General features: G+C 40.4%; 1 protein-coding gene across 1 annotated transcript; it reads right to left on the bottom strand.

The window, feature by feature from the left end:
* Positions 1–15,138: 15,138 nt before the first annotated feature.
* On the bottom strand, positions 15,139–69,741 carry LOC132826149 (EF-hand calcium-binding domain-containing protein 6-like). The gene is made up of 18 exons (XM_060841795.1): positions 69,415–69,741; positions 68,258–68,352; positions 65,792–65,892; positions 59,853–59,930; positions 58,256–58,429; positions 55,901–56,029; positions 51,577–51,728; positions 49,728–49,873; positions 48,232–48,428; positions 47,935–48,042; positions 46,003–46,068; positions 41,756–41,866; positions 34,917–35,019; positions 33,963–34,087; positions 33,609–33,852; positions 25,671–25,840; positions 16,572–16,734; positions 15,139–15,357 (listed from the first exon to the last, which is right to left on the bottom strand). Exons 1-18 carry the CDS (start codon positions 69,719–69,721, stop codon positions 15,139–15,141), a joined length of 2,688 nt encoding a protein of 895 aa, XP_060697778.1. The 5' UTR covers positions 69,722–69,741.
* Between the last annotated feature and the right edge of the window lie 702 nt (positions 69,742–70,443).

Below are 70,443 nucleotides of genomic sequence, written 5' to 3'. Positions count from 1 at the left end.
TACAATTTATATTCTGTCTTCTTGTATTAAAACAAAAGGTAAATATTGGTAACAGACAAACAGTGATCAAACATCACCTCAAAACACATTAAATAGCAAACCTGTAAGTTACTTTTAAACCTGTAAGAAATCTTTCAATTGCTGTATTTTGCCAGGAAAGAAGCTGAAACTTTGTTTTGTTATTTTCATAAAAATGATAAAGGACTTATAGCTTACTGGCCTTGAACTTTAAGTGGAAAGAAGCTAAATCTACCTTCTGGTTATTTAAACTGGAGATCTGTACTCACGTAAATATTGTGGTTGGTCATCTGATTGCTGTATAATCTAGTGCTGTTGCACCTTCAGTCTTGACAATAAAAGGATATTATATTATTGAGCAGTTATTTTCATAGAATTCCTACAGTACTGAAAGAGACCATTTGACTCATCAAGTCTGCACCAATCCTCTGAAGAGCATCCCACCCAGATCCAGCCTCAAACTTTATTCTTATAATGCTGCATTTACCATGGCTAATCGATTTAGCTTACACCTCATGGGGCAAGTTTTAGCATAGCCAATGCTCCTAACTTGCAAATCTTTGGACTTTAGGAGAAAACCAGAGCAAACTCAACACAAGCAGTTACCCAAGGCTAGGATTGAACTCAGAACCCTAGCACTGTGACACAATAGTGCTAACCAATAAACCACCATACAACCCTAGTGTTTAGCACACTGCTATAACCATGATGTGCTGTTGCATGATACGCTAATGATCTGTCACTATCATACTGTGACACTTATGTTAGCTCCCAAAAATAAATGTGATGTGGATCTCACAGTATTGAAGAATTCAATGAACGTTTATTATAGCACCTGGTATTTACAGTGTGCTTCACTCAGAATGACATGCTCCAAAAGAACAGAGCTCAGTAAGATGGAGACTGGAAGATTTATGTCATAAATTCACATGCCATAATAAGGTGATGAAAACATGAGTATGTCCCTTTAAGGTATATCATATATCATTATGTAAGACATAATACAAACAGAGCATAAAAGTAGATCAGTCAGAGAGATTTAGAACAGAAGGGTAAACAAGCAGCAGAGTTTCAGATGAAATATAACTTATGGATCAGGACAGATTGAAGGTCATCCTAGAGGACTTTATAATGGACTGGAACTGACACAGACAGGAATGAAGGTTTTTAAAGTTGACTGGCTAGGATAGAAGCAGCCAGCCTTTGGGATGAAGAAGGTTTAGGGTTGAAAGTTCATCTTAGGATCTCCTAGAATACTGAGGGTTGAGAATAGTTTGGTTCACCCTGAGATAGTGGCTGAGAGGACAAGAAAAAGGTTTTTGTCTTCTTAATGCTATACTGGGAAAAAAAACTCCCATAAAACTGGATGAAAATGCACCCACATGCTGTTAAAAGAAGAGCCATCTGCACTGAAACATTAGTTTGCTCTATCTCCATGGATGCTGTCTGACCTGCATTGATCTCCAGCGTTTGTAGTTTTCTGTTAAATCACTTGTCTAACAATGCAGGACCACATAGAAGTGTCACCTTAGATTACACACTCAAATCCTTGTGTGTGTTTGAACTTTTTGTTGAAGAGGCAAAAGATTATAGATAAATGGAAACTACTGATTGTAACAGCTGCCTTATTTGTTTAATATAGATAGGCACTTGCTGTCATTTACATGAACTTGCATATATTCTACACTGTTACACTGATCATAGAACAGGGGAAGCAATATTAAAATGTGTTTGAAGTTCGTAATAGATGATTGAGTTATTGACAATTTTGCTTTATTTGTTGCCAATTTGCACAGTAAATTACATGTAAATATACTAGTTCCTGCAAAATATCACTATATCTTCATTTGATAAATTCACTTACACCCAACAATGAAGTATATTTATTCAATACCTAACTAGGAGTCATGATTCTAAAATGTGTGCTCACTGATAACTCTATTTGTTCAGTTAATGTTCCATTTGATCTAGTACATTCACTAATTAAATTTTGATGATACCGTGTGTTCTTTATACCGATATATGTTTAGTCACAATCCACAACTACTGTCTCTCAGGCGTTTTGTTAAAATAACAAAATCAGATTATTAAAAAAGATAATAGCTGGTACAGTAATTAAATGAACTTATCATATCACAATAAGTGTTTCAGATTGACAGTCAAGCCAAACTTTAGACATTTCATTGAGTCTTGGAATTAGGAAAAACTGGAGCTGCAGCCCCATTTCTTCAACTGTAAGGATATTGCACTGCCACCTATTGGGCATCTACATGAAAAAAACAAGTTTATTACTTCAGCATGACTTTGTGGTTAAATCTTTTTTTCTAAAAGGCCTCAATTTCTGTATGTAGAGATCAATCAACTTCAGGACCATCCAAAACAGCAGTCTATTAAACAAAAGCAGAACTTATTGGGAAAGCTCAGCAAATCTAGCAACATCTGTGGGGAGAAATCAGAGTAAACACTTCATGTCCAGTGACCCTTCCTCAGAACTGATGGCACCTAGGAAAATGTCGGTTTCTATGCAGAAGATAGGGTGGGGAGAGGGGGTAAAGAATAAATGGTAGGTGAGGATAGAGTCCAAAGACAGCTGGACAGACAAAGGGGTGAATAATGATCTATCTGGGAGGGTGAATAGCTGTTAATGGAGACTGTTAGTGGCTAACAATACGTAGGGTGTAATGGCAGACTGAGAGGTAACAAGGCCTGGTGTGTGGGTTTTGGTTGGGGGTGGGGGGGGGGGCTAGGACATGGGGGGAGTTCAGGCCCTAAAATTATTGAACTTGATATTGAGTTCGGAGGGATGCAGGGTCCTCAAGTGGAAAATGAGGTGCTACTCTTCCAGCTTGCACTGAGCTTCGCTGGAACACAAAAGCAAGCCCGAGACAGAGATGTTGGCCAGAGAACAGGGCCATGTGTTAAAGTGACAGGCAACTGGAAGCTCAGGGTCTTTGTTGCAGGCAGAATGTAAATGAAGTGGTCACCCAATCTGAGTTTCATTTCCCCATTGTAGCGGAGACCGCATTGTGAGCAGCAGATGCAGAAGACGAGATTGTGTGAAGTTCAGGTGAAGTGCTGCTTCATCAGGAAGGTATGTTGGGCCCTTGGATTCTGGTGGTAAATGGGCAGGCATTACACCTTCAGCGTTTGCAGGTAAAGGTGCTGTGGGGCTGTAGGGGTATGTTGGGAGTGAAGAAAAAATGGACCAGGGCATCCTGGAGAGAACAGTCCCTGCGGAAGGTGGATAAGGGAGGGGAGGGGAATGTGTGTCTGGGGGTAGTATCTCACTACGAGGGGAAGTGTGTAAATGGCACCTGATGATCTTCTGGATGTGGATGCTGTTGGGATGTTAGGTAAGGACAAGGGCAAACCTATCGCTGTTGCAGGAGGGAAGAAAGAGGGTGAGGGGGGAAGTGCAGGAGATGGGTCACATCCAGTTGAGGGCCCTGTCATCAATGGTCTTGGGGAATCCTCGGTTAAGGAAGAAGGTGGACATTTTGGAGGCTCCCTTGTTGAAGTTGGCCTCACCAGCACGTATGTGACAGAATGAAAGAACTGGGAGAATGGAGTGGAGTCTTTACAAGAAGTAGAGTGCAAGGATGTATATTCCAGGCAGCTGAGGGAGTCAGTGGGTTTACAGTAGTTATTAGTGGTAAGTCTTTCCCCAAAAATGGAAATAGAGATGTCAAGGAAGGGAAGGGAAGAGTCAGAGATACACCAGGTGAAAGTAAAGGTTGGGTGGAAATTAGAAGCAAAATTGATGGACTTTACCAATTCCAAACAAGAGAGGGAAGAGCACTGATGATATCATCGATATATTGGAGAAAGAGTTATGGGTGGGAGTCATCTATTAGCAGTCCATTAAATTTCTATTCATTTATAAAGTGGAACTGGATTTAACTTTGTTCAGCTGGTGGTTTGTTCCCAGGGTTAGAAAATTTTGAATCAAAGCCCCAAGCCACCACAAGATCACAATCAAGACTGTTAGGTGAAGGAATAAGAGCACGTTGAAAGAGATGCTAAACTAAGGTCCACTCTCTCTATTCATGTGGATGTTGAAGATTGTATAACAGTCTTTAAAGAAGTACGGGGAATTGTCCCACTGTCTGATCAAAGTTTGATCTGGTCGGGGCTCCCACACTATCACCACCTGAACATTATAAGTAATCACTTGGTTCCTTACTATTTGTGGAATCACGTTACATACAAATTAACCATCACAAATCAGTTGTGAACACAGGTCAAAAAATGTTGCAGAACTTTTCTTAAAAATGTGCTGATGCATAACATAAATTCAATCTTTTTTAACTTTGAAATATTTAAAACTGTTTGGGAGTGGAGATCCAAGATGGCAGCGAACTGTTAAGACTGCTCTGCCAGGGCTCCACATCAAAACCCAAGTAAGGTGGGTTTTCATCCCCCTTCTCCCCCCCAATTAATAACAGTCTGTTAAAATAGCATAAAAAGTGTCTAGAACGTTTTAAACTCGAAAGATGAAGTCTAATAAAGGAAAGGCAGCCAAAGGATTGCAGCCAGCAGGTCATTCCCCCAGAGTGTGGGAGGCACTTGTGGCCCCGGCCCAGACTCCCATGGCAGCACCTTTGAACCTGTGGGACCAACAGAATCGAACAAACTCCGAGAGAGAATTGACTCGGTGCTTGAACTGATCTCTGCCATGCTAAAAAAGCATGAACAGCAGATCCAAGCGTTGGGTTGAGGTGGTCGAACAAAAGACTGTGGCATTGGAGACTGACGTGGAGAATTTGGACAGATGGATCTGAACACTGGAAGACCAGGTTCGGACTCTGTTGGATCAGGTCGATGACTTCGAAAATCAAGGTCAGAGGAAAAATCTACAAGTTGTCAGGCTCCCAGAGCGCGAGAAAGGTGAGAGCCTGGTCCACTTCCTGGAACAGTGGCACCTGCAGCTCCTGTGGCTGGAGGTTGAGTCGGGCCGGGTATATGTGGAGCAGGCTCACCGGATTGCGATGCGCAGGTCTGGGTCAGATCAGCACCCCAGCCTGGTCCTAACGCGACTCCAGGGCTATAAAGAGAAGCAGCTGATAATGGAAGCCTCCAGAAGACTGGGAAGAGATTCACAGGTCCTGGAGCACAAAAGGTCGAAAACTTTGTTTTTTCAGGTCTTTTCTGGAGCCATAATCAAGAAGAAGAAATCCTTCCATGAGATCAAGAAGAAATTGAGAGATTTGAATATCCAAAACTCATTGAGGTACCCAACAATACTGCACTTTAATCATGGAGGGACTGTTTATAACTTTTTGAACTTGTTGAAATAAGTGATCCGGGTTGGGGGGAACAGAATTGAAAAGTGTGGTGCTGGAAAAACACAGCAGGCCAGGCAGCATCCAAGGAGCAGGAGAATCGACGTTTCGGGCATAAGCCCTTCTTCAGGAATGAGGCTGGTGTTCCAAGCAGGCTGAGATAAAAGGTAGGGGGGAGAGAATTTGGGAGAGGGGCGCTGGGAATACGATAGGTGGAAGGAAGTGAGGGTGAGGGTGATAGGCCGGAGAGGCGGTGGGGACGGAGAGGTCAGGAAGAAGATTGCAGGTCAAGAGGGTGGTGCTGAATCCAGGGGTTGGGACTGAGATAAGGTAGAGAGAGGGGAAATGAGGAAGCTGGAGAAATCTACATTCATCTCATGTGGTTGGAGGGTTCCTAGGCGGAAGATGAGGCACTCTTCCTCTAGGCGTCGATGGAGGAGGCCAAGGACCTGCATGTCCTTGGCGTAGTGGGAAGGGGAGTTAAAGTGTTCAGCCACAGGGCAGTTGGGTTGGTTGGTGCAGGTGTCCCAGAGATGTTCCCTGAAACGTTCCACAAGTAGGCGGCCTGTCTACCCAATGTAGGGGAGACAACATCGGTTGCAGAGGATACAGTAAATGATGTGTGTGGAGGTGCAGGTGAATTTGCAATGGATATGGAAGGATCCATTGGGGCCTTGGAGGGAGGTGAGGGGGGAGGTGTGGGCGCAAGTTTTCCACTTCGTGTGGTTGCAGGGGAAGATGTCGTGAGTGGAGCTTGGGTTGGTGGGGGGTGTGGACCTGACGAAGGAATCGCGGAGGGAGTGGTCTCTGCAGAACGCTGATAGGGATGGGGAAGGAAATATATCCCTGGTGGTGGGGTCTGTTTGGAGGTGGCGGAAATGATGGAGGATGATACGATGTATCTGGAGGTTGGTGGGGTGGAAGGTGAGGACCAGTGGGGTTCTGTCCTGGTGGTGATTGGAGGGGCAGGGTTCAAGGGTGGAGGTGTGAGAAGTGGAGGAGATGCGGTGGAGAGCATTGTCGACCACATTGGAGGGGAAATTGCAGTCTTTGAAGAAGGAGGCCATTTGGGTTGTTCGGTAGTGGAATTGGTCCTCCTGGGAGCAGATGCGGCAGACACGAAGGAATTGGGAATATGGGATGGCGTTTTTCAACACTTTTCAACTCTGGTCTCCAGCATCTGTAGTCCTCACCTTCTCCTGGGTGGAACAGAAACAAAGACAGTTATGGCAATAGCGAGGATTTTTTTTATGGCAGACAAATGAGGTTGATGTATGGAGGGGACAGGGTGGGTGCATACTGTTAACTCCCATGTGTGTAAATAATGGTTTTTGTTTTGTCTTGGTGTTGCTTGGGTCTGTGGTGCAGCCCTAGCTGGAAGGATTGTAAGGTTTAGGACAAATGCCCCCTGTGGGTGAGGGTGGAAATCTCCAGCGGTTTGTTGTTTATATGTTTGTTTGGTTAAGTGTAGTGGTTGGTTGCTTAATTCTAGTAACATTTGTAGGAATAGTTTTTAGGTCTTATAAATTCGGTGGTTTTTCCACTTGGTGCACCATGAATAAGCTTCTTATTCTCGGGAGCTGCGGGCTGCTGTGGGCACTCATGGCTAGTAGTTCATTTGGATGATGCACCTGGAGCATAAAAGGGAGCCACGCTGCGATTAAAAGAAAGAGGATACTCTTAAACCTTAGAAAGGAAAGAGTTGACATCGCTCTGCTGCAGGAAGCACACTTAACTGACAGGGAACATGTGAAGTTGCAGCAGGGAGGATTTGGTAGGGTATCTTCTCCTCTTTCAACTCCAAAGGTAGAGGAGTGGCCATACCATTACAAAGGAACCTCCCATTCCAGATAGTAGAACAAATCAAGGATAAATTAAACTTTCGGGGAGTTTAAACTAACTCTGCAGGGGCATGGGAACCTAGACTGTAGCTTTAGGGTGCAGGACCTGGAGTGTAGGGAGGTTAGGAACATGGCATCAATCTCGAAGGAGGGTGCCTGTAAACAGGAAGGTGGCTTGAAGTGTATATACTTCAATGCGAGAAGTATAAGAAATAAGGTAGGTGAACTCGCAGCATGGGTTGGTACCTGGGATTTCGATGTTGTGGCTATTACGGAGACATGGGTAGAACAGGGACAGGATTGGCTGTTGCAGGGTCCAGGGTTTAAATGTTTTAGTAGGGTCAGAGGTGGGGGTAAAAGAGGGGGAGGTGTGGTATTACAGCAGTGGAAAGGACGAAGGATGAAGTCTCGCCATCTGAGGTAGTTTGGGCTGAGCTTAGAAATAGGAAAGGTGAGGTCACCCTGTTAGGAGTTTTCTACAGGCCTCCTAATAGTCCTAGAGACATAGAAGAAATGTTTGCGAGGATGATTCAGGAGAAGAGTGAAAATAATAGGGTGGTTGTTATGGGGGACTTTAACTTTCCAGACATTGACTGGGAAAGCTATAGCTCAAGTTCGTTAGATGGGTTGGTGTTTGTCCAATGTGTGCAGGAGGATTTCCTGACACAATATATAGACAGGCCAACAAATACTGGATTTGGTTCTGGGTAACGAACCAGGCCAGGTGTTAGAATTGGAGGTAGGTGAGTACTTTGGAGACAGTGACCACAATTCGGTGACTTTTACTCTAGTGATGGAGAGGGATAAGTGTGCATTACAGGGCAAGAGTTATAGCTGGGGCAGGGAAATTATGATGCGGTGAGGCAGGACTTAGGATGCGTGGCTTGGAAAAGTAGGCTTCAAGGGAAGGGCACAATCGATATGTGGAGCTTGATCAAGGAGCAGCTACTGAGTGTCCTTGATAAGTATGTACCTGTCAGGCAGGGAGGAAAGGGTCGTGTGAGGGAGCCGTGGTTTAATAAGGAATTGGAATCCCTTGTTAAAGGGAAGAGGGCGTGAAGATGAGGCGTGAAGGTTCAATTGGGGCGATTGAGAGTTATAAGGTGGCCAGGAAGGATTTAAAGAGAGAGCTAAGAGCAGTAAGGGGGGAATATGAAAAGTTCTTGTTTGGTAGGATTAGGGAAAACCCAAAGGCTTTCTATAGTTATGTCAGGAATAAAAGAATGACTAGGGTAGGAATAGGACCAGTCAAGGATAGTAGTGGGAAGTTGCATGTGTAGGCTGAAGAAATTGGGGAGACACTGAATGAATACTTTTCGTCAGTATTCACTCAGAAACAGGACATTGTTGCTGATGTGAATATTGAGTCACAATTAATTAGAATGGATGGCTTTGAGGTATGTAGGAAAGAGGTGTTGGAAATGCTGGAAAGGGTGAATATAGGTAAGTCCCCTGGGCCTGATGGCATTTATCCTAGAATTCTCTGGGAAGCAAGGGAGGAGATTGCAGAGCCATTGGCCTTAATTTTTATGTCCTCGTTGTCTACAGGAATAGTGCCAGAAGACTGGAGGATAGCAAATGTGGTTCCCCTGTTCAAGAAGGGGAGTAGGGATAACCCTAGTAACTATACGCCCGTGAGTCTTACCTCTGTTGTGGGCAAAGTCTTTGAGAGAATTGTAAGGGATAGGATTTATAAACATCTCGATAGGAATAATGTGATCAAGGATAGTCAGCATGGTTTTGTGAAGGGCAGGTCGTGCCTCACAAACCTTATTGAATTCTTTGAGAAGGTGACTAAGGAGGTGGATGAAGGTAAAGTGGTAGATGTGGTGTATATGGATTTTAGTAAGGCGTTTGATAAGGTTCCCTATGGTAGGCTACTGCAAAAAATACGGAGGTATGGCATTGAGGGTGAGTTGGAGGTTTGGAATATGAATTGGCTGGCTGGAAGAAGACAGAGGGTAGTAGTTGATGGTAAAGGTTCATCTTGGAGTGCAGTTACCAGCGGTGTTCCGCAAGTATCTGTTTTGGGACCATTGCTGTTTGTCATTTTTATAAATGACCTGGAGGAGGGGCTAGAAGTTTGGGTGAGCAAGTTTGCGGATGATACGAAAGTCGGTGGAGTTGTTGACAGTGAGGAAGGATGTGGCAGGTTACAGCGGGATATAGATAAGCTGGAGAGCTGGGCAGAAAGGTGGCAAATGGAGTTCAATGTAGCTAAGTGTGAAGTGATTCGCTTTGGTAAGAGTAACAAGAAGATGAAGTACTGGGCTAATGGTCGGATATTTGGTAGTGTGGATGAGCAAAGGGATCTTGGTGTCCATGTACACAGATCTCTGAAAGTTGCCATCCAGGTAAATAGTGCTGTGAAGAAGGCATATGGTGTACTGGCTTTTATTGGTAGAGGAATTGAGTTCTGGAGTCCTGAGGTCATGTTGCAGTTGTATAAGACTCTGGTACGGCCGCATCTGGAGTATTGTGTGCAGTTTTGGTCGCCATACTATAGGAAGGATGTGGAGGCACTGGAACGGGTGCAGAGGAGATTTACCAGGATGTGCCTGGTATGGTAGGAAGATCATATGAGGAAAGGCTGAGGCACTTGTGGCTGTTTTCATTGGAGAAAAGAAGGTTTGGGGTGAGTTGATAGAGGTGTACAAGATGATTAGGGGTTTAGATAGGGTTGACCATGAGAACCTTTTTCCACGTATGGACTCAGATATTACGAGGGGGTATAGCTTTAAATTAAGGGGTGATAGGTATAGGACTGATGTTAGGGGTAGATTCTTTACTCAGCGAGTCGTGAGTTCATGGAATGCCCTGCCAGTAACAGTGGTGGACTCTCCCTCTTTATGGGCATTTAAACGGGCATTGGATCGGCATATGGAGGATAGTGGGCTAGTGTAGGTTAGGTGGGCTTGGATCGGTGCAACATCGAAGGCCGAAGGGCCTGTACTGCACTGTATTTTTCTATGTTCTATGTTCTATGAATTCGGTTCATCATTTTCAAGGCTTTAATGCACAGGGGAGAGTATTGCATCCTGAATGTCTATTGTCCCCTGGTGCACCCCCTTAAATTCTTAATTGACGTAATTTCTCAATTAATGGCTCTTGGGATGCACCATACAATTATAGGATGAGACTTTAACCGTCTCATGGACCCCAAGGGAGATAGGGTGACAAGGGCTCTCTCGGGTATCTCCCTGCAATCTAAACAGCGAGAGGACTTGTGTGAGGAGTTGGCGTTGGTGGATATGTGGAGATATCTCCACCCTAATGGTAGGGATTCTATCTTTTACTTCAACCCACATAAATGGCACACGTGAACTGATATGTTCCTTACTCCACCAGTCTGTTTGGATTTGGTGTTGTCCTGCAGGATAGGGAATATAGTTATCTCAGACCATGCGGCAATGTACTTGGATGTCAAGATTAAGGATAATGGAATAGACACGTAAAACTGGATCATGGACCCGTTCCTTTTGAAGGATAGTAAATTTATAGAGTACTTCAAAAAGGAGTTTGGGGCCTTCTGGGATATCAATTCGGGTACAGGCTAATAATCAGCCGGTGCTTTGGGAGACCGCCAAGGCATTCTGAAGGGGTTTGATTATCTCATTTTCAGCAAGCAGGAAAAGGCTGAGAGGGGAGCAGCAACAGATGCTCAAGGCCTGGGTAAAAGCAGCCGAGTCAGCATACAATGACAGACCATCTGTGGTCAATCTGCAGAGGGTCACAGCTCTCTGGGCTGCTCTGAATTCAGTGCTTATGCAGGCAGTGAAGAGAGAGGTCCCCTTTGCGAAGGACAAACAGGGTTAAGCCAGGTAGATAGCTGGCTTATCTGGCTAAGAAGAAAAATGCTCCGCAGTCCATAATATCCATTGCGGAGAAAACTGGAACTATCACTCATGAGTCAAAAAAGATTAATGTCATATTTCAGAAATTTTATGCAGAGTTATACCGGTCGGAGGGTGTAAGGTTGGGGTGGCAAGAATAGAATCCTTTTTCAAGAACCTGGACCTCCCCGGCATAACTGCAGAGCAAGCCTCCCTTTTAAATGGGCCCTTAACAACACAAAAGGTGCAAGAAGCAATAAAACAGCTCCAAAGTGGCAAAGCACCTGGCCCAGATGGGTTTCCCAGTGAGTTATACAAGGAGTTCATAAACCTGTTGGCTCAGCCAATCCTTGGAATGTATAATCACTCATGTAACCAGGACTGCCTTCCACCCTCTCTTAGGGAGGCCAATATCTCCCTTATTTTAAAGAGAGAAAAAGACCCTGAGGACTGTGCCTCACATAGAACTCTCTTGTCGGTGAATGTAGATTTTAAAATCCTGTCAAAGATGCTGGACCTGAGATTGGAAAAGGTACTGCCCGCTATTATAGAAGAAGACCAGATATGCTTCATTAAGGGCCACAGCTCTTCCAATCACATTAGGAGGGTGTTCAATTAGCAAGTATGCCAGCAGAGGTTGATTCCGGGTTTGGTGGTCTCATTGGACATGGAAAAGGTGTTTGATCAGGTAGAGTGGCTGTATCTTTTTGGAGTCCTAGAACACTTTGGCCTTGGGGGGCTTTCGCTAAGTGGGTGGCAGTGCTTTATAGTGATCCCAAGGCAGCAGTTCTTACGAATGGTGTTGTCGGATAATTCTAGTGTTGGGTGAGGCAGCTGACAAGAGTGCCCTCTCTTGCAGCTATTATTACCTTAGTAATTGAACCGTAGGTCAGATGCCATTCGGAAAGATCCTGAAATAGTGGCTCCAAAGGTAGGAATGAGAAAGCACAAAATGATGATGTTCTCCTATTTTTGGCTAATCTGGAAAAGTCCGTACCCCGAGTAATTCAAAAAATTAAACTATTTGGCATCTTCTAGGGATATAGAATAAACTTCATAAAGTTGGAAGCTATGCCCGTGGGGGGCTTGGTGGGAGTGCCTGACCTGGAGGATGGAATACAGTTTCCATTTCGATGGTCGCAAAAAGGTTTTCTTTATCTGGGTATTTTTATTTTCTCTGTTTTCCATCAGCTGCACAGAGCTAACTTCATGCAATTGTTTGATAGGATAAGACAGGATCTGCAGCAGTGGGAGGGATTACCAATGTGTTGGTTAGGCCAACTAGCCTTGATTAAAATGAATGTTCTTCCTCGGCTACTGTATCCTACAAGTGGGCTCCTGCTGTTGCTGCCCAGACATGTGTGGCACAGGCTAAATGACTGACTTGGGTCCTTCATTTGACGTCGTTGATGCCCTCTCATTAAATTTATAAAGTTGCAACTCCCACAACGTATGGGGAGGGTTGAGGGGGTGGAGTGGGGTGTGTATCTCCCAGATTTGAAGCATTATCAAACAGGTGTCCTATTGTCATATGTGGATGACTGGTGCGTAAGGATCCTGGGTCGATATATCTTGACATCGAGTCTTCTTAGGTAAGGTGTTCCCCCTTGTTAATTTATTGTTCATGGATAGGATAAAATCTGAGGATGAGCATTGTATATAGTCGTGGGGGTCGGATGTGGTGGTCCAGGGGCTATGGGTGGAGGAAGCTTGATAAATACGGGTTTTACAACTGACGTGCCTGTGAATGGGAGCCTCAGTGGGAGCACAGCGAGTGGTGGAATTGAATTGAATTGAATTTAATTTAGTTTAGTCTCTTTAAATTTTAAGTTAATTTGAATTAAGTTAAGCTAATTTAAGATGATTTTATTTAAACCAGCTCATTCTAAGTTGGATTGGGTTGGTATAGTGCAATCTGGGTCAACCTAATTTAATTCGCTAAGCACAGTTACTTATTGAATCTCAATACGGAGAGATTGTTTTGTATTTTTTTTCGTTTCTTGTGACAGTTTTGGTCTATTCTATAGAACAGAAGGTAGTTTCCTGTTAACGTTTTTGTAATATACTATTGTTACACTTTTTAAAAGAATAAAAACTTCTTCTAATAAAAAGAAATATAAAAAAATTATTTGGGACTAATTTTGACTACGATGGCATAGGGATCAGCAAATCAGCAGAATATTTTGTACCTCTCCTGAATTTTCTTTCTGTTGGGGTCAGTTCAAAACCCTTTAAAAATGTATTCTTCACCAACATTGCAGCAAAGCATTGGAAAGAGAGTGTGAGAACAGTTCAGACTTGGACAGAAGTCCAGGTGTTAGTGCATCCATTAAAAGTCATCTTACACAGCTGAAAAATACTATCGTTATTGTTCATTTCTCAAAGTAAACAGTTTTACAACAACGAATTGTACTAGACTAAGTGGATCCTGTTTTCATTTGAAATTATGGCATTAAATCAGTCTTTTTCTCATCAACCCGTTGTACGAATATAAAGAGTATTGTTGCTTCATTTATTACAAGAAATTAAGGATTAACTACAAATGGGACCCACCTGATAGCCAGGTTGGAAGTGTGGCCTACACTCTCAAAGAACAGCCTATTGGGTTTCTACGAAGGCTTTTGCAGCCTTCCAAATTTGAAGAGGCTGGGGGAGCAATTGTACACTTCTATATTCCTAGGATTTCAATACCCTCCCTCCGCCCACAGAATCAGCTACCCCTGCTGTAGCTTGCAGCTTGAAGGATCAGCTCATGGCTGTAGCTGTGCCCAAGTGGTCTAAATGGCCACCATTGCCAGGTTGTTCAAGATAGTTCCTGTTAAACTCCTTTAACTTTGGCAGGACTAGTAGAAAACAATCCAAAATACACATAATCACAAGTCCATACATTTTATGGGGGTTATAACGTTAATTATAGATTACTATGGAAGGCATGAGGTAGACATTGTATCTGGAAACTCAAAGGCCTCAAAACACATTTAATCTAATCTTCTGCAAATAACCTCTCTCCATACATATATTTGAGCTGTTCAATGTTGTAAGTTAAGTTATTGCTGGGTTACTTGACATGAAATACAATCTGTTTATATATATCATTTTAATAGCTGTAAATAGAACATTTGTCCTCCAAACATATCTGCATTATAGCCCAGCCAATTAGATTCATATTTGGTAGTTACAGTGCAAGGAGTACACATTTTGCATTTGGAACTATAAAACTGAATATATGTTAAAATGAATGTCGTAACTCTTTTGACAAAGCTAATAATCCACAAAGTTTAATGCATATCATGAGATGTTGAACAAGTAATTACCTCAAACAGGTGAGAAACCTGATCAGCTCTATCATGCACATGATTCATTCTCCTACTCTGAAGTTTCAAAAGTTGCAATACTACAGTGGAAAAGGGTTTAGGGTCCAGTAGAGTTTTGGCTAGAGAACCAGCATGTAGATTAAGGTTCACGGGTTTGATATCTGTTCCAGTTGAGGGACACTCAGGACCTGCCACCTTGCCCTACATGACATTTGGCCGTGGTTCAGCAAATAATCACTGAGGATCTTCCTTTGAGCTGAGAACTAAGAAAGTGCCAATGACAGGGAATGGCCATTGGGAATGGGCCAAAGTGAATTGCTCTTGATGACAAAATAGTCTTCTGTGCTGTAACCCATTTTATGATTCTATGTGTATCAATTGAGTTTTTCTTTTCAACAGTTCTGCCTCACTTTAATTCTGAGTTGACCTGAAGATTTGTCCTTTATCACATCCATCATTTTAACAACAAAAGGTTTTGTCCTTTCAGATGTCAAGATCACCATAGAGCTCTAATGAAAGGCCAATCTTGAAATGTGAACTTGCTCCTTCACTTTCCAGGCATTGTGCCTGACTTGCTGAATGTTTGCACAATTTTCTAGATACACAGCGTGATATTCTTTACAACACATCTTTGCAATCTAAAATCCCTTCAACTCTAAATTTACTTATGAAGTTAAGTGAAGACCTGCAATCTGGGATTGTCCACAATCATATTGGAAATGCATGACTGTCATAAGCCTTCATTATCACAGTTTATACATAAGCTATTAAATTTAAAAATCCAATCAAACCTGTACAAGACTTAAAAAAAATCACTCTGATTTGCAGAAAGCAGGCAAACAAATGATATTCATGGGGCTTTGAAGATTTTGTTGATAATATTTGAATACTTAATTTTGCCTTCCATGTTTTCATCATATTTTGACATCATGTGATAAATTTCATCTTCATCCAAAACTATGTTACAGAGTCGAAGAACAGATCGAAATTCAGGCAGTGTGAGAAATCCAGTGCTGGTAAAATCCAATTTTCTACACACCCTTTCCAGTGTTTTCCGATTACCAGCTAACTATAAGAGGGCAATTAGAAGAATAATAGAATCTTAGAAGCAGTCTGTGCATTCAATTCAGTCACTATAATTGTCAATATTATCAAATCAACAAAATTAACATCTTATAAAATCAGCAGTGCTCCACCATTGAAATAACTGAATATACGAATACCACATCTTTGAGGTTTAAGGTTAGACCAGATAATATCATGTCTTATTACTACAACTTGATTTTTTTTTCAGATCACTAACAATTGTAAATTTTCTGTTAAGCTCTACACTGATGTCTTTATATTTTTACCTGAAGAACAAAATGGCTACAATAGTACAAGACTACTGCAGCCAACACTTTTTCCAAAGCTAATTTTAAGTATCCATTTGTTATATGGATCTATGCAAGCTGTAATAAGACTCTTGAAAACCAAAAAAAGTTGTAGATTCAAATTATTATTTATAAATTCAATGATGATGTTATGTTGACTTGTCAGCTTTAAGTTAGGCAGCAGAAAAAGAACTACAATTTGCACCTGCATTCAGAAAATAGAAACAAAATAGCAAACTGATGTTTGTGAGTGAAGATTTCTATACAGTGCTCATCAGAATATTGCATTTCCTCTTTAAGACATAAATGCAAATTGGATACCCAAGTGCTTTGATTAGTTTTTATAACATGCTAGCCACAAACATGTCAATTGGTTCATGCATCTAAATAAATATTCTAAATTGCCTTCAACTTCACAAACTAGGAAATGTAAACGAAATCAGCATGGGAGAGGATGCTTAATTCCGCTAATCTGCTCCTACAACTTTCATTATATTGTGAAGCTCATAAACATAGTGAAGTTATAAGTGTAAGTGTAAAGAATTACCCTGCACTTTTGTATTCTATGACACAACTCATTAGGGGTTAGCCATGCATCCTGGGAGGTGGAATACCCACTGTAGGTTGTATCATATTTCCATCAGTTATACACAAAGCCTAATAATTAATCCCACTGATAAATTTACAATCCTAGATCAGATTTGAAAGTAATGAACCCGATGGGATGTGCTTCTGAATCTGGACTGTTAGTGTTCTCCACAACGTAACAATTCCAACTTCATCTCCCAAGTAGGTTGCAACACAAATCTCCACTTGCATTGAATCTATTACATATATTTTGCTTGTCACAAGTTAAAGTGAAATATTAACTACATCTTCCAGTGAACCACTTTGTGAATCTTTCTATTACCTTTCTTCGCAGTTTCTCTGTGACCATGTTCAGACCTTTATGCATGGATTCTGTGTACATTGTGATCTCTGGTTGATGTTTTCGGCTTGGAACTTTTAAATTGTTCAACCTGATTGCTCTCCTTCGATCTTCAAATGGCTGAAGGAACTCCAGATAAGAAACCCTAAATGAAATACATGCCATTGTTTCGAAGAAAATTTATATCTCATTAAAACAATACACGAGTTTAAGGTATGCTTTGGATTTGTAAGCTGGTCATAGTCAGGAAGGAGAGATCACATCCTGAGTGAGACACAGCCCAAGTTGGCTGAGGAGTGGCAGTTGGAGTTTAATTCAGATAAATGCAAAGTATTGCATTTTTGTAAAACAAACAGACAGCACTTATACAATTACAGTTTTCAAACACAGAGACTGTGGGATTCAGGTACATTGTTCTTTGAAAGTTGCGTCATAGGTAGACAGGGTGATTAAGAAGGCATTTAACATGCTTGCATTCATTGCTCAAGGGAATTGGTTTAGCTCAGGTTGGCTGGATTGTTGGTTTACAGAGCAGTGTGATGCCAATAGTGGGGTTCAATTCCCAACACTGGTTTGAGATTACCATGAAGAAGTCTCCTTCTCAACCTCTTCCCTCCCCTGAGGTCTGATGGCCCTCAGGTTAAATCACCACCAGTCGCTTCTCTCTAATGAGAGAGCAGCCCTATAGTTGGGTAAGACCATAGTCTTACCATAGTAACACAACAACAACATTCATTGCTCATACAATTGAGTACAGGAGTTAGGACGTCATGCTGAGGTTTTACAGGATGTTGGTGTAGCCATTCTTGGAATACTGTGTACAGTTCTGGTCATCCTGCTATAGGAAGGATACTATTAAATTGGAGAGGGCTCAGAGAAGATTTACTAGCATGTTGCCTATACTGAGAATGAACTGCCAGAGATGGTGGTAGATGCAGATACAGTTACAACATTTAAAAGGTATTTGGATAGGAACATGAATGGGAAAAGTTTGGATGATCTGAACCAAATACAGGCAAGTGGAACTAGTTTAGCTTGGGAACTTGGTCAGCATGAACGAGTTGCTCTGAAGAGTGCTGTATGACTCTATGATCATAGTACTGTGTACAGAGAACCAGTCAAGAGGGGGGAGAATAGAAAAATGTAGTTGCAATCAGGGCTAGTATAGTCAAAGGAATAGACACTGTTCTCTGTGGCCAGGATCAAGCTTTGCCTGACAGGTGCCTGATTTGAGGAAATCTCACCTGGGCTGCAGAAGAACTTGGAGTGGGAAAGGAAAGATCCAGGTTTCTCAGTTCATATAGGTATCAACAATATAGGTAGAAAGAAGAAAGAGATTCGACAAAAGGAATACAGCAAAGGGCTAAATTAGAAATAAGTACCAAAAAGGTAATCATCTCTGGACTAGTACAGGATCAAAAAGATTAATGAGATAAATACACGGCTCAAAGGTTGGGATAGGAGAAACAAGTTTGAAGTCATTATACATTGGCACCTGTACTGGGAAAAAGGGAATTGTTCTGGTGGGACAGGCTCTACCTGGAACATGTTGGGCCAGCTGTCCTGGAAAATTGTATAAATAGGGCTTTATATTAAAGAGTGAGTGTGCGAGGGTGAGTGAGTGTGTGTGCGTGTTTTGCATGGAAAATGATTAAAAATGTTAAACAGGGTGGGCTCAGCAGAAAGTCTCCAGAACAAGAAACAGGACAAAGAGTATGGAAAGGGTTAGGAATCTAACTTCAGGCACAGAAGATAAAATGACAATAATGAGAAGGGGGCAGTCAATGTGGGACTGAGAGTGTTATACGTAAATGCATGCAATACACGAAACAAAGTAAATAAACTTGATTGAAATTGATGGGTATGATGTTGTAGGTATCATGGAGTCATGGCTGCACATAGATCCTATTGAAAGGAAAGGTGGATGGCCTGAGGGGGAAAGGTTGTCTTGTTGGTAAGAAATAAAATAAATCCATGACATGAAGTGATATAGACTTGGAAGATTTAAAATCTGTGTGGGGAAAGTTGAAGAATTGCAAAGGAATAAAGACCCTGATGGGAGTTATGTGCAGGCCTCCTAGTAATAATCAGGATGTCAGGAAGAAAATAGATTAGGTAATAGAGAAAGCATGCAAGAAAGGCACTAGTAGAATAATTATGGGGGGTGGGCTTTAATGTTCAGGTGGACTGGGAAAATCAGATTGGTAGTATACCCCAAGAAAGAGAATTTGTGGAAAATCTATGGAGATGGATTTCTGGAGCAGCTTGTGGTAGAATCTACAAAGGAACATAAATTCTGGATTTGATGATGTGTAGTGAGCCAGACATGATTAAGGAGCTGAAGTTGAAGGTCCCTTTAGGGGACAGTTATGATAATATGTTAGGATTCACCCCGCAGTTGAGAGGAAGAAGCTGGAATCAGATGTAACTATCACAACTGAGGAAAGGTAACTATAAAGACATGAGGGAGGGACTGGCCAGAAGTAATTGGAATGGGAGGCTAGCAGGGAAGATGGTGGAGCAGCAATGACAAGAATTTCTGGGAGTGGTTCAGGAGGTTCAGCAAAAATTCATCCCAAGGAAGAAGAAACATACAATGGGGAGGACAAGGCAACCATGGCTGACAAGGGAAGTCAGGGACAGCATAAAAGCAAAAGAAAAAGCATACAATGTGGGAAAGATTAGTGGGAAGCCTTTACAAACCAGTGGAGAATAACTAAAAAAGCAATAAGGGGGGAAGAAGCTGGAATATGAGGGCGAGCTAGCTAGTATTATAAAAGAAGATTGCAAGAGAGTTTTATAGATATATAAAAGGTAAAAAAGAGGCAAAAGTGGGCATTGGACTGCTGGAAAGTGAGGCTGGAGAAGTGGTAATGGCAAACAAAGAAATAGCACAGAAACTGACTGGCCTCACTCTCTCAGCAGAGCAGGTAAGGGCTGTTTGGCAGTGGCTGCTTGAAGGCTCAGTGACGTTTGTTTAACGGTTTAAATTTGAAAGTTTTTTTTAAAAAAAAGCGCGGAGCGGATCCGGAAGCTGGTGTAGCGCAAGCTTACCTGGGTAAGTTGTTTTCCTATAAAGGCGTGCAGGGGCATGGGAACCTAGACTATAGCTTTAGCGTGCAGGACCTGGAGTGTAGGGAGGTTAGGAATATGGCATCAATCTCAAAGGAGGGTGCCTGTAAATCGGAAGGTGGCTTGAAGTGTGTATACTTCAATGCGAGAAGTATACGAAATAAGGTAGGTGAACTTGCAGTGTGGGTTGGTACCTGGGAGTTCGATGTGGCTATTACGGAGACATGGGTAGAACAGGGACAGGATTGGTTGTTGCAGGTTCCAGGGTTTAAATGTTTTAGTAGGGTCAGAGGTGGGGGTAAAAGAGGGGGAGGTGTGGCATTGCTTGTCAAAGATAGTATTACAGCAGTGGAAAGGACGAAGGATGAAGACTTGCCATCTGAGGTAATTTGGGCTGAGCTTAGAAATAAGAAAGGTGAGGTCACCCTGTTAGGAGTTTTCTACAGGCCTCCTAATAGTCCTAGAGACATAGAAGAAAGGATTGCGAGGATGATTCAGGAGAAGAGTGAAAGTAATAGGGTGGTTGTTATGGGGGACTTTAACTTTCCAGATATTGACTGGGAAAGCTATAGCTCGATTACGTTAGATGGGTCGGTGTTTGTCCAATGTGTGCAGGAGGGTTTCCTGACACAATATGTAGACAGGCCAACAAGAGGGGAGGCCATACTGGATTTGGTTCTGGGTAACGAACCAGGCCAGGTGTTAGAATTGGAGGTAGGTGAGCACTTTGGGGACAGTGACCACAATTCGGTGACTTTTACTCTAGTGATGGAGAGGGATAAGTGTGCACTACAGGGCAAGAGTTATAGCTGGGGGCAGGGAAATCATGATGCGGTGAGGCATGACTTAGGATGCGTGGCTTGGAAAAGTAGGCTTCAAGGGAAGAGTACAATCGATATGTGGAGCTTGTTCAAGGAGCAACTATTGAGTGTCCTTGATAAGTATGTACCTGTCAGGCAGGGAGGAAAGGGTCGTGTGAGGGAGCCATGGTTTAATAAGGAATTGGAATCCCTTGTTAAAGGGAAGCGGCCCGCCTATGTAAAGATGAGGCTTGAAGGTTCAATTGGGGCGATTGAGAGTTATAAGGTAGCCAGGAAGGATCTAAAGAGAGAGCTAAGAGCAGCAAGGAGGGACATGAAAAGTCCTTGGTTGGTAGGATTAGGGAAAACCCAAAGGCTTGCTATAGGTATGTTAGGAATAAAAGGATGACTAGGGTAGGAATAGGACCAGTCAAGGATAGTAGTGGGAAGTTGCGTGTGTAGGCTGAAGAAATTGGGGAGACACTGAATGAATACATTTCATCAGTGTTCACTCAGGAACAGGACATTGTTGCCGATGTAAATATCGAGTCACAATTAATTAGAATGGATGGCTTTGAGGTATGTAGGAAAGAGGTGTTGGAAATGCTGGAATGGGTGAAAATAGATAAGTCCCCTGGGCCTGATGGCATTTATCCTAGAATTCTCTGGGAAGCAAGGGAGGAGATTGCAGAGCCATTGGCCTTGATTTTTTTTGTCCTCGTTGTCTACAGGAATAGTACAGAAGGATAGCAAATGTGGTTCCCTTGTTCAAGAAGGCGAGTAGGGATAACCCTAGTAACTATAGGCTCGTGAGTCTTACCTCTGTTGTGGGCAAAGTCTTAGAGAGAATTGTAAGGGATAGGATTTATGAACATCTGGATAGGAATAATGTGATCAAGGATAGTCAGCATGGTTTTGTGAAGGGCAGGTCGTGCCTCACAAACCTTATTGAATTCTTTGAGAAGGTGACTAAGGACGTGGACAAGGGTAAAGCATTAGATGTGGTGTATATGGATTTTAGTAAGGCGTTTGATAAGGTTCCCCATGGTAGGCTACTGCAAAAAATACGGAGGTATGGCATTGAGGGCGAGTTGGAGGTTTGGATTAGGAATTGACTGGCTGGAAGAAGACAGAGGGTAGTTGTTGATGAGAAAGGTTCATCTTGGAGTGCAGTTACTAGCGCTGATCCCCAAGGATCTGTTTTGGGACCATTGCTGTTTGTCATTTTATAAATGACCTGGAGGAGGGGCTAGAAGGTTGGGTGAGCAAGTTTGCGGATGATACGAAAGTCGGTAGAGTTGTTGACAGTGAGGAAGGATGTGGCAGGTTATAGCGGGATATAGATAAGCTGCAGAGCTGGGCAGAAACGTGGCAAATGGAGTTCAATGTAGCTAAGTGTGAAGTGATTCACTTTGGTAAGAGTAACAAGAAGATGGAGTACTGGGCTAATGGTCGGATACTTGGTAGTGTGGATGAGCAAAGGGATCTTGGTGTCCATGTACACAGATCTCTGAAAGTTGCCATCCAGGTAAATAGTGCTGTGAAGAAGGCATATGGCGTACTGGCTTTTATTGGTAAAGGAATTGAGTTCTGGAGTCCTGAGGTCATGTTGCAGTTCTATAAGACTCAGATGCGGCCGCATCTGGAGTATTGTGTGCAGTTTTGGTCGCCATACTGTAGGAAGGATGTGGAGGCACTGGAACGGGTGCAAAGGAGATTTACCAGGATGTTGCCTGGTATGGTAGGAAGATCGTATGAGGAAAGGCTGAGGCACTTGGGGCTGTTTTCATTGGAGAAAAGAAGGATTTGATTGAGGTGTACAAGATGATTAGGGGTTTAGATAGGGTTGACCATGAGAACCTTTTTCCACGTGTGGACTCAGATATTACGAGGGGGCATAGCTTTAAATTAAGGGGTGGTAGGTATAGGACTGATGTTAGGGGTAGATTCTTTACTCAGCGAGTCGTGAGTTCATGGAATGCCCTGCCAATAACAGTGGTGGACTCTCCCTCTTTATGGGCATTTAAAAGGGCATTGGATAGGCATATGGAGGATAGTGGGCTAGTGTAGGTTAGGTGGGCTTGGGTCGGCGCAACATCAAGGGCCGAAGGGCCTGTACTGTGCTGTATTCTTCTCTGTTCTATGTTCTATACTTTGCATCAGTCTTCAAGATGGAAGATACCAGCAGCAAATCAGAACATCAATACAGTCAGGGAGCAGAGGTAATTGATGTGGATATCATTTAGGTGAAGATGCTGAGAAGCTGATTGTCTGAAGGCGGATAAATCACCCTGACCAGATGGATTATATCCCAGAGTGCTGAAGAAGATAACTAGGCAGTTTGTGGAGGCATTGTGTTGATCTTGCAGGAATCACTGGAATCAAGGAGGGTCCCAGAAGACTGGAAAATGGCTAATGTCACAGTTTAAGAAGGAACAAAGGCAGAAAACAAGAAATCATAGACCAGTTGACCTGACCTCAGTCATTGGTGAGATTTTAAGAGTACATTATTAAAGGTGAGATTGCGGAGTACTTGAAAGTACATGGCAAAATAGGACTGAGTCTGCATAGCATCGTCAAGGGGAGGTTATGCCTGACAAATCTGTTAGAATTCTTTGACAAGGTAATGAAAGGGAAGCCAGTGGGTGTGATCTCTTTAGATTTCTAAAAGGCATTTGACAAGGTGCTGCACAGCAGGCTGCTAAATAACAGCTCATGGTGTCAAGGTTAAGATACTAGCATGAGTAGAGGATTGGCTAATTGGCAGAAGACAGAGGGTGGGAATAAAGGGTGCCAGCCGGTGGTGACACCGCTGGGATTGATGGGTGAAAGTCAACTGATTAAGGCCACCTGGAGAACAGGAAGGCCAACTTCAAAGTTGGTCAATTCAGGACCTTCCTTCCTTCAGGGGAAGAGCATCAGCAGATAGTTCCCACACCCATAAAGTCCAGCTCCATCTGAGCTGTATAAGATGAGCAGTGTGGGCTACTGCTGATGCAATGGTTTCTCTTCCTACTCCCACACTGTTACTTCTGCTATTCTCAGCATCTCTCCTTGATTCCCTGTTTCTCATTCACATGCTATCTTTGATGACAGTGTTGATTTTCACATGTACGTGAATGACAACCACTTCACCAGTATCTCTCTTGATTTCTCCATCATCATTGTATTCTCACACTGCTTATCAGACATTCAGCATTGAATGAATAGCAATTTCCTCCATTTGAACATCTAGAAGTGAGAAACCCCTGTTTTCAAACCCTCTTCCAAACTTAAACCCCTTGCTACTAATTACGTACCCATCCTTGGCTATGATCTGACTAAATAAATCTGTTGCAACCTTATATTGACTCTGACAGGAACTTTTGACCACACATTTACACTATCATTGAGGCAATCAATTTCCATCTCAGTAACATTGCCCTACTTCACCCCACTCCAGTATATCTGCTGCTGAAACTTTCAGTTATGCCTCATATTTTACATCTGTCTACTTACCTTTTCTCTAGTCTTTGTTTGCATAGATTCTGAAGGACTTCAGAATGTTGATCAGGAAATTCTCCTGTTCTACAACCTGCCAATAAACATATGGAAGGATCTACAGGCTGATAATCAACCCTAGTTTGGCCACCTCATGAATGCACACTCTGTGGCCAAGAAGTCCTGGCATAGGATCTGAACCTTTCTAGTCTCAGGGTAGGGGCACTACCACCATGCCACCAGACTTCCCTTGATACTGCTAGACTTGACTGTTTCAATGTGTTAGAACAAAGTGAGGACTGCAGATGCTGGAGATCAGAGTCGAGAGTGTGGTGCTGGAAAAACACAGCAGGTCAGGCAGCATCGGAGGAGCAGGAGAATTGACATTTCAGGCAAAAATCTTTCATCAGGAAAGAGACTTATGAGCCAAGGGGGTAGAGAGATAAATGGAAGGGGGATGGGGCTGAGGGAAAGGTAGCTGATAGTGCGATAGGTAGATGAAGGTGGGGGTAATAGGTCAGAGAGGAGGGTAGAATGGTTAGGTGGGAAGGAAGATGGAGAGGTAAGACAGGTCATGACAGGGATTCTGAGTTGGAAGGTTGGATCTGGGATAAAGTGGGAGGAGGGGAAATAAGGAAACTGGTGAAATCCACATTAATCCTGTGTGGTTGGAAGCTCCCAAGGTGGAAGATGCGGCATTCTTCCTCCAGGTGTCAGCTGGTTAGGGTTTGGCGATGGAGGAGGCCCAGGACCTGCATGTCCTTAGCAGAGTGGGAGGGGGAATTAAAATATTCATTCACGGGGCAGTGGCATTGCTTCGTGTTTCTGACTGGTTTCACACATTCTTCTCTCTATTATCTTGAGGTCACCCAAAATTCAACTGTTTGTGTCTCATGTCATACCAACTAGTAACCTATAATCCTCTGTACACACTGACTACAATGTGTTCTGATCAACAGTATCTTGATTTAAATATTCCTGTCCACAATTTGTAATCTATTCCTGGCTTCACTCGTTTTTTTTTCTGTAATCTCCTCCAGTCCCACAAGCTCCAAGACATCCAGACTCATCAAATTCTGACCGACTGAGCATCCCTGATTTTAATTACAGCATCACTGGCTGACACTTCCCCACTTACCTAGGCCCTTGTCTCCAGAATTCCCTCCCTGCACCTCTCCACCTTACACTTTCCTTCTTTAAGACACAACTTAAAGATACATCTTCGACCTAGTTATGGACCATCTGTCCGAACGTCTCATATGGTTCAGTGTCATATTTTATTTTATAGTGTTTCTATGATATACCTTGGGATGTTCTATACATTAAAGGTACTATATAAGTATAAGTAGTAGTTGCTGTTTTTTAATCTTTCTTTGACAAAGGAAGCAAGGTAAATTTTGTAATGCTGGCATGCCTATTTTGTCTGACCATTTTCATCATATTTCCCCTCCGGGTCAGCACATTTGAAGCATCAGACTCATGTGCGATTAAGAATGCATATCTAGAATCTTTACCCCACCAAATCAATATTTTATCCTGGGTCATGATGTGACTTTGTGCTTGTAAACTCATATCCTACTGTTGCATGAAAAACACATTAATGCATCTAGGTTATCCCAAAATAAGTCATTATACATCCCTTATCAATCCTTATTCATCTCTGCGTCACACAGGCAGAGTAATCCACGGAGGAACTCATTTCGAAAAAGACAACTGGGCTCTAACTAACCGGTTCTTCTCGTGGGTAAACCTGTTGGCGATTATCTCACAGGTCTGATCATTCAGTGCCTCGCATACATCCATAAGAACATCTTTGAACTCCTCTTTGCTAACAAAGCCCGTGTTAAATTGATCGAACTCACGAAAGTTTGTCCAGAGGTCATCTAGCAAGAGCTTAACCTATGATAAGGAAACACCATAGTATTCAATAAAAATGGAAATCAGGAATAAGATAACAAACTGGCTTGACGTACATACATTTGTACCAGAATAATCCATAAAATATGAAGGGATATTGGATTTGACAACAGCAGTATTGTTTTTAGTAAAGAAATTATTCCTTGGTTTCTTCTTATTTTACCTTCATACATATAATCAAATGAGTTTAATGATATTACTGATAGGTTTAAACTCTTCCAATGCAGTCTGCCAACTAATGTGTTTCATTAAACCTGTAGAGAATCTTGAGATATCTTAGTTGAAATGATAAGGATTGTAACTGGAATTCAGTTTTGATTTAAACATTGCATCTTTGTGAATTCAGCTTAAGAATATTTAAACAAAGAGCTAGTCAATTTGAAGTGCTTAAGAAACAGACTGACATTCTTGCACATTAGCTTTATTGAAGCCCAGAATGTCTTCTACCAGGAACTCTTCCTGTGCCTACATTCATTTGTCACTCACTAGGCAAACTGCAAGAGGCTACATTTACATTCCGGTCGGAAATTTTACGGAAAAAGTACAGAGGAGTTTTATGATGCTGTTTAATGGAAGCATCATGTGCCTCTCGTGATAAAGGGAATTAATGTTTGAGGTAATCGTGGGAACTGGGCAATGTAGTAACCCACATTTTTGGTGGGTGTTACGGATCTATTTCCGATGAGTGGGAAATCCTGAAATCCACGTCATTGTCTCACTGGAGGCAGCTACAGGGAGGGAATATGATAAAACGCATGAAATCAGCTCCTGTTAAATATAAAGAATGTTTTTAGGATCTCGTGTGTGCAATGATTAGCTATACATATAGTTGATATCAAAAGAACAAATAAAAGACAAATTTTAGGCATAATTTATAGATTGTCCCATATTTGGCCATGTTAACCAGAAGGGTACCAATATCTTGGAGGGGAAATTTGCTAATGATCTTCGGGTGGGTTTAACTAATTCAGCAGGGGATGGGAACCAAAACTGTAGTTTGAGTATATAGGAGGTTGTGAGTAGTGACGTCACAACTAAGGTTTCAAGGTCAAAAAAAGGCACCAAGCAAGAAGTTGGCTTGAAGTGTGTCTACTTCAATGCCAGGAGCATCCGGAATAAGGTGAGAGAACTTGCAGCATGGGTATGTACCTAGATTTTGATGTTGTGGCCATTTAAAAGATATGGGTAGAGCAAGGACAGGAATGGTTGTTGCAGATTCTGGGATTTAGATGTTTCAGTAAGAACAGAGAAAATGGTAAAAGAGGGCGTGGTGTGGCATTGTTAGTCAAGGACAGTGTTACAGTTGCAGAAAAGACATGTGAGAACACGTCCACTGAGGTAGTATGGGCTGACTTTAGAGAAAGGAAAGGAGAGATTATCCTGTTGGAGTTTTCTATAGGCCTCTAAAACATTCCGGAGATGTAGAGCAAATGATCGCAAAGATGACCCTCAATAGGAGCGAGAGTAACATGGTAGCTATTATGGGGACTTTAACCTTCCAAATATTGACTGAGAACACTATAACTCAAGTACTTTAGATGGGTCAGTTTTGTCCAATGTGTGCAGGAGGGTTTCTTGACACAGTGTATTGACAGGCCAACAAGGGGCAAGGCCACATTGGATTTGGTACTGGGTAATGAACCCAGCCAGGTCTTAGATTTGGACGTAGGTGAGCACTTTGATGATTGTGACAACAATTCAGTTATGTTAACTTTACTGATGGAAAGGGATAGGTATGTACTGCAGTGCAAGAGTTATAGCTGGGGAAAAGGCAATTACGATGCGATTAGACAAGATTTAGGATGCATAGGTTGGGAAAGGAAACTGCAGAAAATGAGCACAATTGAAATGTACAGCTTATTAAAGGACCAGCAACTGCAGGTCCTTGATAAACATGTACCGGTCAGGCAGGGAGGAAGTTGTCAAGTGAGGAAGCAGTGGTTTACTAAGGAAGTTGAATCTCTTGTCAAGAGGAAGAAGAAGGATAATGTTAGGATGAGATGTGATGGTTCTGGTGTTTGAGAGTTACAAGTTAGCCATGAAAGACATAAAGAGAGAGCCAGGAAGAGCCAGGAGGGGACATGGGAAGTCATTGGCAGATAGGATCAAGGAAAACACTAAGGCTTTCTATAGGTATATCTGGAATAAAAGAATTACTAGAGTAAGATTAGAGCCAATCAAGCATTGTAGTGGGAAATTGTGCGTGGAGTCATAGGAGATAGGGGAACCACTAAATGAATACTTTTCATCAGTATTCCAACTAAAAAAAGACAACGTGGTTGAGGAGAATACTGAGGAACAGGCTACTAGACTAAATGTGGGATTGAGGTTCACTAGGAAGAGGTGTTAGCAATTCTGGAAAGTGTAAAAATAGATAAGTCCCCTGAGCCGGATGGAATTTATCCTAGGATTGTCTGGGAAGCCACGAAGGAGATCGCTGAGCCTTTGGCTTTGATCTTTATGTCAGCATTGTCTACGGGAATAGTGCAAATGTTATTTTCTTGTTCAAGAAGGGGAGTAGAGACAACCCTGGAAATTATAGAACTGTGAGCCTTACTTCGGTTGTGGGAAAAGTGTTGGAAAGGGTTATAAGAGATAGGATTTATAATCATCTAGAAATGAATAAACTGATTAGGGATAGTCAACATACTCTTGTGAAGAGTAGATCATGCCTTACAAACCTCATTGAGTTCCTTGAGAAGGTGACCAAACAGGTGGATGAGGGTAAAGCGGTTGATGTGGTGTATATGGATTTCAGTAAGGCATTTGATAAGGTTCCCCATGATAGGCTATTGCACAAATTACGGAGGCATGGAATTGAGGATGATTTAGCGGTTTCGATCAGAAATTGGCTAGTTGAAACAAGACAGAGGGTGGTGGTTGATGGGAAATATTCATCCTGGAGTTCAGTTAGTAGTGGTCTACTGCAAGTGGTCTGTTTTGGAACCACTGTTGTGTGTCATTTTTATTAATGACCTGGATGAGGGCATAGAAGGATGGGTTAGTAAATTTGGGGATGACACTAAGGTCGGTAGAGTTATGGATAGTGACAAAGGATGTTTCAGGTTACAGAGGGACATAGATAATCTGCAGAGTTGGGCTGAGAGGTGGCAAATGGAGTTTAATGCAGCAAAATGTGAGGTGATTCACTTTGGAAGGAGTAACAGGAATGCAGAGTATTGGGCTAATGGTAAGATTTTTCGTAGTGTAGATGAGCAGAGAGCTCGGTGTCCAGGTACATAGATCCTTGAAAGTTGCCACCTTGATTGATAGGGTTGTTAAGAAGACATATGGTGTGTTAGCTCTTATTGGTAGAGGGATTGAATTTCTGAACCATGAGTCATGCTGCAACTGTACAAAACTCTGGTGTGGCCACATTTGGAGTATTGCGAACAGTTCTGGTCACCGCATTATAGGAAGGACGTGGGAGCTTTGGAAAGGATTCAGAGGAGATTTACTAGGATGTTGCCTGGTATGGAAATAAGGTCTTATGAGGAAAGGCTGAGGGACTTGAGGCTGTTTTCTTTAGAGAGAAGAAGGTTGAGAGGTGACTTAATTAAGACATATAAGATAATCAGAGGGTTCGATAGGTTGGACATTGAGAGCCTTTTTACTTGGATGGGAATGGCTAGCACAAGGGGACATAGCTTTAAATTGAGGGGTGATTGATATAGGAGAGACGTCAGAGGTAGTTTCTTTACTCAAACAGTAGTAGGGGCGTAGAATGCACTGCCTGCAACAGTAGTAGACTCGCCAACTTTAAGGGCATTTAAGTTGTCATTGGATAAGCATATAGAAGAGAATGGAATAGTATAGGTTAAATGGGCTTCAGATTGAATTCACAGGTTGGCGCAACATCAAGGGCCAAAGGGTCTGTATTGCGCTGTAATGTTCAATATTCTATTTCTATTTATATTCAAATATATCTTTATTTATAAATGTATAGGGGAAGGTTTAAATCATTTGGCTGGACAGCAGATTTGCATTGCAGAGTGATGCCAACAGTGTAGGTCCAATTCCCACACTGATTGAGGTTACCATGAAGGACTCACCTTCTCAACCTCTCCCCTCACTTTAGCTGAGGTGATTCTCAAATTAAGCCACCACTAGTCATCTCTCTCTCTAACGACAGAGCAGTCCTTTGGCCTAGCAAGACTATGGTGACCAACATATAGACCAAAATATTTTTCAAAATGAATTTTTATTGAAGTTTAAACTAACTCCGCGGGGGCATGGGAACCAGGACTGTAGCTTTAGGGTACAGGACCTTGAGTGTAGGGAGGTTAGGAATAATGCAACGATCTCTAAGGAGGGTGCCTGTAACCAGAAAGGTGGATTGAAGTGTGTATACTTCAATGCCAGAAGTATAAGGAATAAGGTAGGTGAACTTGCAGCGTGGGTTGGTACCTGGGACTTCGATGTTGTGGCCATTACAGAGACGTGGGTAGAACAGGGACAAGAATGGCTGTTGCACGTTCCAGGGTTCAAATGTTTTAGTAGGATCAGACATGGGGGTAAAAAAGGGGGAGGCGTGGCATTACTTGTCAAAGACAGTATCACAGCAGTGGAATGGATGATGGAAGAGGACTTGCCATCTGAGGTAGTTTGGGCTGAGGTTAGAAATAGGAAAGGTGAGGTCACCCTGTTAGGTGTTTTCTACAGGCCTCCTAATAGTCCTAGAGAAGTAGAGGATAATATTGCGAGGATGATTCAGGAAAAGAGTGAAGGTAGCAGGGTGGTTGTTATGGGGGACTTTAACTTCCCAGATATTGACTGGGAGAGCTATAGCTCGAGTTCATTAGATGGGTCGGTGTTTGTACAATGTGTGCAGGAGGGTTTCCTGACACAATATGTCGACAGGCCAACAAGAGGGGAGGCTATATTGGATTTGGTTCTAGGTAATGAACCAGGCCAGGTGTTAGACTTGGAGGTAGGTGAGCACTTCGGGGACAGTGACCACAACTCGGTGACTTTTACTTTAGTGATGGAGAGGGATAATCGTACGCCGCAGGGCAAGAGCTATAGCTGGGGGCAGGGAAATTATGATGCAGTGAGGCATGACTTAGGTTGTGTGGATTGGAAAAACAGGCTTCAAGAGAAGAACACTAATGAGATGTGGGGATTGTTCAAGGAGCAGCTACTGCGTGTCCTCGATAGGTATGTACCAGTCAGGCATGGTGTAAAGGGCCTTGTGAGGCAGCCGTGGTTTAGTAAGGAATTGGAGTCCCTTGTGAAAGGGAAGAAGGCGGCATATGTAAAGATGAGGCGTGAAGGTTCAGTAGGGGCGATTGAGAGTTATAAGGTAGCCAGGAAGGAGCTAAAGAGGGAGCTAAGAAAAGCGAGAAGGGGACATGAAAAGTCTTTAGCTGGTAGGATTAGGGAAAACCCAAAGGCTTTCTATAGGTATGTCAAGAATAAAAGGATGACTAGGGTAGGTATCGGTCCAGTCAAGGATAGTAGTGGGAAGTTGTGTGTGGAGGCGGAGGAGATTGGAGTGACATTAAATCAGTACTTTTCATCAGTATTCACTCAGGAACAGGACACTGTTGCTGATGTGAATATGGAATCACAAATAATTAGAATGGATGCCCTGGAAATATGCAGGGAAGAGGTTTTGGGAATATTGGAAAGGATGAATATAGATAAGTCTCCTGGGCCTGATGGCATTTACCCCAGGATCCTATGGGAAGCTAGGGAGGAGATAGCAGAGCCATTGGCCTGGATTTTTATGTCGTCATTGTCAACGGGAATAGTACCAGAGGACTGGAGGATAGCGAATGTGGTCCCATTGTTCAAGAAAGGGAGTAGGGATAGCCCTAGTAACTATAGGCCAGTGAGTCTGACTTCAGTGGTGGGCAAAGTCTTAGAGAGAATGGTAAGGGATAAGATTTATGAACATCTGGGTAGGAATAACGTGATCAGGGATAGCCAGCATGGTTTTGTGAAGGGCAGGTCGTGCCTCACAAACCTTATTGAGTTCTTTGAGAAGGTGACTATGGAAGTGGATGAGGGTAAAGCAGTAGATGTTGTGTATATGGATTTTAGTAAGGCGTTCGATAAGGTTCCCCATGGTAGGCTAATGCTAAAACTTCGGAGGTATGGCATTGAGGATACATTAGAGGTTTGGATTAGGAATTGGCTGGCTGGAAGGAGACAGAGGGTAGTAGTTGATGGATTATGTTCATCTTGGAGCGCAGTTACTAGCGGTGTACCACAAGGATCTGTTTTGGGACCATTGCTTTTTGTTATCTTTATAAATGATCTAGAGGAAGGACTTGAAAGCTGGGTAAGCAAGTTTGCGGATGACACGAAAGTCGGTGGAGTTGTGGATAGTGAGGAAGGAAGTGGTAGGTTACAGCGGGATATAGATAAGTTGCAGAGCTGGGCGGAAATGTGGCAAATGGAATTCAATGTAGCTAAGTGCGAAGTCGTTCACTTTGGTAGGAATAACAAGATGATGGATTACTGGGCTAATGGTAGGCTACTTGGTAGTGTGGATGAGCAGAGGGATCTTGGTGTCTATGTACACAGATCTCTGAAAGTTGCCACCCAGGTAAATAGTGCTGTGAGGAAGGCATATGGTGTACTGGGCTTTATTGGCAGAGGAATTGAGTTCCGGAGTCCTGAGGTCATGTTGCAGTTGTATAAGACTCTGGTGAGGCCTCATCTGGAGTATTGTGTGCAGTTTTGGTCGCCATACTATAGGAAGGATGTGGAAGCTTTAGAACGAGTGCAGAGGAGGTTTACCAGGATGTTGCCTGGAATGGTAGGAAGATCGTATGAGGAAAGGCTGAGGCACTTGGGGCTGTTCTCATTGGAGAAGAGAAGGTTTAGGGGAGATCTGATAGAAGTGTATAAGATGATTAGGGGTTTAGATAGGGTAGATACTAAGAACCTTTTACCGCTAATGGAGTCAGGTGTTACTAGGGGACATAGCTTTAAATTAAGGGGTGGTAGGTATAGGACAGATGTTAGGGGTAGATTCTTCACACAGCGGGTTGTGAGTTCATGGAATGCCCTGCCTGTATCAGTGGTGAACTCTCCTTCTTTATGTTCATTTAAGCGGGCATTGGATAGGCATTTGGAAGTTATTGGGCTAGTATAGGTTAGGTAGGACTCGGTCGGCGCAACATCGAGGGCCGAAGGGCCTGTACTGCGCTGTATCCTTCTATGTTCTATGTTCTATGTTCAACTATTGCCATTTCAGCAATTGAATAAACAAACCATTAATTTATATTCTGTTATGAACGTGTCATGTTGGTCACAATACCAGGAAAAGTTCTTTGCTCTTCTTTAACTAGAATAGTACAAAAGGATACCTTATTTGCAACTAAACCAATTGTTTTAACAAGAATAGGGGTTTAGTTTCGCACCTTTTTGCCAATTCAACAATGCAGCGCACTAGTGTTACATTATTGTCAACTTTGCGAGCTTTAGTTTTTGATCATAGATATTCAAACTCTCAAGTTTCTGGCCTTGAGGTGAAAACACTAATAACTTACACCATAGGAACGAAGTCTGAAATCTCATTTTTAGCAAAAAAAACTTCTTCATGAAAAAATAGATGTAGTTAGCCAAATAGATGTAGTCATCCAATGTTGTGCTGCATCTATTTTATCCTACTTCTTATGCTGAATCTGAGTGCAATTTAAATAAATGTTAAATGTAAATGATGAATGAAAGTGCTATCTGCTGATTTACCACTGACCATGCATATAAACATAAGTTCTTAACTGAATAATTACTTAACCTTAGCTTGCAGATTATCCTCAATTATTTCTGTGTCACAGTTGAACTTCCTGGATCGAATCAGGAAGTCACTGTCACCTTTAACTGGCGGATGGATTTTGGCATTTGGGTAACAAGCTGATTTAGGTGAGAATCCAAAGTGTCGAACAAATTCGTAGAAATCCAAAGTGTTATCCTGACTGGTAATTAAAGTGCTCCATAGTTTTCGGACGTCATCTCTTGTGATTGGTGGGTGAATATCAAATCTGTATACGACAAGAAAAAGGTATCAGCATCTTCCAAGAAAATGTTATCGTGATTATTAAATCACATATATGTACATTTTAGTGGGAAGAGCAAAACATATTTCCTTAACTGCTTCAAAAGCTGGTACATTGACTCAGGAGAAAATCGTCTGGTGTTCATTTTATCAAGTTTGTTAAAGTTTTGTTCCACCATTTGATATTGTTTCTTCACAAGATCCTGTATAATATTTGAGATCTAGAATGAAAGAAGTTATCCATAAGTGCTGGCAAGTTCCACTCCTTGTAGCCAATGAGTGAAGACTGAAACCAGAGCAGATTTTAATTGATATCAATTTCTTCACAATATAAATCATTACAACTGTCTAACTCTTATCTCGACTCACAAGCTCTGTCACTAAACATCCTTTGAAGTGTACTCAAGTAACCTTTCAATTGATGTTGTCAAGATAGCTTAAATAAATGCATTCAGAAGTTAAATGACACACCTCTGAGGAGTTGGGATTGAATCCAAGTCTTTGCACTCAGAGGTAGGAATATTACCACCTCTACATGTATATACTTAGCCTCTAATGATACAGTTCACAACCTGCACTTCTCAATAACTAATAATTTATCTTCAAACCTAAACATTGAGTTTGGCATTTAATTGGAAAAGCATCACCTAGTCTTAGGATTTGCATCCAAAATAAGGGAATCTATAACCAATGCAATGTCAAGCTTCATCAAAATAAATAATCAAAGTAAATATGCCTTGTCAATTCTCTTCAGTGACTCTCAACCATATTCCATTTTTGAATCCATGCTCCAATAATAGTTTCCAATAGGAGCACATACTAGGAAATTGTGAGCGTACTCATTACAATTTTACACCTATTAATAAGCTTTCAGATCTTATCTAATTAATAAAAGAACTTGGATACAGGCCATACCAGAAGGTCCACCGGTTATAATGAACATATCAAGTGAGCTTTGATTCCATTCTGTCTGAAGATGATAATGAAAAACTGGCAAAGCATGTCAAATACAAACATTTCAAATCGAAAATAATAGCTATTAATCTTTACCTGATCTGTAGTTCTTCCTGAGCCATACTCTTTGTCTGTTGAATTTTCATTGCTCAAGTTTGTCATCATAGACTTGTCACATAACAGGCTCTTTGCACCTTTACTATTGAGTAATGAAAACAAAGACATGTACTACTTAATTTGGTTTCCATTTTAAATATAGGTTGCAATCATTTATAGTTACACAATAATTTATGTAACTTAAGAATCACAAATATTGCTGTTTGCCATCGACTCAGTTTCAACTTTTCTCCTTTCCCCAGATCAGCAACTCCCTGCAGTGAAGTCATCTGAACAGTATCAGTTGCCCTTTACAAAGGCTGAAGTTAATGTCATCAAAGGTAGACAGCCTCAGTAACTTGCGGTCACACTAATGCACTCTCATCAAAGGTTGCCGAGTAGCAGTCGGGAGTAGTAAACAGTTTGAACATTACACTTCTAAAGCATATTAACCGAGACTGCATATAGCAATTGTTGCATTAATCAGAACAAAGTTGGATAACTCAGTAGAAATTAGATATTGAATCTGAATTTTTTAGATCTTGCAATTATATTAGTGCCTCAACCAATTGGACCATTAGTGGAGATTTTATTCTTTAACAATACCTTTTTTAATTTTTTCAAATTATAAACAATAAAATACATGAGGAAGGACCCAGTAGTTCTGGAGTGGTGAAACCTTCAGTGAGTGGTAAAGTCTTCAGTGAGCCTTCAGCATTGGGAATGGTGGTGCTCATACAATGGTACATAATTTTATCACTACCAACAAAATAGTGATGATTGCATGGAAAATAATTCCACTTTTACTCCTTCACCTTAGTACGAAATGAGAAGGATGACTATATAATAAGAAGTGACTCCTATATAATCCTCAGTGGAGGATAATATATTAAACTATAACTCCATTATGTATTATATTTGATGTATGAAATTATATTATGTATAACCTACATCATTGGGAGAATTAGTAACCAAACTTATACACCAAACCACATAAGGATGTTATAGGCATGATGGGTAGATGGACAAATGTTTGGTAAAGGAGATATGTTTTAATGACAGCTTTATTGGAAGAAAGAGACATAAAGATCAGAGACACCAAAGCACTCTAGAACTTAGGACCTCGGGAGAAAATTCCAGAAAGAGTCCATGAGCCTAGAATTTAGCAAACATATCCCATCAATTCAAGAAGAGAGGGAGGAAGAAAATAGAAAATTGTAGGCCAATTAATTTGATGTCTGTCATGGGTAAGCTGTTAGAATAATCTCTAGGGAGATTATAACTGGGCACTAGGGAAAAATCAAGGTAACCAGGAGGAGTCATCGTGATTTTATTGAAAGGAAATTATGTTTAACCAATTTGTTGGCATTCTTTGAAGGAGTAACATGCACAGGGGAATTTGTTGTTGCATTGTACTTGGATTTCAAGAAAGTATTTGACAAGACTCCACAAAAAGGCAAGGAAGGAGCTCATGAATACTTGGTAGCATACTAGCATGCATAGAAGATTGGTTGTTGGCAAAAAGCAGAAAGGACGCATAAGTTGTTCTTTTTCAGATCGGTGGGATATGTGCCCTACAGGGATCTGTGGTGGGTACTCAGCTTTTTATAATTTATACAATTTAAAATTAAATAATTTTAATGAGGGGATTGAAGGCATGATAGCTAAGTTTGCAAGTGACACAAAGAAAGATCGGAAAGTATATTGTGAGGATGTCAAAATAAGGGTGAAGACTGATGTACATAAATTAAGTGAGTGGACAAAAATCTGAAATATGAAATATAATGAGGTAAAATGTAATGTTGGTCACTTTAGCAGGAAGAGTATAGAAGCAGAGTATTATTTAAATGGTGAATGACTGCAAAAGGCCATGGTGTGGAAAGATCTAGGTGTTCAAGTGCACAAGTCACAAGAATTTGGTATGCAGAAGGGCCAAATGAGTTAGAATGCTAATTGAATGTTATTCTTTATTATAAGAAGAATTGGACAAAAAAGTAACAATGCTATGCTTCAGTTATACAGAGTATTGATGAAACCACATCTCAAATATTGTGTGCAATTTGCTCTCCTTACTTAAGGAAGGATGTTAATGCATTGGAGGAGTTCTGAGGAGATTTACTGGTTTGGTATTTGGAATCAATAAGTTACATTTTATGATAAAAGATTGGACAAGCTGGACTTGTTTTCCCTAGAGTTAAAACGAGTGAGGGATGATTTTATTCAAGTTTATAAGATCCTGAATGGTCTTAACAAAGTGGACATGGAAAGGATATTTACTCTTGGGAGTGAGACAAAAGGGAGGACTGCAGATGCTGGAAATCAGCGTCTAGATTAGAGTGTTGCTGGAAAAGCACAGCAGGTCAGGCAGCATCCGAGGAGCAGGAATATTGACATTTCGGGCAAAGGGCTTTTGCCTGAAAAGTCAATTTTCCTGCTCCTCGGATGCTGCCTGACCTGCTGTGCTTTTCCAGCAACACTCTAATCTAGACTCTTGGAGTGAGTCCAGAACCAGAGGACCTTGCTTGAAAATTACAGTTGTCCTTTTAGGAAAGCGATGAGGAGAAAGATTTTCTCTCTGAATGCTGTGAACTTCTTCAGAAGATGGGAGAGATGGGATATTAATATTGTTTAGCCAGAGGTAGATAGATGTTTGATAGATAAGAGAGTCAACAGTTCTAAGAAATAGATCAGATTAAGGAATTCGGAACATAAACAAATCAGCCTTGATCTTAATGAATAGCGTAGTTCATTGAAGTAGAGAATGGCCTACTTTGTTATATGTTCGCGTATTTACAAGATGCAATTTATTTTTTCAGCCAAATGGTGGCAGGGTTCCTCGTCTGCACAGCTGTGAATAAAACTATTCTGTCTTGTGAGAAACTTGAAACTAACAAATTACTGAGAAAACATTCTCTCCCATGATGACCTTAAAAGGAATGAGTATGTCAGACTTCATCTAAGGAAGGTCACTTGTGATTATCAAGCTGAATGTTATAAATTGTCCCTCAATTGTGCCCAATTGTACATCTATATATCACATCTAAGATATTTTGAATGATATTGGCTATTAAACATGCCATAATCCAGCTTTTTGTCTACTTGGTATTTATATACATTTTTAAATTATTCTGTAACAACATCAATATGTAAAATGCATTTAAAGGCCTGGAATTTCTTTGTTAAGCTCATTTGCAGTATGATTATTTGTACAAATTGTACATGAGGATGCCAATTTCAATGTTTCCTGCCAGTGGCTGACAGCTCAACATCACCCCAAGACCCAATATCTACAAAGGTTATGTCTTCTAACAACCTGTCCCCAAATGAGATTCCCCAATTTGTTGCAGTTCCAGACCAACCACTCTAAATCGTTAAGCTGCTGGTGTCTTTATTCACCTGCCCCTTCAATTGGTCGCAACAAGATTAATTTAAAAAGGATCCCTCCCTTGTTAATACTTTCTTACCAACGTAATTTACGTTTAAAAGGTACCAATTTAACCATGGTTGAGTAAATGAAAAAAATTAGTTTATTAATAACCAAACACAATAAGAAATAATAATGCAACACACACACAAATCAGAAACAAGAAGCCAGTACATAAAAAGAAAGAAGTTAATAGACCTACGGATCAGTTTCCAAGTTATTTGCATTGAGCAGACGGTGGATAATCAAGCAGTCAATTTCAAGATTCTTGATTTTACAGGTTAGTTGAAATTTTTTGGCTCATTTACCTTTGAACTGACTCACTAACTAGCCTTAAGCACTCCAAGCAAGACAGCCCAAGACCTGCATTGCAGTAGTGACTAGTGGATGGCTCTTTGACTGTGACTTTCACAGCACACTAGCACTTAAACCAAACAAGTACACATGAGTAATTTTCCAACAGGACTGAAACCCGCTCTTAACCTCTGTACCTGTGTAGTCTTGAAAGAGTAAAATAGAGACATGTTTATTGCCTAGACTGCTGTCTTTTCTCCCACCATGTTCCTAGTCTGAGATACTCACAGGAAATTACAGTTCACTTTGCAATGCATTTCTCCCTTTGAAGTTGCTTTGACACTTTCAGACATTCTTCAATGCCTCTCCATTGGGTTTATATTCACAATCATCTTGTGCTGTATCTCCCCTTTTTAAAAAAAAATGTTGCAAGCATTTCTTCAACACGTCCAAAGTGATTCAAAGTTGTGATCTGTGACTGCGACAATCTGATGTAAAATTTTCAAGTTTTTGTAAGTTTTGTAGTTTTCTTGGGAAGAAGGTCTCTCTAGTTATGTGGTAAGCATAACAGTAATTAAATTGGGAAACATCTACTGATGTCCACAGAGGTGCAGTTGAACATAGGAATCTGGACACTGCTGTCAGAGGTGTAGTGAAGTTATCCTTAGGTTATTGAGAGATGTATATTGCTGAATGACTTCCTTTATCACCAATTTACAAAGAAGGTAGGAGAGAGCATTCTTCAAACCATATAGGCTTGATTTAAACTTGAAACATCAGCTGACATAATGGATGCTGTGTACTCTGCATTAGTTTAATAGGACTTACCCATTCTCCCTCCCAAGTCTTTTGCTCTGTTCCATTAAATCATCATAATTGTTTAATCATCAACATTTCTCTTTCCATATAACCACAATTTTTTCTCTCAACCCAGCGAAGCCTCCACCTCCATCTCTCTGTCCTCAGCCCACCTTGGTGGAGGAAATCTGACTCTGTCATCAGCCTGTCTTCAGGGGAGAATAAGGCTTTTATTCAAAGACAGAGTCTTGAGCTGACTGAGTGTATAAACTGACACCACAGAGGACACCACAGGTGCACCCACCATGAAGACCTGAAGGTAATGACAATGTACACCTGCACTGTGGAGTGTAGGAAACTGTGCAAGCATAAAATAATTGGCATCCTCTGGGAGACCATTAAGCAAAGTATAGCTTGCAGTAGCTTCTTAACTTCCATTGAAATACGTCCTATGCCTCACAGTTGAAGGTGAGGTCTGAGCCGATATACAGTATCAGAAAGGAACAATGCACCAGCCTCAGTAACCAATTTAATATGACCCTTCTCACAATTAACAAACTCATCAGAGTGTTGACAGTCATCTTGAGGTCCAATAACTTCAAACAGTAAAAATACACCATTGCTTTCATTAGCATCTATGTCTTGGACACTAAATGTTAGGATTTATTTTTGTTAAATTGCCCTGCTACATGGACTCATCTGCTGCTCCTCCATAAAATTCTGAAAGGCTTCTTTTGCTACGAGTGTGGAACTGTGCATTAGTGGCCGGGTAGTTTTCCTGCCATTGTGGATGGCTCCGATCTCACCATGAGAATGGAGCAATGGGGGCATTGTTTTCAGTTTCTAAATGATCAAGCTAGCTTGTGGTTAACAACCTGAACAGCTAACATATTTTGCCACTTCTTCCTCTATTCCAAGTTGGACAAGATTCATGTCAGCAATATATAAAAGCATATCAAATGGCTTTATCAGTTTTGGAAGGAAGCACTGGGGTGTGATGGTGCTGGCATCTTCATCAGAAGGCTCACCTGAGCCAACCTTTGATTCAATGGTTCAGAGAGGGCTAGGGGCTTAATTATTGTTATAGGCATAGTTAAGTTCTGCAGTTGAGCAAGTATGGATTAACTAGTTTATATCCAATCTCCACGTAGTAGCTTGTAAGCCAATGTTTTGTTTGTCATCTCCTCTGAATTGAACTGGGAGGTTTTAGGCACTTTCCTGCTGCAAATCTTCTGCTACATGCTGACCATCTGACTGTTCAATTCTTCAGACTGTATCCATTCATGATGTTGATTAAGCTCGAGAGCAGCAGGTGAATGCTTATGCTTAGAGCTTTCCCAGAGGACATACCTTCTTCTGTTGACTGCTTCAAATGTTACCATCATTAATTAGGATAGATGCCTGTGAGGTTTTACTGATCAAGAGGTCCAATACTGCTGCCAACATGTACATATGGAAGTCATAGAAAGAGAGGAGAGTTTTTCCTCATACTGGTGAGCAAAATCTTCATCAACTATTCTCATTACATACATAAGTTGGTCGGAGAAAACATCCTCTACAAACCTTGTAGACTAGATTCTCATTCCAAGTGTGTCCCTTCATCAGCAGACATCATTGATAATGTACACAATTCATTACAATAATATAATTTACCTAATATCCAATAAGCTGTATTATGTATGAATTTGAAATCCATGTAGGGGCATGACTTTGCTGTATGCCAGCAACTACTTGGGCTGATGTATGCAGGGACAAGTGAACTGTTGTTGGCATGATAAGTCTTATTTAGCATCTTTGTTCCTTTAGCACTTAGGGAGAGATGGAAGGAAAGGGAAGGAAATTGAAGGAAAGTGAAAGGAAGGGATGGGAGGAAGTGAAGGAGGAAATGAAGAGAAGGAAGAAAGACTTAACATTCCATGGTCACTGATCAAAACATCCAAGTGATTATATCAGTTTTTCACCCACTAAAAGAGCTGTAGTGAACAAAACATACATTTCTATATCATTATTGAGTATTGCAATCTTTCAGAATGCATACTACCTATCTCCTACAGAGATAGTGAGTGTCTACATCGGTAATAAAAACACCTGTTTTATGAATATTTACATATGTGAAGCCAAAAAAGCACATTTATGAATGTCAGTTAACTTTGTCTATTCAGAGTTAAGCAGGTCTTTATTGGTGAATTGATAAACGGCTATTAGGAACTACACTATCTAATGGTGCTTGCTTATATCAACTCAAGTCTGTTTCATCATATACCTTTGGACTCAAATTGGAAAGAATCTGACATACAGCAACCTACAACAAAGAACTGCTTACCAGCTGTCAAATATGGACATGAACTCAAGATATTTCACATTGCCTTGGGCATCCAGTGGTATCCGGTTCTTCAGATAACTTATTTCTTCATCTGACATATCGATGCCAAATCTTGGAGAATAAACAAAAAAATACAGAATATAATAATAACCCAGCAAACTGATTTAATTCCATGCTCTTCAGAAAAGTTTACAACCACAGAATACTGCAAACAATAGAAGTTTACATGCATGGTGTGTCTATTTCCCAGTATTTCAGAAATGTTTGGTTGACATGTAAAAGATTTTTATTTGCTCCAACATAATGTAGATCATTTTATTCAGTAAATAGCATGGTTGCTGTTAGGATTGGGTGTTGTTATGTACCATATTAGAATTCAAAAAACACACATTATCTAAAGCATTCATTTTTTCTCCGCAATGGAGTAACATTCCTGACTTTGGGCCAGAAAGTTTAGGACATAATGGCCAAAGGTGTGTTCATAACAGGGTCAAATAAGTTGAATATTAGTTCTGAGGAAGGGTCACTGGACCTGAAATGTTGACTCTGGTTTCTCTGTACAGATGATGCCAGACCTGCTGAATTTTTCAAGCAATGTCTGTTTTTGCTTCTGATTCCCAGTATCTGCAGTTCTTTTGAATTTTTTTTATTTAGGTTGAATATCAATTTGTAAATCATTCCAACATACGCCAACGGCATGTAGTGAAGTTGTGGTGAATTCCTAGTCAGCCATGTGATGGAAAGAAAATTGAAGCCACTATCATCAGTGTTTGTAGTTGCTGACCACAAAATGCACATTAAAGTGAATTTTGCTACAGCAACTCAAACTACTTGGGCTCAGTTGCCTAGATGGCCAGTGTGGATCAAACTGGTGCCATCAGACCAGGCTTCAATCCTTATGCCAAGTAGAATGGATTTGGCACCTGCCACCTTACCCTACCAGAGAGTGAGATTGTGGAACTTTGTGTTGCACCTGACTTCAGGCAGCTAACTCAAGATGAAGATTTTTGTGTGTTAAGATATCAGGAGCTTTTCTTTTTCCCTAAGATTCTGCACATATTATTCAGCCTGATCACACCATCTCCATAGCCACCTGATACTCTGACTCGATCAAAGGAAGGAAAGTAGGGGAGTTCACCTATCACATTTGAACTTCAAAATTATTCTAAGTCAAATTTCAAGCAGCAAAATGATATTAGTGATTACAATAAGAGCCTGTGTTAAATTGAAGCTAATTGTTGATACTAGAAATTGTGCTTACAAGATTTTAAATCAAAGTGTCCTTAAAATCAAATAGGATCTTAGGAAAATAAAAACCTATTAAGGCGAGGGTGTGTAATTTTGAAGTATCCTGTAGTTTATTTAATACAACAATGATTATTATTCACATATACCAGAGCTTCTTTATTGTTCTTTTTCTTGCAAACTAGCGTAACAATGTATCTCATTAATGGCTCAAACTCCTGTGTAAAAAGGTTGCAGCACACATTAAGTTTTACTTTTTGAGCAGTACACTCTCAGGTGTCTATAGATTGGCTAGTTGTACCAATACAATAACATCTGTCTTTCCTTCTCAAAAAAAAACAAATGTATTAGCAATAAGTCCTTCAGTGATCCATTTTTATCTACATTGCTTTTTCTGTGGACTTTGCATGAGACTACAATAAAAGAGTTATAGAGTCATGGTTACGTACAGTATGGAAACAGACCTTTCAGTTCAACTCGTCCATGACAACCAGATGTCCTAGATAAATCTAGTCCCATTTGCCAGCGTTTGGCCCATATCCCTCTCAATCCTGCCTATTCATATACCTATCCAGATGCCTTTTAAATGTTGTAATTGTACCAGGCTCCACCACTTCCACTGGCAACTTATTTTATACATGCACCACCCTGTGTGTGAAAAAGTTGTTCCTTAACTCCCTTTCAAATCTTTCCCCCTCACCTTAAACCCATACCCTCTGGTTCTGGATTCCCCCACCCCAGGAAAAAGATTTTATCTACTCACTCTATCCATGCCTTTCATGATTTTATAAACCTCTGTAAGGTCACCTCTCAATTAACGATAATATTTTATACCAGAGGCTTAAGAACATTATAAATTGCTTTGAAATAATTCATAGAAGGTATAATTAGTAAGTTTGCAGATGACACCAAAGTGTAGTGGACAGTGAAGAAGGTTACCTCACGTTACAATAGGATCTTGAGCTGATGTGCCAATGGGCTGAGGAGTGGCAGATGGAGTTTAATTTAGATAAATGCAAGGTGCCGTATTTTGGGAAAGCAAATCAGAGCAGGACTTATACACTTAATGGTAAGGTCCTAGTGAGTGTTGCTGAACAAAGAGACCTTGGAGTGCAGGTTCGTAGCTCCTTGAAAGTAGAGTCGCAGGTAGATAGGATAGTGAAGAAGGCATCTGAAATGTTTTCCTTTATTGGTCCGAGCATTGAGTGGGAGATCATGTCAGGTCATGTTGTGGCTATACAGGACTTTGAATAGGCCACTTTTGGAATGATGCATGCAATTCTGGTCTCCTTCCTATCAGAAGGATGTTGTGAAACTTGAAAGGATTCAGAAAAGCTTTACAAGAATGTTGACAGGGTTGGACAATTGGAGCTCTAGGGAGAGGCTGAATAGGCTGGGGCTGTTTTCTCTGAAGCGTCAAAAGCTGAGGGGTGACCTCATACAGGTTTATAAAATCATGAGTGGCATGGATAGGATAAATAGGCAAAGTCTTTTCCATGGGGTGAGGGAGTCCAGAATTAGAGGGCATAGGTTTAGGTTGAGAGGGAAAAGATATGAAAGGGACCTAAGGGGCAACTTTTTTCACGCAGAGGGTGGTGCATATGCGGAATGAGCTGCTCGGGAAAGTGGTGGAAGCTGGTACAATTGCAACATTTAAAAGGTATCTGGATGGTCTTTAAATAGGAAGGGATTGGAGGGATGAGGGCTGGGTGCTGTCAGGTGAGACTAGATTAGGATGGGATATCTCGTTGGCATGGACGAGTTGGACTGAAGGGTCAGTTTTTGTGCTGTTTATCTCTATGACTCTATGAATGATCAGGGTATTTAATTTGTCATTTATCTCAAGAGGGCTGGAAATAAAAGCACCGTTGTGCTACTGAGACTTTATAAAGCTCTGGTTAGGTCCCATTTGGAGTATTGTTTCTAGTTTTGGTCCCCACACCTCAGGAAGGACATACTGGCACTGGAACGTGTCCAGCGGAGATTCTCACAGATGATCCCTGGAATGGTAAGTCTAACATACGAGGAACGGCTGAGAATCCTGGGATTGTATTCATTGGAGTTTAGAAGATTGAGGGGAGACTTAATAGAAACTTACAAGATAATACATGGCTTGGAAAGGGTGGACGCTAGGAAATTGTTTCCGTTAGGCGAGTAGACTAGGACCCGTGGACACAGCCTTAGAATTAGAGGGGGTCAATTCAGAACAGAAATGCAGAGACATTTCTTCAGCCAGAGAATGGTGGGCCTGTGGAATTCATTGCCGCAGAGTGCAGTGGAGGCTGGGCGCTAAATGTCTTCAAGGCAGAGATTGATAGATTCTTGATGTCACGAGGAATTAAGGGCTACGGGGAGAATTCTGGTAAGTGGAGTTGAAATGCCCATTAGCCATGATTGAATGGTGGAGTGGACTCGATGGGCCGAATGTCTTACGATCTTATGGTCTTATTTACAGGGTGTCACAGATCTGCAAATACAAAACCTGGAGATGTGGGTTCTTGTCAGGTTTTGCTAAATTTAATGGCAGAAACTGATGATAATTTCCTGGCTGCAGATAACAATATTAAGAGGTTGTTTGGGTGTAGTTCACTCAGGCCTGTGTTCAAACAACCCCATGCCTCCAAAATTCCAATGTCCTCTCAAAGTCCTTCATGCCCATGATCTATTTCCAAAATTCCCTCTGTGCTCTCTGCAGTCACTCCTCAGCAAACTGGAAACTAAAGCTGGAACAGAGAATAAAGTCTGAGGAATAAACTTTGTTAAAATATTTAAATGAGCAATCTGCTTAGAGACTGAGTTAGTCACCCACCTGTTTGCCCCATCTCCATTAATTATGGCACTGGACGGGCACATTGCATGCGCAGATCACTTTGCACAAACTTTGCTGTAAACAAAATTATTGTTTATATTCTTAGCAATCTAATATTGCAAATACCTTACTGTACTGTCTATAATCTTATAAAAACCGTAAATCATCCATAAGAAAAACGTTAAAAATATACCTGTTTTTTAAAATTGTCCAGAAGGCTTGTTGGCTGATTACATCTCGTTTCTGCTTGTCAATTTTACTGTAAAACAAGAGGTTGTATCAGTTTGATGTGTAAGTACTTGAAAAGTATGTGACATTGTGTGGTTTTGTGATGTCACCTTACTTTGCCACTCATCTTCCATCAACTCCTCTGCTAATAACAACTTCCATTCACACCTTTGGTGTCTCCAGACTGGACAAATCCAATTTTCTCCTGGCAGGGTCTCCCATCTTCCATTCTCTCCATATCTTTACCACTGCCCTCCATCAGAATGTACCTCCAAGTCTACCTCTTTAGTCAAGCTCTTGGTCAGAATTTCTTATTTCTCCTTCTATGACTTAATGCCAAGAATGTCAAAAAATGTGTTTTTTGCTACTGTTATCGTTAAGTGCTTTGGATCAGTTTGCTGAGCTAAATGCACTCTACAATTGTAGGTTCTTAGAACCATAGAATCATACAGTACAAAAGAAACTTGTCAGTCCATCAAGTCTGTCACACCAAAAATATATAACTACTTCCAATTGTTCCACTTCCTGCACCAGGCCCATAGCCTTGAATGTCGTGGCACTTTAAGTGCTCAAACAAGTACTTTTTAAAAGTTCTGAGGCTTCTCGTCTCAACTATCCTCCCTGGCAGCGCATTACAGAATTCCAGTGTCCTTTGAATGAAAAGAAATTCCTCAAATCCCCACTAAACCTCCTGCCTTTCATGTTAAAATTATGCCCCCCTTGTTATTAACCCTGCAACTAAGGGGAATAGCTGCTTTCTATTTACCATGTCCATGCCCTTTATAATCTTATACACTTCTATCAGGTCCCCACTCAACCTTTCCTGCTCTAAAGAAAACAACCCAAGCTTATCTGGCCTCTCTCCATAGCTGAAATGTTCCATGCCAATCCTCTCCAGTGCAGTCACAACCTTCCTATAATGTGGTGACCAGAACTGCTCACTGTACTCCAGCTGTTGTCTAAATAAAGCTCTTACAACTCAAACATAACCTCCCTACTCTTATAATCTATGCCACAATTGATAAAGGCAAGTATGACACACCCCTTCTTAACCACCCTTTAACCTGCCCAGCTACATTTGGGGATCTATGGAAAAGCACCTCATGATCCCTCTATTGTTGAGCCAAAATCTAGGCTGACATGTCAGTTCATTATTGATGGCAAGATGTGTTGTTAGGGGTTCCATTTGTTGGTTGAAATTTTATACCAACCTCTCCAATGCAGAGGGCCAACCGCTCTGTACTGCCATTGAAAGAAGTGACCCTTGGAAAGACTGCAAGGGGAAAATGACAGCATGCATCCATTTTACAGTTCCCTCACAGGAGAGGAAAATATTTCATTATTCAAACAGGCAGGTCCCAGCTTTTATTGAGGAAAGCATTCCACTAAAGTTATCCTTGGCTCCAGTGGGTTCTCTTGTTGAGACATTGTTGTCTTTGCATCTGATAGCGTTCCCTCCACCCCCAAACCACTGTCGCACAAGAGACTGCAGGCAGGCCAGCTCTATGCAGAACATGGACTGTCCATGTAGCAAGGAGTCAGTCTGCTATTAATGGCCCCTAGCTGGGTCTTTAATTAGTTAAATTATTTGTCAACCTCCAATCTCCAGGAGTTGAGAAGCTGCTATCTCCACTATTGATGACATCCCGAGGGACAGCACTGCATAGAGATGTCCTGGCGTGCACCCTCCCCCCATACCTTTGGCCGGCACACTTTGCTCAGCACCTTGTGGGGCAGTAAAGTCCCACTTAAGGGGTACCAGCCACATAGAATATCTGTGTAAAAACATTAATTGTACTCTGAAAGTTATCAATTGCAGTTCTAGGCACATGTTTGTTTTTCTTTGTTGTAAGTTTGCAATGGTCATCAAATGCATAAAATTAATTATATCACTTACTGAAAACTTCCTAAAAGGAAAAGGAATTCATTGTGTAACAGTTCCATTAGCTTTGCCTCCAAAGCAGTGACTGAGGATTGAGAACCAAAGCTTCTGAGTTTGTTAAATCTGCATTGGACAATGAAGAATGATTATAAACACTGTAAACAGAATTCATCTTGAAATTATTTCACAGCATATGTACACTGCATTATTTCTGCAGTCAAGACATATTCTGTAGGACCAGTTTTCTATTGCAGGCATGAAACAAAGAAACAATTCTAAATGAAAATACCTATTGCCTGACTACATTGTCACCTGTGATTTTCATCAGTTATAATTCGGTGAGGTATTCCGTTTCCACTTCTATCTTGAAAATTGTGAAGAAACTCCATGTAGTTTATAGTTGCTGCATCTTCTTGAAGTCCACAACGCACAAGGAAAGTATTTAGCTGGTCATCCTGCAGCCGAAGGTTGTATTTTTTCAAGACACAAAGGAAGTTGTCTCTGGATACCTTCATGTGAAAAGAAAATTCCTCGATTTATGCATTGATACTCTAGCACAAAGTAAATTTTAATGAATGCGCTTAACAAGGTGACTGATAACATATTAATACCTAAAACCAGATATCAACATTTATCCTGTAATAAATGATTTATCATTGTGTTAATATTGCTTCATCCTGCCCTATTTCTCATTTTATTTGTTATTGGCTGTGTATGTTAAACTGTTACCAGCTGACTATAGTGAAAAGTCAAAACAGGTAGAGTGTAAAATGGGCACCTGACCATGTCCTACTAATTTTCCATTTGAAGGGTTAAGTTAAAAGACCCCTTAGCTTTTAGACATAACTTTTATTCTGGTACTTAACTCTAAAGGGGCCATTGTTTTGATGTAGTTAATTTTTTTTTTAAAAAAGCCTTATATTCTGCTTTTGTAATGTTACTGAGAACAATGCTATTGACAACCTCCATCTTTCTACAATAGACTGGATAATGGGTCATTCAGTTAACAGATGTTTCTCTCCAGTGTGCTGACATGCACCCTTACCTCAAATTCCTGCAAAGAAGACTAACAGCACCATTATATCATCAGCACCTCTCCACTCACCAGACTCATTGACTTTGTGGCCTGTCAAAGCTGAATCAGTAAATTAGTGTTTAATATCTGGAAGAGTATTTACATTGTGGATTAATTATACTGGGAACAGAGTCAAGGCTCCGTGGAATTATTTACTATTAGAACTGTATCCTTTTAGTCTCAGCTGGACTCCTGCCCAGTTTCCATTGTGTCACTCAATCCCTTAATTTGGCAAAATAAATATTCCCTTTTCAAAATTGGATTTTCTTTAAATAGTAGAAAAAGTGTACCGTTTTCATAAAAAAAATCTCATATAAATCATCCAACAATGAGTGCCATACATGCTTTTATGCTTTCAAGCAAATATGAAATGTTTACCAAACACAATTATGAAGACAGTGTCCCTTAATTGTCTCCACTACATAACTCTATGAAGTTACTCTGTTAAGCCTACAGTACGTTCCAAATGTCACTTGAAAATTGGCCATCTAACCTACTGGCACATTCCCCAAAAAACTGAATAGGACAAAAGCTAATTTGTTTTGCTCACTGCAATATTGAGGCATTTTAAGCTCCTCCTTCCCCATACTGACGCACATAATTCGTCTTGACTGGTACAGAGAAACACAAACAGAGGTTAAAAATCACTTGAGACTAGAATGGAACTTTGAGCAATCAGTGCAGTTTCATCAACATTTAATGTCAATATAGGTCCTAGGAATCACCAAGTTACCTTTCCAGAGTTGTCTTGGTCATAGTAATAAAAATCAGTCAGCATACTCTTGAAACCCTCTCTAAACTTTTCCTTTAACCAGTTTTCTATGTCCAATGTCAATTTTCTCTCCATGCCTGCTTTGGTTTGGTTTCTTCCGGGGGATTCTGCATTTGAATGGGAAAGGTTATCCATGAATGCAAAAATAATAAACAAAATCCAGCTAGGGAAAGGAATTGGATCATCAAAGATTTGACAAATTCATCAGTTCATGTTGATATCTATGTTTACCTGTAATTGTGGCACAACTTTTAAACAGCAAAGATTGAAATGCAGCATATTGTTTTGTACTAATTACATTTGGTTGCTTATGAGCTGGATGGAAAATAAAGGGATGCTGATTTCACGTTGAACACAGTTCTAAGCCCTCAGGTTCACATACACGTTCTTACATATTGAAAGCCAAAGATTTGTTACAGTTTCAGGCACTTTAATGTGATTGATTAACATGCATTTTATTTTTATTACATCTAATTCTCATTTAAGGGGATATGTTGTCTCCCTCTGCCTGGCTGGGAACTCACATATATAGAGTCATAGTGTCGTAGAGATATACAGCATGAAACAGAACCTGTGATCCATTTTGCCCATGCTGACCAAATATCCTAATCCAATCTAGTCCCATTTGCCAGTACTTGGCCCATATCCCTTTAAACCCTTCCTATTCATATAGCCATCCAGATGCCTTTTAAATGTTGTATTGGTACCAGCCTCTACTACTTCCTCTGGCCGCTCATTCTACACACTACCATCCTCTGCATGAAAAGATTGACCCTTAGGTCCCCTTTAGATTTTTCCCCTCTCACCGTAAACCTACCCCTCTGGTTCTGGAATCCCCCCCAGGGAAAAGATGGATTTACCCTATTTACCATAACTATTTACCCTATCCATGTCCCTCATGATTTTATACACCTTTTTGAGGTCATCCATCAGCCTCCCTTGTTCCAGGGAAAGCAGCCCCAGCCTGTTCAGCCTCTCCCTGTAACTCAAATCCTCCAACCCTGATGACATCCTTATAAATCTTTTCTGAGCCCTGTCAAGTTTCAAAACATCCTTCCGATAGGTGGAAGACCAGAATTGCACACAATATTCAAAAAATGGCCCAACCAATGTCTTGTACAGCCTCAACATTAACACCCTACTCCTATATTCAATGCTCTGACCAATAAAGTAAAGCATACCAAAAGCCTTCTTCACTATCCTATCAACCTGCAATTCCACTTTCAAGGAACTATGAACCTGCACTCCAAGGTCTCTTTGTTCAGCCACACTCCCCAGGACCTTACCATTAAGTGTATAAGTCCTGCTCTGATTTGCCTTTCCAAAATGCAGCACCTTGCATTTATCTAAATTAAACTCCATCTGGCACTCTTCAACCCATTGACCCATATCCCAATTAGCAATAAGACACCCCCATCTACCAGGAGAACCAAGGTTTATTAAGTAAATCAGGGACCTATGCCATAAGTAGGACCCCAGTGCTGGTTTTACTGCCTGCTGAGCAATGGACACTAATCCAGAATAAAATAGAAGTGGCATTATACTGATGAGGCCATGAGGAGAAAGAATAATGTGGCTTCAGCCTCCCTGGACTCCCTAGTCCCAACTCTCCATGAACCTCACTTTTTCCTAACTTGCAGCTTGAAATCTGCCTCGCAACAGCCATGTGCTGCTTGCAGCTCACAGCAAATATGTCAGCAAGGCCTGATCCTAAAAATATACTGGACATCCTACTGGCACTATGGAACAGCCGAATGGTTAAAATCAACCCTGTGGCTCCATGAAGAATAAAGGAAGCACCCAGACATACTTGGTTGATCTTCTGGCAATCTGAATCTGGTCGATTTGCCAAGTGCTGATGGAACTGCTCCCCATCCTGCTCTGTTCACACCTGTTGTTTGGAAACCCAAAGCCCTCATTAAATTGCCAGCTTTAACGATTCCAAGATCATCTGGGTCATACCTGGAAATGGAGATGATAAAGGATAATAAAACTCAGAAAAAGTTTAGCATGGAAACGGAATAATGAGTAATCAAAATCAAAGTCTAGAAATTCGAGTTCTATATCATTGTAATGTGGAGGACTTGTTTTCTTTTCAAAAAATAATGACTTAACTACTTTAGCTATTTAATGTAATACGTAAGACGTATTCTCATTGTGAAAGAATAATACCGAATTGTGACAAGACCTCTCCATTGTGTTGTTCTTTGCATTGAAAAGCCATTGACCATTTGCAAAGTGTATCATCTACACTGGGGCTGCTCCTGAAAAAGAAACCCTGACCATAAGTTAACTACAAGTTTAATGGTTTTGCTGAATCTTGTTTCATATCACCTATCTCCTGCATTTTCACAATTTTTTTTATGAATATGCTTTTTACTCTAAAACATTCCAAAATTATTGTGGACACCTAATGTACATTAACCAATGCTACCAAATGACCAATTAAATACCCTGGAATCTGTACAACTGCTCTTATATCACAGCTAAGGATTGGAGACCATTGTTTGAATGTTGGTTTCAGCAAAACATTACCTTGTTTCTACTGTCTGCTGTTGGAATTCTTTCTTTCCTTGGAGAACATTCTAGTTGCGGTTGCATTCAGAGAACAGGGACAAGCATCCACTTTTTCTAAGTATTTAGTAAACCAGGCTTGTAGTGCACCAGAAATCTATGTGCTCACACCACTTCTCTCCAAGAGTTAAAATGGATCTCACTACAATACTTCCATTGCTGCAAAGAAGATCTTAATAAAACCTCTTTGCAGTGAAGCCAACATTCAGCCTGGACTGTTCTGGAGCAGTGTACCGATGCTTGGTGGAATATGTCATAATTTGTCTGCTCTATCATGAAGGCACTGCCCTTGCCACTGGAGTGTACAGCAACTAGATGAGAAGTGGAAGAGGAGGAGTAAGTGGAGAAAGAGAAGCAACCAATCTTGTCCTTTTCTGATCAAAGGGTTCATGATCAGCTCGTCCAACTGCAGTCCCAGTGAATACAAACTGAATTCCCTATTCACCAACATTTCCACACCTCACCTTCAGAGACTGAGAAGGGACATGATGGGTGATGATTATAAAATTATGAGGTTTCTGGATAGGAAGAAACTTTTCCTTTGATGAAGTAATCCAAAACTGGGGGCATAGATTTTAGAGAAGGGGCAGAAGGTTTCCAAAGAGATGTGAGGAGAAACTGTGTTCACCCAGAGGCTGGTAGGAATCTGGAACTCACTGCCTGTAATATTGGTAGAGGCAGAAACCCTCATAATATTGAAGAAGCATTTACATGTGCACCTGCGATGCCAAGACAGACAAGGCTATGGCAAAAGTGAGTATTGCAGATACTGGAAATCAGAGTCTAGATTAGAGTGGTGCTGGAAAAGCACAGCAGGTCAGGCAGCATCTGAGGAGCAGGAAAATCGACATTTCGGGCTAAAGCCCTTCATCAGGAATTCCATTCCTGATGAAGGGCTTTTGCCCAAAACGTCGATTTTCCTACTCCTCGGATACTGCCTGACCTGCTGTGTTTTTCCAGCACCACTCTAATCTAGACAAGGCTATGGGCCAAGTGCTGAAAAATGGAATTAGAATAGTTAGGTGATTGTTTTTGACTAGCATGGAAATGATGCTGTAGATCTCTACGACAATATGACTCCTCCAAATGCTTGACATTGACCACAGGTTTTCTGTATTTGAGATGTACCAATTATTTCACTGTGCATTCCCATCAGCCTTTCCTGTATTCCATCCCTTATCTGAGTCCTCTGCAGCAGCTCCATCTGTAAGCTAACATCTGGATAACTGGTTTCCCCTCTCCTGACTGCAGGTTACTAAGTATTTCAGCATGTGCACATCCCTCCTCCAAACTATTCTGAAAAGTAAGTAATTCTGTTTCTTCATCATTATTCCACATTTCCTCTTTAATTGCTTGCTCCTATACCTCTGACTGGCCAGGTTCACGGCTATCTGAAAGAAGAAAGGCACAATGATAAAGTTGCAAGGATGTAGCAAGTATATCTTTAAATCACACACTTTAAGGATGTGAGATTTAAAAAGATGGTTTAAATCATCATCTTCGATTTTCTCAACCCTGCTGCTGGCCACAGCCTCAGACATGGCTGGTTCAATGATGGTGAATTGTTGCTGCCTCCAGTATTGCACCATCTTGTAAAGCAGGGAAGAAGACAGTGGGTGAGGTATGATAGTAATGATATGGTTGAATGGTTTTGAAAAGGTAGCATTGTGTGCAAACTGAGAGGCTCACAGAGTCCAGTGTTTGAGGGCAAGATGATGCTGAGGCATAAGTGATGACTTACAGAGATTGAATGGAGAGAGTGTAGAGAACTGAGCAGTGTGTGAAGCTTATGGTTCAGGTTTAAGGATATGGCATGTCGATACATTCATAAACCTTGAGCAATGTGAGCTGCCATTGAATGTTTTGTGACACCTGCAGCCAATCCTATATCACAGGCATTGACCATGACAGTTGGCTGCCTTGACAGTATCTGTCCAAAAGACTTCCTGCGCTTAAAGAATCTCACTCCTTGTTATTATCTCCTGCACCATGGTTTCCAATTCTACGTCAGAGAAACTTGGAGTCTACTCTCCACTAAGTGTGCTATTTGTCTATGTTTACCAGGTCAAGCTAATTTTCAGAACAACATTCCTTCCTCTTAAGAGGTACAAGTTGATTCTAACTCTTGCAGTTTAGCATGAACTTGTGTGAGCATCTCACTGTTTTGTTCACTCAACAGCACCTTAATGCTGGTTGAATGAAAACATCAAGCAGCAGAATGAATGAGCACAGGTTAATCCTGAATCATTATCCCAGGTTTTCTGGTGCTATCTAACTTTGCCCCTGAGGTTTGCGATCTCTTAAAGTTTTAATATTTTAAAAATAGGATTCAAACATTTTGACCCAGATCCATTGATGGAGAAGTAGTCACTGTAGCAGCACAGATGAGATTTACGTGTCAGGACCAAGCAAAGGTCCTAACACAGCTGAATTGACCCAACTTTACAATGGACAATGCACAGAGTCTATAGCCCACTGAAAATGTCTCCAACTCTGAGGTAGATTCAGAGGTTTTGGATGGTTCTGACTCACTTAGCTAAATAGTTAGCAAGGACAAATTATGGAATTAAAAACCTGCTGTGACTGCTGATAATTAGAAAACTGACCCTCATCTCAACATCCCAACAACTCCCTAACCCCTAACCTCTGATTGATGCTCCCTCTTCTTTGACTCCCCAACTCGATGTAACCTTTAACCACCCCATAATACAACACACATCCTGACCCTCAACTCCCCACCTCCACTGCATGGTCTTGATGTGCACATCCCCAATTCACATCCTATCCCATTGCTTGCCCAGACTTAATGTCTCTGATGCAGGCATTTGTTGATCCAACCCCTACATATCGGATTACCCACCATCCTATCCTATATCTCCCATAATCCCTGCAATGTCCCAAGCTACCAACAGATCGTAAGCCCTCACCTACACTTGACAACCAAATCCCTAACCATCTAGCACCTACATCCCCTCACTACTGGCACCTGTACACCTCCATCCATCTGCCATCTGTAACCCTCTCACCGCTTACCCTTCCCTGACACTCTCCCTTTAACTCACACGGCATCCTATTCCACCTCCCATTGGCACCTTGCAGCACATCCACCTGCCACTCAACCCTCTCCCTTACTAGACACACTGTCCTTCTCTCAGCTGTCAAAGTGGCTACAGGACTTTGAAGCCACTGAATACTGCACCTACTACTTGAAAAAGGGTACGTGGTTTCAGCACTGATCTACTCCACTGCTGGTTGTGTGTATTATTGACCATGTATGGTGCTTCAGCTGGAAATGTCCAAGATGTTCACATGATAAGTTCCACCAAAGTAAAGTGGGCAACCTTTAGTCTATTTTTGTTCAGAAATGGGGATTCCAACCAGATCGTGTTCATTTTAAGCATTTTAACACTTGCCACAAAATGCCACTTGCTTCAGAAAAGCATCATAAACCTTCGAAAATCAGATTTTTTTGTGTGTATTTTAATCATACAAGTCCTGCATGTCATCAAGCCATTTGCTACAAATCACTGCATTACTAATATTGCAGTTATTAATAGTACCTTTTCAACAGTTTTATGAATTCTTCTTGTTCCATTTCAATTCCTAGTTGATGCAAAACATTTTGAAATGTGACTGGAAGCATTCTACCGTTATCCACTTTTATAAAAAGATCTCTCAGTTCCAGTGGTCTGGAAATAAGACAAAATCATGTGTTAGGCAGATTTATATATTTACACATTCTGAGGTGCAGTTTGGTTTCTAGAGATCTGCTTCATCAGATGGGGAATGGTTGCATGGCCCCATTACAAATATCCTAACAGTCAGCAAATTGCTGACTCTGATATAGAATCACAGACTACAGAAGAGTCCTTTTGGCTCATCAATTCTGTACCACCAAAAATAAACTACGACCAACACCACTCCCACTTTTCTGTATTAGGCCCATAGCCTTGAATGATAGTGGCCTTAAAGGTGGCATCAACCTCTTAGTTTCAGAAATGCAAGTGGGCATGAGGACAATGAAAGAAATAAACAGAGGAATTATTCAAGGTGCAACACCTGCCCCTATTTAGCATCATTTCAGTTTAAATTGACTGCAAATAATCTCCTTTCTTCACAGGATTTTTTTTTAATCCACTGTTTAAACTATATTGGCTTATCACCGTGCACCATGAAAAACATTCTTTGCATTTTTCAATATTAGTCACTTGCGCATGTATCTTATAAACCCTGTTTAATGATCATATTATGAGGAATGACTACCAAGCCTCAGAGTAGAATATCACCACATGCTCTGGACTTGTGTTGTTTTATTTTTGTTGATCTCAAACTACTCCTGTGTTATTTCAATCAAATAAAATCTAATAACCTTCAAACACTGAATTTAAGTGATTCTTTACATCTAGCAGCTTTTGCAGAAATGCTAATGTTTTGAGAGTGATGGTCCTTCACAACAAGGCAACACATGGCCAAGTATATCAAAACGATCTAGAAAAATTTACCAGAAGATCTATCAAGGGCAAAACTCTCCATGGGCTGGAGTCATACTTAGAATAAAAGAAGACAGTTAGAGGGCCAACTATTTCAGCACCAGGGTAATGTTTCAGGAGTCCCTCTGGGTAGTGTCTTAGGCCTAACCACTTTCAGCTGCTTCATCAATGACTTTCCACCACCAGCTAGTCACAAGTGAGGATGTTCTGTAGCATTCACAACTCTACTGACACTGAAACAGTTTGTGCCAGTCTGCAGTGAGACCTGAACAACAATCGGTCTTGGGCTGTTAAATGACAAGTGACAGTTGTGCTACATTAGTGTCAGAAATGACCATTTCCAAAAAGAGAAAATCTAACCATTTCTGGTTGATTTTCAAAGGCATTAACACTGTTGAATCACCACAGTCAACATCCTAGAAATTGCCATTTATCAGAAACGTGACTGGATCAATCATAGGCATACTGTGGCTACAAGAACAGGTCAGAGACTTCACATTTTGCAGCAAGTAACTGATTTCCTGACAACCCAAGCCTTCCACTATTTACAAGGTATAAATCAGGAACATGGTGGAATGTTCTTCACTAGTTTGAATGAGTGTAGCTTAAGCAACACTCAAGAAGCTCAACACCATGTTTAACAATGCATTTCACTATTCTGTACCCATCCACCTTCAACATTCACGTTGCTGTACACTGGCAGCATTGGTTGCCAAGGTTTCTTTGAAAGCACTTTCCAAACAAACAATTTTGACCATCTAGAAGAACAAGAGCAATAGGCGCAAGAAAATGCCCCACTTTCAAGTTTCCTTCCATACCACAGTATTTTGACTTGAAAATATATCACCAACACCCTCACTCCCACTGGGTCTAAATCCTGAAAGTGTTTAGCAACAGCACAGTAGGTGTACATATATCAGATCTATTAAAACAATCCCATAAGGCTGCTCACCACCAACTTTTCAAGAACAGTTAGGGATGGAAACAACGACCAACCATGCTAGCACAATCCATGAACAAATTAAAGAATACAAAAGGTATAGGCATAAAACATTCACATACGAGAAAATGTAAATCAACAAATACCAGTGTTAAGCTCCTAAGGATTTCACATACCCTGAGTCCAGTACCCTACAACATTGTGCTGTGTCATTTCATCATTTTGTGTCAATATTTCTATGAGAGCACCTATTGAACAGTGGCAAAATTATACACAGTCTTACCACTTACTCAGCGTGTCAGTAACACACACACCAAATAAATGTCCCACTGTCTATTAAAAGCTGAGAACACCACAAGTAGACCTTATCATTAATGAGGCATAACCTTTTTTCATTTAAGGAAACAGAGAGAAAGATACTTTTCAAGTTTAAAGCAAACAATAAAAAAACTTTCATTACATTTTTATAAAAACATTGATATTACCTTTCCCGAACCATTGCTTTCAATTGTATATGAACTTGTGTTGCACTCATTCTTTTGTTTTCCTGGAGCCTTTTTACAGGATCCATCCAAGCCGGATACCCCTTTGGTTCTTGTTCTTTGAAGTGTGAATAAAAGTTTTCAAATGTAATGATGGACTTTGCATTAAGTTTAAGTCTGTAATTAGACAAATATTGAACAGTACTGGTCAGAAAAAATATTGAATATTACTTTAGTGTGTTATTTAGTAGACGTGAATAGTGCTATTTAATTTCTGTCTAAGACTCTTTCTTATCTTGGTCACCCAAACAAAACAGAATAACTTACAAACAGTAAAAAAAATGTTAAAAATCATACAACACCAGGTTATAGTCCAACTGGTTTATTTGGAAGCGCTAGCTTTCAGAGCGCTGCTCCTCACAACCACGTGATGAAGGAGCAGCACTCCAAAAGCTTCCAAATAAACCTGTTGGACTATAACCTGGTGTTGTGTGATTTTTGACTTTGTACACCCCAGTCCAACTCCGGCACCTCCAAATCATAAAAAAAATGTTGGCAGCGCAAATTAATCAGGAATTTTGTGAACTGGGGTTGGGCCAAAAACAAAAGAAGAGACCCAATTTATCCGGGAACCCACTTTGATCCACAATCCTCAGAATAATATGTACTACTGTTTCAAGGTGCTTTATTGACATTTGTTATGATGGCAATCTCAATGTCTAAGAGAAATTCAAATTAGCTCCTTGGAAAATTACAGAAATGTCTATGCTTGAAGTCCATGCTTTCTAAGTTGAATTTTACGAACAGAAATTTTAAGATGGCAATTAAGTTATCTTTCATATATCCAGCAGATTAAATTAAAATGAAGTTTAATAAGCTACAAAAAACTGTTATGGTATAATGGTTTTATAAAACATGATATAAAAGCAAAACTGATAAATAGGAAGAGAAGATAGGATTTATCTGAGTAACCCTGTTGCATCATTAATGATGTGGGGCAAAACTTATTCTCCTTCTCCAACATCACTGACTGACAGATAATAAAGCACCCCCATTGACATAGAACCTCAAAGAAGACCCACTCAGTCATCTGAAATCCTGTAGCCCCTACAGGAACACACACTGCGCCTGACAAACTAACAATAATGCCATTTCTTAATTATACATCTCTTGGGTGACTGTAAACCTGCTACTTGACCAAAGTTTCGAGATTTTAATCTTCCACAGAATGTGGGCAGAACTTAACTGCTTAAGGATCAGTCAGGGAAGTTGTGGTCACTCGATCTGCAAGTGGAACTTGAGGATCAGTTCTAATTGTGACTGTAGCATCTGAATGAGACCTTCACCCACAGACTGAATGCCTACCCTAAAAGATCATTTCCTAGTGGCATCTGAAACATTGCATCAGCATAAACTATTAAATATGTTATTAGCCTTAACAGCAACTATAATTACCCAGATAGACAAAGAAAAAAAATGAAATCAAAATAAAAGTAAAATAAAATAAAGCTTGCATATAACAGTCAACGCCGAGCTTCTGATGTGGAATAAAATGTCCTTGAGTATGACTTTGTCACTCAAAACACACATTATAACATACCTCAGTAAAAGATGATAGAACTGCCTTGCAGCAATATACCTTCTCAAAAATCGAGTAAGAATTGTCAGCAGTACTTCCCTGAAGTATAGAAAAGTGAAAAAACATTGTTCCATCTTACATTGCGTGTAACTTTATTCATTAGCTTTCACTCTCAGTTATACTGCCGAATTTATTAGATTACTCATCTCTGAGATAAGCTAACCATTACTGATTTCTTACACTTATCACATGCAAATAAATGTAAACAGGCCAAAAAGTGTTGCAATAGCAGGTCTGGTGAGCTTCAAAGCTCACCACTCACATCACACTCTATGTGATATAAGTAATTGGGATTTTGATTCAATAATGGCACAGCAATGCCAATGTCATAGCGGGGACCTCATGAATGTTGCTTCTGAGAGTTTATTTTCATGTCCAATAACTAAAATATAATGGAAAGAAAAATTATGCTAGATGGAGGAAAATGTAGGATGAATTATGGGGACACTTCAGGGATTATGGAGCAATTAAGAAAAAAGGAGATTAAGAGAAGGTCGCAGGGAGTGTTGCTGAACAAAGAGACCTTGGAGTGCAGGTTCATAGCTCCTTGAAAGTGGAATCGTAGGTAGATAGGATAGTGAAGAAGGTGTTTGGTATGCTTTCCTTTATTGATCAGAGTATTGAGTATGGGACTTGGAAAGTCATGTTGCGGCTGAACAGGACATTGGTTAGGCCACTGTTGGAATATTGCGTGCAATTCTGGTTTCTTTCCTACCGGAAAGATGTTGTGAAACTTGAAAGGGTTCAGAAAAGATTTACAAGGATGTTGCCAGGGTTGGAGGATTTGAGTTATAGGGAGAGGCTGAACAGGTTGGGGCTGTTTTCCCTGGAGTGTCGAAAGCTGAGGGGTGACCTTGTAGAGGTTTACAAAATTATGAGGGGCATGGATAGGATAAATAGGCAAAGTCTTTTCCCTGGGTGGGGGTGTCCAAAACTAGAGGGCATAGGTTTAGGGTGAGAGGGGAAAGATATAAAAGAGATCTAAGGGGCAACTTTTTCACACAGAAGGTGGTACAATTATGCAATGAGCTGCCAGAGGAAGTGGTGGAGGCTAGTACAATTGCAACATTTAAAAGATATTTGGTTATATGAATAGGAAGGCTTTGGAGCGATATGGGCCAGGTGCTGGCAGGTAGGACTAGATTGGGTTGGGATATCTGGTCGGCATGGATGGGTTGGACCAAAGGGTCTGATTCCGTGCAGTACATCTCTGTGACTCTATGACTCTAAGTAGAATAAAGAGTCAGGAAGGAAACTTAAAAAAGACATTTAAAAACAAACAGAAGGTGAGGGCAATGTAACTCAGCTGTGTTTGAAAATTGTTATATCAACTTTGAGAAGTTAGAAGCCAAAGCCAGTGAAGTAGTGTGAAATGTAAAGACATTGAAGGATAGAACTAATATGATCAAGTGAAATACACAGTAGATATTGTTCTCATAGGAATGAAGGAACTGAAAGACAAACAAAGGTGAAGATTCATATAGATGGCCTTCTAATACCTCTATCAATGTGGTTACAACCAGAAATTACACGGTGGAAACACTAAGTCCTAAGTCATATTGTTCCTGTCAAGCATACAGCAATAACTACATGTCCCAAGTTACTTGTACATCATTTCTGAAAGAAATCAATTTTATTATCATTTAAACAAATAATCTTTCTCTGAATGCTAAAGTGCTTTGGTCCTTAAAATTATCAATTTCCAATATTTACAAAGTGCAGATGCTAAAGCTTGTATTAAAATACTGGTAAGACAGATAAAATTCATTTTTAAAAAAACTCCAGGAACAACTCAGAATGATTTCACAACCTCACTGATCCTTTCATGGGCCAGGAAGGTCCATTAAAATGTCAGGAATATGAAGTACATTAGTTGCCAGCTTTAAATGGATGCAACAGGAATTGTTTGTAATCGTATTATAAATCCATTAGGAAGGATTTTTATGGTGCAGTGGTAGTGTCCCAACACCTGGATCGGATGTCTGGGTTCAAGTCCTACCTGCTCCAGAGGTGAGTAATAACATCTCTGAATAGGCTGATCATAAAAAAGTTAAATTTTTTAAAAGTATTTCAATCCATTAGGTTCAGTGGGGAGCCTAACAAGGTAGGACTGCAATTGGTTTTGGTGAAGTCAGCAGCAAACATTCTAGTAATTTGCAAAGGATCAGAACTCATCGCATATCTCTTTCACACTGAAATGTAGGATCTTTCACAAGTTAATAATGCTAAGTATTGTTAATGTGCCATTCTAATTCTGTCCCAATGCAAGGCTTCTAATAATTGAAAGCTGAGGAAAAAGCAAAAATTCTCTGAGTGACTAAAATTCAATAAATGTAAATGAACCTTTATTACTCTAATCGTTTAGAAATAATTTAAATGTGGATACACGCATTGGTGTGACGCACTATTCTAATCAGAAGTATAGATGTGCATGTAGACTGACCAGGGATATTTGGGGACATTTATGGACTTAATAGTAAGGGAGAGTAAGGAATAAATGCGATGCCAAAAACTTTGAAGGGAAGTGCATTTCCACATCTTTGCACATATGATTAACAAAAGACCTCTATTTAACATGACTAAAATTCAACTTTTGTCAATGCAAGCATTTAATAAACCAAAACTGTTTAACTTCTGATAATCTGCTTAGTATTTGCAAACCCTCGTTGTTTGTTGCTCTATATTGAGTTAATTGATCTTAGCAAATTAATTTGATGGGTAAATGGACTCAATGTTCTGGACTCAGAAAGAGAAACCACTCCTGATTATTGTTTACTTGTCTGTGTTAGAATATGCAAGATTGTGATCACAGGTTAAGAAAGTAAGCGAGCTCAGCTTTGATTTTCTCCATATAAATTAGCTGCTGACATTCAAATGTAAACCTTCCAATAAAACACTTCTTATTATTATTTATTGAAATTTGCTAGCAATGCCTGCATTTGTTTCCAATTGCCTATGAGAAGGAGAAGGCAAGTTTGCAAATTGGTGCAAAATTCAGCCAAGATGTGATGTGTTGATTGTGTGCAATTTATTGGGGTTAGCTCCTAATCATAATCATTCATAGCTCCAAATAGAGATTTGGACATGTGAAAGGAGATGGTCTAATGATGGGACCATAAAATTTCAGAAGAGGTGAAATTTATGAGAATGCAGCCAATTATAGCAACATGGACGAAAAGGAAAATTGATTTTGTCTCACTTTTTGTCTGCATATAGTTAAGATATAAGGGAATTCCCAATGGGAAACCCATTACTGCCATTAATAGTATGTTAAGAAAATATAAACAGTAAAGCAATAGCTCAAAAGGTCTTAAAGATTGTGGAGAAAAAAGAAATAAAATTGTCCAGAAATAACCTCAAAACTAAATTGTTTTCTTACTGTACACTTTGCATATTGCATGCATGAATTATTGGAAATTTCATGCAAGATAATTGGCTCCGTCAATCTCAAACTCACCCCAATTCATCATTATAATGAAGTTTCCTTATGAAACCTCCTTGCTTCTGTTTACTTGACCTCAGAAAAGAATTTAATGCCTAACATGAGCAAAATCCTTGACTAACTGATCGGGTTCACATGACTCACATCTGTTAATAAATCAAGGACAAAAAGAGAATCTATGCTTTTTAAATCCTGACAGTCCTACCAAGGGAATGCAAAAGATGCCTGCATCTTCTTCACAAGGGAGGCTGTCACTGAATGAAGCCATTTCATTGACAACTGACCTATAAACAAGTTTCACCGCAGAGCTGAACTCTATTTGTGGCTGTGAACATCTCTAATGGAGTATTGGCATGGGCAAGCATAAAGTGCAAGGTAAATTTACCCAGTCAAACTTGATTATGGATGATTACAGTACAAATTACTTCTGTACTATTCTACAATAAAGATTGCTGTATTGTACAGCCAATAATACTTGGTCAACAACTACCACTTATACTGTCAGTGACTGATCTAAACAAAAATATTCAATGCTGTATTTCTCTAATATTGAATGGTAGCTATATAGTCAATCAAAGATGTTTATAACATGATTAGTCAATTTTAAATTGATACATACACTTAAATCCACCTGAAAAAAACTTAGGGTATTATCACTTAAGATTTAAAGAAAACCACACACAATCCTGTGTAACTTCTTTAAATGTTCAAAGGGTAGCCAGTAGTAAATTCAACCCTTTTGTTTCATTAAGATAGCTGCCTGTCTCTATGTTTGTAAGTATGTGTGCTGTCTTTAAGAATTAGAGCCTGTCTCTGGCAAACAGGCTTTCATTGTCCATTATGCGTGCACAAAAACAAATCTCATCAATTTGCTTATATTGTCTCTTTTATGAATTCTTATGCTTCACTGTTCATTTATCTTGCTTGTGTTTAGTTACCCTCCAGCTGCAAGACTCCAGGGTTCCTAACAGTCCCATGCATGCCTGCAATGTTTGCTGTCTAGATCATTATGCACAGGCCATATCTTTATTTTAATTCTTCTGTATTTTTGATTGTGGACAGAAATGTGAAAGGTCTGTTTCAAAACCAAGGATAACAGAAAGAATTACTATATTTTTTTTAAAAGTAGGTAACTTGGCACTCTTTGCAAGTACTGTTTACACAACTACTTGTTCAAGCAGTGGAGTTACTATAGACAAACTGGATCAGATATGGGGGTTGGGGTTGGTTGAAGGGAGGCTAGCAGCAAGTAACTGAGTGGTCTGTGGAATACTAACCTCTGTCGATGACAAAGGCCATCCCCCTGTCAACAACTTTGGTTCCCAGGTAGCTGAGAAGCTTATGGGCATAAATGTTTGTGCCGCAACCATCAGGCTTCCAAAAAGGGAGGAGCTCTCTGTCTCTCTCTCTCTCTCTCTCTGGAGTGAAAAGAACCCACAAATCTGAAGAAAGCCAGTATATTCCACCCTCATGGTAGCTGCAAGCTTAGCTTTTTAACCAATAAGTTAGAGAGTTGATAAAAGTGAGCCAGTCATCCTGTGCCTCCTGTAAGCAAATGAAAGCACGTGAAGAAGGAAGATTGGGGAGTGGCAGGTCCTTACAAGTTAAGAGGATCACCTCAGTGAACCCAGTGGATAGAGGTCATGACCTGTCTCCCAGTCTTTCCCTCCACCATACCTCATTTTCTGTTTTCGAGAGTGTGGTGCTGGAAAAGCACAGCAGTTCAAGCAGCATTTGAGGAGCAGGAGATTCAACATTTCAGGCATAAGCCCTTCATCCGCAATCTCATTTTCCCATTTTCTGTTGTGTCTGTCTGTATGTGTAGGGGGTAGCTTTATAAGGGGAGTCAAATTTTAACTGGCAAAGGTATATGTCAATTGTTTCTCTTTAGTCAGAGTCCATTTATTTTTAATAATTAGTAATTCATGTTAAATAAAGAGGTCTAGTCCATGCTTTCTGTCAATCTGGATTTAAAAGCCAGGAACTCAGGGAATTGCATATACTTTTATAAAATCTTTAGCATTTGTGATGGTTCCAAGAAAGCAGGGCTTGATATACCCAGTGAGGTGTAATGCTTGCACTTATTCAAACACTGCATATAGTATATTCTATTTACATTAATTTGTGTTAACTCAATGAATACTTCATTATTTTCAATAAATTGGCCACTTCCATTTCAAAACTGAAAGTTGGATTGAAGTTCATGCTGGTTATTACCAGAAATCTGGCAAATTTCTTTCCTCTGAAAAGCAGGAGATATATTAGGCAAGCTGATCTCAACATCTGATTTTATTACACAAGTTCTCAGCCAATGAGCTCCACACTAACAATGAAGTATCACAAAATGCACCTTCAGTTATATGAAACACAATCTGATTTAAACTGTTAAAACTAACCCACATTAATGCTCTTGCCTAAATTTAAAACGCTTCAGTAAAGAAAAAGACTTGTGCTTCACCTTGTCACGTGACCTCTACCAGTAGGGTCATGTGCCTGGAAAAGCTGTTTTAGAATGTAGAATCCACCAGATCTAAGCTTTTCATGTAGAAGATATTGAAGCTAGAAAACCAATAAGGAGAAATCATTAGATCCACAAAATGCGCCATGTCAACATATAATTACAATACATACTTTCTTCAAGCATTCTTCACTTGTGTTTTCAGAGAAAGGCAATTCTGTAAGATCACAATAAATATGATCTGAAATTTCCACATTCGTGAAATAGTGTGATGCAAAACTGAGCAGTGTTAAGCATTGAAACTCACGTTGCATACTGTCAAGTCTGGAGATCAGAAAACACTGCATTATATCAGAATACAGCATTTGGTCTATAGCAAAAAGCTAATTAAAAGAATGTAATTTCACAGATTCAAAGTAGTACAAGCAATCAGCAATTATACTATTTTAATTACACAAGCTGCTCCAAAGTGAAATTATGAGTCCAGAACCTGTGTTCTTAATTTGTGTTCTTGTAATCCATTCAATACATATCCCTTGTGTGAAGTAATGCAGCTTATGGTTTTTATATTTTATTGATTTGTCAGTATTCTTCAAAATGTTGTTTGCATTTTCTGAGCTATAACTGTGGCCTGAAAAATTGAACATTTATTCCAGCTATCAAATACATTGAAAACAAGATGCAACAAATTGTCTCACTGTGACCGGGTTTATCTAATTGATTTTTGCTTATACAATCAAGAATAATTAACAAGTCTATTCTTATTATAGATAATATAGTTGGTCCTCTGACCTCAATGATACACCACTACTTGATCTGGGCTGAATCAGTCTAACTATTAATTAATCTACAAAGGTGGAATCTGAATACTTACGCTATTTCCAGAATGTCAGTGTGGTTTTTAACAGTAAAGATGCCCGTCAGTGAAACCCACCTGCTATCAGAATATCTTTAATATTTTACAACCTGTTGGAGTGCCCTAAGATAGCTAGATCATTGCATTGTTAGGTAAGAACAGCAGAGATCTGTGTTCCACACAGCCTCTTATTGCTAGCACTAAAATGAAAAGATCCAAACTCCACTATTCACAGAAGAGGCATCTGCTGCCCTGCCGACCTATGTATTTAACGCACAGTATGACATGGTACTGAAGTATAAAGGTACAACACGTGTTCAATTCTCAATTTTTCCCAATCTCTGTTGAGGCAGTTGTACAAATGCTGCTTTTAGCTCTAGTGATATTAAGCTGCAAAGGAGAAGGAAATTTATCAGAGTCCTGCTCTTGATTGATTTTCAATGAGTCCTCACAGAAGTGAATGTGAAAAAGCTCAAAATCTAAAGTTAAAAAAAAAAGTGTTGGCCTGTTATTGCCTGAGCCATCGATCTCTTTTCTTTCAATAGCTGGGATTAGATCGACCAACTGTAGGGCTGATCCAGATTTTGTGGAAAGAAAGGTGATTAAATGGAGTAGGAGTAAGGGCACAATAAAGTAAGTACATTATTGAACAGAAAATCTGTCCTAGGATTCTGATTAAGAAAACAAGTCAAGAGTGTGGTGCTAGAAAAGCACAGCAGGTCAGGCAGCATCCGAGGAGCAGGAGAATCAATGTTTCGGGCATAAGCCCTTCTTCAAGAATATGTCCAAAATTTCGATTTTCCTGCTCCTCGGAAGCTGTCTGATCTGCTGTGCTTTTCCAGCATCACACTCATGACTCTGATCTCCAGCATCTGCAGTCCTCACTTTGTCCTGATTAAGAAAAAAGCCAAAGAGTGAAATGAATACTTTAAAAGAACCTATTACATCACATTTCATCCCTGCGTTGTTACGTAAATTCTAAAATGCATCAAAAACTCAAAAAATTAATCTATTATGAATATGTAATCAGTTTAACTTAGTAAAGCAATTATTTCTATTCTATTTGAACACAGAGAATCATTAAAATCAGCAGTAAACATATAATTAATATGTTTTCTGTTGATTTCAGCTCATGTGCAAAAAGGAGTATAATGATGCCATTTATGTGCCTGAGATCCTTAACTAAAATGCAGACAATAAGGATTTATGCTTCTGAGATCCCAAATTTAAGAACATTTTTCAGTCAGATATTTAATTGATGGATTCACTGAATCATGTTTTATGAATAAATTGTGTTACGTACATGAGGATCTCATGAAATGAATCTCGGCTCCATTTGCTGGATCCACCTACCAATACCATGATGACCAAACATATTCCCTTTTGTAACACCTATTCCTGTATTTGATAGGTGATAGGCCCAAGACAATTTTCTAAACTTGGTGCACTCATTCATTTTTAAGCAAAATTCAAACCATGCGATGATAATGCCTTAGCTTCAAATTTTTTATTTGCTATTGCCTCTAATTTATATATACACCAAATTGAGAATGCAAACGCAGCACACTAAATATGCATAATATTTAATTCTACAGCTCTAAATTTCTTACCTCATCAATTTGCAGTCTCATTTGTGTACCAGGTCTTGTGATAATTGTCTCAACATCATGATCAACCAGTCTGGGGTCACTGGCCCACCGTTTTTCTAATGTAAAAAATCATTCTTGTTATCCAAAAGTTACAGAATTGTGAATTTAATTTACCCTTGGGCGGCACGGTGGCACAGTGGTTAGCACTGCTGCCTCACAGCGCCTGTAGACCTGGGTTCAATTCCCGACTCAGGCGACTGACTGTGTGGAGTTTGCACGTTCTCCCCGTGTCTGCGTGGGTTTCCTCCGGGTGCTCCGGTTTCCTCCCACAGTCACAAAGATGTGCGGGTCAGGTGAATTGGCTATGCTAAATTGCCCGTAGTGTTAGGTAGGGGGTAAATGTAGGGGTATGGGTGGGTTGCGCTTCGGCGGGTCGGTGTGGACTTGTTGGGCCGAAGGGCCTGTTTCCACACTGTAAGTCTAAAAAAAAAGAGTCATAGAGTCATAGAGATGTACAGCATGGAAACAGATCCTTCGGTCCAACTCGTCCATGCCAATCAGATATCCTCAGTAAATCTAGTCCCATCTGCCATCATTTGTCCCATATCTCTCCAAACCTTTCCTATTCATAGGCCCATCCAGATGCCTTTTAAATTTTGTAATTGTCCACCCTCCACCACTTCCTCTGGCAGTTCATTCCAAACCCAACCCTACTTATAAAATGTAAAACAAAATTATTTAAAGTTCAATCATTATGGCTACTTGCTCATGCAAACCTTTTTCTTAATTGGTTTTCATTAAGTATTTGAAAAGTCTCTATTTGTTTTCAAGGTTCTCCCATGAGTCAATCCTTTGTGGGCGCAGAGGCAACTAACCAAGACCTCTTTTCACCAGCAGCTATTTGAGGTGTTAAAGGATGGTTCATGGTGAATCAGCCTGTGCAGTAAGCGTGTTTCCCTGGAGAATTTGAAAACTGGACAATATAGGTTGAATTTTAATGCTTTCCTGACTCATATTTTCTGAGTGACTATCCAGTCCAGCTCACGTAATCTTCGAACCACTATATCATTCACAGCTGCAAGACTCAGTTGAGCATGTTCACACCACTGAACACATAATTCATGGTGCACGCTTATTCCCAAGATACTAATCAGTATGAATTTAATAGTGGAACTTACTGAGATTTATCCAGTGATCAAGCTTTCTCCAGTTGTCCATTTGTCCCCTACTGTGCTCTTTAAGTGCATTTTCCAAAGTGGAGATGTATTCACGCCTTCTGGGACTTGTTTTCAATGGACCCCCATTATTTGAAGATTCCTGAGAAGCAAATCTTTCACTACCTTGTCCTCCACTTGATAGGTTCGATTCTCCCTGAACTGAAATAGTTTCAGGATTGCCCAGCCTTGACAAAGGGTGCTGCACTTCAGGAAACATGGATGGTAACCCTGAATGTGAAGCGGGTCTGGTAATGCTTACCTGAGCCATTTTGTCTAACTTGAGCTGAACAAATGCTAAATCACCGTGATTAGAAAAGCACTGGTGTCCTTGCCGTAAACAGGAACTCTCGTCACAGCGACAACTGTGTTGCTATAGGCAACCTCAATTCTATACCTCTGAAAGGAATTAGCTGCAGGGGAGATCTGATTGAATGACTGTCTGTTAAAGGTTTCTACTAAATTAAACAAACTTCTGCTATTGTCAATTCAATACTGTGTCATTAAAACCGAACACAGTAGTTAGAAGCTGTGTCATACCATTGACATTCTTCGAACAAAGCCTTGCTTATTATAAGACTTAACTCTTTTCTATTTGAGTCCTTTGGTTTCTGCAGTTTTAAAAATCTACACTGTGGATTTTAAGCCCCTTTTGAATTGTTCTTTCTTCATCTCTAATATTACTTTCACAAGATTGCCAAAGTATCCAGTAGGACAAAACATTGCCTGTACCCTCTTCTACATTAAGTGCTTGTCAACCTACACTGGCTTCAATTATCCCGAAATCTCAAACTAAATTCCCTCAATGGCTTTGCCTGTCACTATCTCTGTAACTTCCTTCACTCCTAGAACTCCAAGAACTCTGTTTGGGTTAGAAATGTAACACTATACAAATATGGCTCCTGTAGTCATGTGACATATGTGCTCTGAGCAATACACTGCAACATTTGTTTTGCAACCAGTTCAATAAAGAGATGGTATAAGTTAGCATGC

Source organism: Hemiscyllium ocellatum, chromosome 22 (assembly GCF_020745735.1).
Source record: "Hemiscyllium ocellatum isolate sHemOce1 chromosome 22, sHemOce1.pat.X.cur, whole genome shotgun sequence".
Classification (NCBI taxonomy): Eukaryota; Metazoa; Chordata; class Chondrichthyes; order Orectolobiformes; family Hemiscylliidae; genus Hemiscyllium; species Hemiscyllium ocellatum.
Note: the sequence above shows the minus strand (reverse complement) of the source record. Positions and strands in the feature narration are given on the sequence as shown.

Excerpts from the sequence above, each read along its gene's own strand:
- LOC132826149 (XM_060841795.1), bottom strand. The coding sequence starts at position 69,721 with ATGGCTCAGGTAAGCATTACCAGACCCGCTTCACATTCAGGGTTACCA. Across the intron at positions 59,931-65,791 it reads GGTAGAGGTCACGTGACAAG|GGAAGTACTGCTGACAATTC; the intron begins GTGAAGCACAAG and ends TCTATACTTCAG. Across the intron at positions 34,088-34,916 it reads CAGGAAGAACTACAGATCAG|ATCTCAAATATTATACAGGA; the intron begins GTAAAGATTAAT and ends CTTTCATTCTAG.